This window comes from Juglans microcarpa x Juglans regia, chromosome 6D, assembly GCF_004785595.1.
Source record: "Juglans microcarpa x Juglans regia isolate MS1-56 chromosome 6D, Jm3101_v1.0, whole genome shotgun sequence".
NCBI lineage: Eukaryota > Viridiplantae > Streptophyta > Magnoliopsida > Fagales > Juglandaceae > Juglans > Juglans microcarpa x Juglans regia.
Genome location: NC_054604.1, coordinates 9,293,445 through 9,365,533, shown reverse-complemented (window position 1 = coordinate 9,365,533; position 72,089 = coordinate 9,293,445). Strand labels below are relative to the sequence as shown.

General features: G+C 36.2%; 3 protein-coding genes across 3 annotated transcripts; all 3 read left to right on the top strand.

Annotated features, from left to right (window-relative positions):
• The first annotated feature begins 28,633 nt into the window (after positions 1 to 28,633).
• On the top strand, positions 28,634 to 29,065 carry LOC121235362. Its single transcript, XM_041131712.1, has one exon. The coding sequence runs from the start codon at positions 28,634 to 28,636 to the stop codon at positions 29,063 to 29,065; it is 432 nt and encodes a 143-aa protein (XP_040987646.1).
• Positions 29,066 to 53,591: 24,526 nt separating this feature from the next.
• Positions 53,592 to 56,472, top strand: LOC121235676 (cytochrome P450 78A5). Its single transcript, XM_041132039.1, has 2 exons — positions 53,592 to 54,810; positions 55,491 to 56,472. The coding sequence occupies exons 1-2, from the start codon at positions 53,821 to 53,823 to the stop codon at positions 56,106 to 56,108; spliced, it is 1,608 nt and encodes a 535-aa protein (XP_040987973.1). The 5' UTR covers positions 53,592 to 53,820; the 3' UTR covers positions 56,109 to 56,472.
• Positions 56,473 to 65,630: 9,158 nt separating this feature from the next.
• On the top strand, positions 65,631 to 66,416 carry LOC121235361 (uncharacterized mitochondrial protein AtMg00810-like). The gene has a single exon (XM_041131711.1). It carries the CDS (start codon positions 65,631 to 65,633, stop codon positions 66,414 to 66,416), a length of 786 nt encoding a protein of 261 aa, XP_040987645.1.
• Positions 66,417 to 72,089: the final 5,673 nt, after the last annotated feature.

The following is a 72,089-nucleotide window of genomic DNA, read 5'->3' as shown; positions in this document are numbered from 1 at the left end:
TACCTTTAGAACTGTTATGCTTATGAAGCTTAATTGATGTTGTGAATGGTGCACTGTGACGCCCCTAACCTCTGCTCGGGATGAAACAGAGACATAGAGTGTTGGGACATGCAACACAAGGTTGCATAGCCTTGTACATGATAGTTATTATGCAATGCATACTAGTATGCAACTAGCAGTATGCAATAATCGCAACGAAAATAAAGGCGAAAGTATAACTTATACCATAATAACTAAAAACATCTCAATTCATTAGTGATCATCAAGTTTAAAGTACCAAATGTAGCATAATCTTAGTACAACTAAAGGTCAAAGTCAAATCATCTGCTTCATGTGTTCTAAAGCATGAAGGACTTGGGCTATAAATATCAGGATTAAATTCAATCTCCTCTCAAGATCGGGGTTCTCCTCAATCAGTCAGATCCAGTGTTCCATCTAGCTCGTTCTCCTCGAAACCTAACACAACTTCTACCATTTCGAATGGAATGATAGTTGTCCCACAAGGGGTGAGATTTACCTAAAATCTTAGTAAGTTAAATAACCAACATGCACAAAAATAAATTAAGCATGAAGAATGATAAATATGCAATGCATGAAATGCAGAAAAATCAATATGCATGAAATGGAGACACATGTTTTCATTCAATGAACTTTTTTACTTCCATTTTTGAAAACATAAATTCATCATAAAAATTATTAACAACTCACATAACATCATAAAGTGTAGTAACGTCACAGTTCCCCATATGCATTGTGAGTATCTGCCAGTAACCATAATACAACTCTTGTTGAGACTACGTTGTCTATAAACTCATTCTCAATGCATTGGTAAATATAATATGACATCATAACATCATAACGTGTACACTCACCAGTATTAGGTGTCATAACATATTAATTTTGCTCCGGCATTCTTTACAAAGAACTCATTCGAAACTCGTTGACTGTTCTTTGTCAACCAAGGGGTTACCATTCTATTCTTAAACTCTTTAGAGTGGACATAGGAATTCCACTAGGATAATTCCTCATCATTGCCAACCATGACAAAAATTATTTTCATGCTATGGTTGAAAAAAATATTTTTCAAGACATGTGCATATGTAGCAAGCTTTCATGTAAAAAATGACATTTATAAATGCAATATACAAAAGTGGTGAAAAATGTAAAAAATGACATTTATAGATGCAATATGCAAAAGTGGTGAAAAATAACACATTTCATGTAAGTATGCACTCAATGTATCATATAACATGATATTTTATGTTCAAAATAATAATTGAAATGTGAATGAAATATTTATCAATAATTTATAAATAATCTATCAAGGTGTAAGTTAAAGGCCAACTTACAAACTTCCTGAGTAATTTTGAAAAAATGTTGTAGTTGCTAAAATCAAGTGCATACTAAGCTAGGATTACTATGGATGAGGTTCAAAATCAAAAACTTCAAAAATGGATATTTACAAAAATATCCCTAGACTTTCAACAATTGCCATTAAGGCTCTAATTTTTCATTAATTGTATACGAATTCCAAATTTAACCAAACTTCATGGATTTCATATTTTTGGCATTCTAAAACCATCCATACCTTTGGATTTGTACAAATCAAAGTGGAACTTGCTCAAACAGTCCCAACCCGGGGCATACACTTTAGTTGATGCCTAAATGTGTTTCCAACTATCGATCCCTATGAATGCATGCATATGAGATTTTATATAATCACAAACAATCACTAAATTCCTTAATGATATGATGAAGGCTAATTCTTGGATAATCAAGTTGATCCCAACACTTAATCATGGCTAAGAATCCTTAATCTTCAACTTATTCAGAACCCATACATGCTTTGATGACTAAAACAAGATAGAATTAAATCTTATTATGGCATGCTTTTAATCGAAAATTAAACCTTCCATAACCATTCTAAGACAATAATAATCATATCAAATCATACTTAAGACACTCCATAGCTAAATTTCCACTTAAATTCATTTAAACACTCAAAACATCCTTTAATGACCCGGTTTTGGACTAAGCATGATAATCTTCTCAAAACTCAACCAAAACTCATATCAACACTTGAAAACAAAGTTTGACACACAAACTAAGACCAAGAGAAAGAAAAATTACAAATTTTGTGGCATTCTAAGCACTCAAGACAACCTTGCTCAAGAACACTCAAGAACTCACCAAAACTCACTCGGTTTCACTCTATTGCTCTCTAAGGTGAAGAAGTACTCTCAAGACTCAAGAGGAAGCTTGGAGCTAAGGTGTGGAGGAAATGAGGGGGTGAAAGGGCCTTTTATAGGCAGCCAAAGGGAGGGGATATTAGCCTTGGTCCAAGGTGATTGGTGGAAGATGGTGTAAGAAACAGTGCCAAAAACCAATGTGATTTCACTCCTACAATTGCTACATTGCTATTATGGAAGCTGGTCATGTCATGGTGCAGAAGAAATAGAAGGAAAACCAATAAAACTAGCCACGGGGCTGATGGGTTCAAAGTGATTTTCTTTGGACAATTTTGTTCATTGTCTTGACTCATCTTTTTGACTCATCATCATGGTTGATTTGTGTAGGTGCAAGGTCACTTCTTGAAGGTTTTTTTAGGTAGTAGAAGGTGGAGGGCTGGCTGTCAAGTGGTCATGGAGGTGCAGTTCAAAGAAGATGATGCAATGGAGGGTGGTTATTGAAATTTCAGATTGCCTTTGTCAGCTTATGTCACATTGTGCAAGGGGAATAGTAGCCTAAAACCACCATGATTTCCTCCTTACTATGGCTACAATGGCCCTGTAGAGGTGTCCAGGTCGTGGGACATGGTTCATATGACAAAAATTCAAGCAAACCACCCATGCAAACCTAAGGATTCAAGTGGTTTTCCCTTTGTAGATTTGAGCTTCAATTTTGGATGGTTTTGGGTGGGAAAATCTTAGTCAAATTTCTCATGATGGTCATGGAGCCTCTTGGAGACTGGGTGGTAATGGAGGTGGCATGGGGTGGTGGCTCAACCAAGGCTGATGATTGGTTAAATCTCAACCCAACTGGTTCTCACTCAACTTAGACTAAGGGGGCAATAATTTGGCTTCTTGGTTTGGTTTGTGGAACTAGTTTCATCCAAAGCTTATTCTAGATTTGAAGTAGTCTCATGAGGAGTCTAAGGACCATATTAATCTTTAGAAAATAGCATGAAATTATTGGACCTAAGGGCAAAACAAACAATCCATGCACTCGAAAGGGATATACGAGCCGATTGATGCAAGTTTGGGGTTTGATATGTCATTTTTCTTAATGATATGTGAGGATGTTTATCTAGGGTATTAGTAAGGTCTACGTATGATGAAATGAAATGATAAACCAAGAAAATTTTGGAGTAAAAGATTATGAAAAGATTAAGACGAAATTAAGTTTCAAAGCATGGCTTAAAGATTACTAACCTCATGTATGTTGATTAAGGGTCTTGGCCAACTTTCAAAACTTAATTTTGGCATTTAGGGTATGAGATGGGCTTAAGGAAACTCATGGTATGGTGTGTTGAGCTTTCAACTTGAATAGTGAAATATACCAAAACAAGGCTTTGGGCCTTGTGGGCTTAAAAAGGCCATGAGTTGGTTAATGGTCCAAGGGCTTTTGAGTTTGAATAAATGGGTCATTGTTTTTAGATTTTGAGGGATTAAAAGAGACTTCAAGATCCACTATATGAGGCTTGAGAGGTTTACTTTGACCTAATGGAGTCATGGGTCAAATCTATACCAAACTTGGCCCAAAGGCCTTATGCCTTCCCCATACTTGGACCAAGGCTATACTACCAAGTCTTTCACTCCTATGAGGCTTGTTTGGATTGACCCATAAATGTCCTAAGGTTCTAAAGGCCTACTAGGATTACTAATGGGCTTGCTTCTCTAATCCTTCATGCTTAAAAAGTTGGGCCTGATACCTTCACTCTTACTAAGTTAGGCCTAATGGCCTTATATCCTTTTCATTGGGCCTATTTTCTAGTGTCCTCCAAGAAAGGCTTAAAGCTTAATATCTCCCAAGTTGGGCCTAACGCTTTTTAACATCTTAATCTTAGTCCATCACATCCTTAGTGCATTAGGGCCCTAAAGTCTTGTTGCCTCTCTTAAGCCTTTATACCCAAAAAGGTTGGGTCCTTAATAAACCAATCTCTTGGGCCTTCCAAGATCCAAAAAAAATTTAACCCAAATTACTTAGTCCACTAAGGTAGCAAAATCTCCAATATGCTACTTCTCATTCTAGTATTGGCCTCTTGACACATTTCCGCAAAATTAATAAAACACTACAAAATTTCAAAAGTAATATTACTAAACCAATCACGCCCCAAAAATTTCATTTTTTCTCAAAAATCAATATTGCACTAAAATCTTCTAATAATTCTACTAAACCCAAAGTATACGGTTCTCTTGCCAACTCAAATATCCAAAGTTGATCTTATTCTAGAATAATTCAACTCCTAATTAACTAGGATTAAGGCTATTAAGGTCAAGACATAATGAGCTTTTTAGGCTGGTATTACATGCGCTATTGTTGGTATTTGTGAATTATGAATTGTGGATTGTGAATGGAGTAATTGTGATGTGGTTGTGTAATTGAAGTGATGGGGATTATTGTGCAGTTGTGTTGTGGTTATAAGTAGAGTGAAGTGACGGGGTTGTTGTGCAGTGTGATGTAGTTATGATATGGCAGAATGTTATGAAGTGTTGGGATTAATTGCGAAGCTGTGATGTGATTATGATGGGGTTATGATTGTGAAGTGGTGAGACTATTGTGAATGTGCTCTATGTAGTGAACTGTGAATGTGAAGTGATGGGATTAATGTGAAGTTTGTGATGTGGTTGTGCTTGGTGAAGTGATGGGATCATTGTACAGTTTGGAAGGTGGTTGCGAATTATGCGACGTGATGAGATGTTGTGTATGGGCAATGTGATTGTATGTTGTGTATGTTGTGTGAAGCGTTGGGGTTGTGTAGTTGGACGTGTTGTATGCAGTGTTATGTTGATTGGGTTTGAATTAGTGTCGGTGTGTATGAAACTTGTTTACACAAGCAGACGTTTTAATGGACTATATATTGATCTTAGATGATAAAAGGATAGGGTACATGTGTAAATTAGTTGGACATATGTGCCAGACAAATTTACCATATATAATGGATTGTCTGTCCTAAGCATGAGTACAAGATGTTTAAGACTCAAGGATGGTTTAAGATTGTGTATTTTACTTAATTTGAATCATGATGAAGTGTTGATTAGATTATGCGTGAATGGAGGAAGATATGTATGTATTGATCAGGATCAAGATGTATAACTTGGTTGGTTCAAGTTATGCATTGAAATGGATGGATTGGGTAGGAAGAGTGTGATGAAGGTGATAGTGTGTCTTAACCTTTAAAGCGAATCAAGGAGGCTCACTTTAAAATGATAAAGACTTTAAGTAGAATGCTATGTGTTGGGAAGGTGACCTCAAGTAGGTCTCAAGCTATTAGTTTGAGAATTTAGAGGAGTGAGGATGGACTTGGATAATAGATTATGTCTAAGCGAAAGAGGTTTAAGTAAATGGTAGTATTATATAAGTTCTAAGTTTAAGTTACATATGCACTTGAAAAGGAATTGATGTAAAGTTATGTATGCATGTAGGTTGCCATCTAACACGCATATGACTAAACTATATGAAATGTAAATAGCATGGAGTTTAGGTAAGTATTATGTTCATACTCTTATAGAGTTTTCTAAATATGAAATGAAAATGAGAAGCTTTTATGAAAAATGTTCTTTTATGCAATGAAAGAGGATGAAATGATTTTTATGAAACTATGTTGAGTATTAATATTTAAAGGTATATTTATGTAAAGGCGTTCTTTGGCAACTCCTATTTATGCACCCAAAGTAGTAGTTGTATGCATGTGAATGGATATTATATATAGTAGTTATTGTCTTTATTTTCCATGGAATGAAATCTTGAGGTTTATGCTCGACGCTTTGAAGTGATTTTTAAATGATGCGATGAAAATGTATTTAAATGATACTATGAAAAGAAGTTAAAACGATGCTATGAAATGATGTTTAAAGGATGATATGAAATGATATTTACTAATGATTTTTATGCTTATGTTTTGAAATGATGTTTAAATGATGCGATGAAAGTGTATTTAAATAATGCTATGAAAGAAAATTTAAATGATGCTATGAAATGATATTTAAAGGATGATATGAAATTATGTTTACTGATGATGTTTATGCTTATGCTTTGAAATGATGTTTAAATAATGCGATGAAAGTGTATTTAAATGTGACTATAAAATAAAATTTAAATGATGCTATGAAATGAATGCTTAATGGATGCTATGAAATGATGTTTACTGATGATGTTTATGCTTATGTTTTTAAATGATGTTTATGAAATGAAATAGACTGATGAATGAAAATAAATGAAAAGGAAATGACTGAAAGGAAAGGAAATGAATGAACTTTTTAATGTATGAAAATGTGTAATGGCCATGACTGAATGAATGAATGATGCTACCAATGGACTGGGCAGATTACAATGCCAAGTAAGTTATACTAGTAGTACACCCAGTGTTACTCCCTGGCTGAAAGGGAATTCCAACCTGTGGCCACGAGTGAAATTCAAGTCCAAAAGACTACTAAACCCAACACCCGGGACGTAACAATGTGTACCGGCCATAAGAAAAGTGAAAATAGTTAATTGAATGTATGAATGATTTAGTTTTTTTTATAAATGGATGTACAAGGTGTGAGAAAAGTTTTATGAGAAATGAAGACCTTTTTAAAGGAAAACCCCACTTTGTAATATTTAAAAAAAAAATGAATGCTTTATGTAAAGTATGTAGATGAATGTCAAATGCATGAATGAAAATCTATGTTAGTATATTTTTACAGTATGAAGTAATGCTTACTTAGTATTCGACTCATTTTGTTTTTATGTATGTCCCTTCCCCTGTTAGGTACAAAATGAGTAAGAAATGTCAGAATAGACATGGCTCAAGGAAAGAGCGATAAAAGCCTAAGCACATTTTACGTAATATATGAAAGTAGATTTTTGTCAAAGAACATTTTAATTTAACTTAATGGCTTCTGCTGTAAACTCTCTTTTAATTTATAGAGCATGTTTTAATTTTCAAAACATATAATCTTTTATATTCTTGAAATGAAAGATAAAAAGTTTTAAAAGGTTCAGTAATTCTCATCTCATTTTCTAAAACTATTTATTAAAGCCTCACTTTAAGGACGGGCATTACAACATGCCTACAACCTTTTGCTTCGTTAGAAATATTCAAACAAAGCAGACTATCTCCACCCAAAATATTCCATCATAGATACTAAGACAAAGCTGAATTGCTTGTGCCATGAGTATTTTATTAGAGGTACTTAGATAAAATAGAATGCCTCTGCATTAATCACCTTATTTATGTTTTTTTATTAGGGATACTTTGACAAGCAGATTGCCAGAAAAAATAATATTTCATAACAGCCTCGTAACACTTGGGGTCGTAATAAAATAAAAGACTCATGCATGAATTAGAAATATTCCATGAAATACTCAATGCTTATAACATGACATTCATGGCATGTAAAAGATAATCATGTAATAGAAATGATGACTTGACATTCATGATAATATAACAGATAATCATGTAATGGAAATGATGACGTGACAATAAGGGCATGTAACAAATAATCATGTAACGGAAATGATGATGTGGCATTCATGGCAAGTAATATATAATCATGTAATAGGAACGATGATGTGGCATTTTGGCATGTAACAAAAATGATGACAAGGCCTTCATGGCATGTGAAATAATTATGTACTATAATAAGTGACATGGTATGAGATATTATAAAAAATTATAAAAAGCATAACAAACAAGAATATAAAGTTCTTACCACTACACATATGTAAAAATACCGATAGTAAGTTGAAAGCAAACTTATAAAAATGTAGCGTAATATAAGCGAAGCATAACATAAGCGAAGCGTAATAGAGTGTAAGCTGAAATGAGATACATTCTAGGGTTAGAATGTCTCACTTAATCTTCCTAATTATAAACTCAATAATTTATGGATAAATTTGCAAAGTTACCTCTCAACTTTGAGAAATTACAAATTTGCCCCTACAAATCAAGATTTTGTAAACGAACTCTAAAACTTACCAAAATTTACATTCCTCATGTAAATTTCGTCCTAAATCTAAATATGAACTTAGAAATTTTTAAAACTAATCCCAACGATACAAACTATCTCTTGACCTATTCAAGTATTGACTAAAATCTATGGTTTTGTTGCCATCTCACCATTTAACACTCTAAAAACGGCGAGATGGCGAGACCAAGTATTGGCTAAACTCTCTCTCGCCATTTCTCTCTTGACACATTCTTAAACCAAAAATGACAACTTAAAAATTATATCCTTAGTTCTAAAATCATGTTAAAATACTAAATCACACATTCCACAAAAATTTGGACTCACTACATAAAAAAAAGTGCCAGAATATCAAGATTAGGTCAAATAAAATCAATTCTAGATGTTCTGGGTCTAACATTTTCATATTAACTCCAAGGATTCCGAACGTTCATAAATAACACTTGTAAAATTTTCATCATTCAATCATAAGTGATAGCATGCTTGACTAATAAATAAATATCACAAAACACAACATAGAATAATTAGTTTGTGTAGAAACTTAGAAACGAACATGCATGCTTTTGGACTTGAAACTAAGTGACTAGATGTTATGCCCCAATAGAAGGCCCAAACCACATGACTTATACTCCAAAAGGACTAGTCAATGATACAATTGGACCCCAATTGGAACCTTATAAAGAGCAATAATTTCTCCTTTTCAAGCAATGTGGGATTTCATACACCACCTACTTTTATTCATATCATATGGGGTATCACAATCTACCCCCCTGAAATTCTCGACGTCCTCGTCAGGCTTGTCCATTGTAAGTGGCATGGCTCAAATCTCACATTTCTGGTTGGGATAGGCTCTAATACCATTTGTAACGCCCAAATAAAAAGCCCAAACCACATGGCCTGTACTCCAAAAAAACTAGTCAATGATACAATTGGAGCTCCATTGGAACCTTATAAAGAGCAAGAACTTCTCCTTCTCAAGCAATGTGGGATCCCATACACCACCTACCCTTATCCATATCATATGGGGTATTACAATCTACCCCCCTTAAATTCCCGACGTCCTCATTGGGCCTATCCATTATAGGTGGCACGGCTCAAGTCTCACGTTTCTAGTTGGAATAGGCTCTGATACCATTTGTAACGTCTCAATAGAATGCTCAAACCACATGGCCTATACTCCAAAGGGACTAGTCTATGATACAATTGGAGCCCAATTGGAACCTTATAAAGAGCAAGAATTTCTCCTTTCCAAGCAATGTGGGATCTCATACACTACCTACCCTTATCCATATCATATAGGGTATCACAATTGACCCCCTTTAAATTCCCAACGTCCTCGTCGAGCCTATCCATTGTAGGTGGCATGCAAATCCCACATTTCTGGTTGGGATAGCCTCTGATATCATTTGTAACGCCCCAATGGAAGGCCCAAACCACATGGCCTATACTCTAAAAGGACTAGTCAATGATACAATTGGAGCTCCATTGGAACCTTATAAAGAGCAAGAACTTCTCCTTCCCAAGCAATGTGGGATCCCATACACCACCTACCCTTATCTATATCATATGGAGTATTACACTAAGTCCTTGATTTTCATGCAATAACTCATTAAGGATTACAACCATATACCTCACATTCAAATTCTAACTATATCTAAGCATAAAATCTAGCATGTCATAGCAAATAAGCCTTAAAACAAATTATCAAACCCAAGAGCATCTAGATTGAGCTTACAACAAACTCTTGCATGCTTTTCAAAACCAGCTAAGACCTAAGTTATAAAATTTTAAAACTCATTCTTAATCAATACATGTAAGATTTAAAACAAGATTCATGAAAATTATGGCCATAGAATCAAAATGGTAAAGTTAGAAGCACAATCTAAACCAAAAAAAAACTCACTTTGCACCAATCGGTTTCTACCACTTTAAAGATCATAAAAAAATATTTTATAAAATTCTAACATGCTTTGAATCAAATCATATACTTTCATATAATTATGACAACGCTTCATCATATCAAGATCTACCCAAAATTTCATCAAACAATTACAAAACTTCCAAAGTTCATCACCAACATCAAAATTAAACCTCTCCATCATCACTACCAACTTTCATCCAACAGAACCCCTAGAAAATTAACCAATGCTAGCCAACTCATTACTTAAGAAAATATACAAGATTTGAGCTAAGGAAAATAACTTACAAAGGGTTGAAACTTAAGGTGGCTTGGGGCTTAAGGGGAGAGGGTGTTGGCTGATTTGGAGTTGGTGGGAGGCTTGACACTTGATGTGAAGGTGTAACAACCCGGCCCAACAATTCTAACATTGGAATATTGATAATTTTTTTGGACCTAAATAATATTTAATTGGTCATATTGGATAAGCTCACGAGCGATAAATTATTAAGTTGATTAGGATTTTTTATTAACCTCAATAACTAGGTTAAATCTCATTTATTATTTATTAAACAAGTTAGATTGCTTTTAGAATCTAAAGTTCGGCCATTAGAAATTTATTTCAATTTAAAATCATTATTGATTGAAGTCCCCTACACATTTTCAGTTACTATCAATCATACTTTGATTGAACTACTAGATCATGTTTTTAAATTCAAACTCTCTTCTTGAGTGATTGCGACCGAATCTAACTTGAACTCGAACTCATCGGCACCCTATCCAAAATCTCTCTATAAATATCTTCCATTTCGTGTCTTATTTGAAAAAAATATAAACCTCCGTAAGTGCAGCGGCTGAAGCCAAGATAGCTAGTCCAACAGTATGCATGTCCCACGTTCACCGTACTAATAGCCAACCACAACATCCCTCATGTTTTCTCTCTCCTTCTCTCTCACATGTGTTTTCTCTCAAGCTCTCGGTTAATCTATCTCTCTCAAGCCAGCACAGAGCCTTTGAAAGAAAATCGTTCTCACGCCAAAAATATCAGATTAGCATTATAAGGTAAATAACTTGATCATAAATTAAGATTAGTATACCTTAGCTACTCATATATTATTATTATTAAAATCAATTCATTGTAAGCTAATGTTTATGTATCGCGTATGTGATTATATTTGCAAGCATGTCATTCATCATGTTTTATTATGATTTTATTGTTATATATGTATTATGCATCTCATGCATCACACGTTGCATAAGATACGTAAACTTTCATAAGACAAAGTGTAAAATAAGCTCAAATCAAGTAAAAAGATGATCATTAGATGCATGGTACCAATATGTTTGTGGGTTGATGTACAAGGCACGGAGCTAAGTGTGGTCCACTATAATATGTTAGAATACTATTAGCGACTCCCTTTGCGACTATGGGATGTGAGGCCGGTGCATAAATTTGCCCACATGGTTAAGTGTGTGGGTCAGTATGATAAGTAAGATAAGTCATATAAGCCAACATAAATCATGCATGTCATAACATACGTATGAACAATCATGATTTTAAGTTCTCACCATGAAATATTTTATGAAAAACCTCAAGTTAATTATGTTTACATTATGATGGGTTTTTTTTCTGACTCATCGACTCATTTTAGTTGTTTTATGTTTTTAAATCACCCCAGGTCAAAATGTTTATGAAGGTAGATATGAAGGACAAGACTTAGTTCAAGTAGACGTGATAGTGGCCTAGATCATGTACACAAATGTTAAGTTATGATTTTATAGCACAAACTTAGAAATATTTTAATAAATGCTTCCGGCACTCTCTTTTATGATTTTAGTAATTTTAATAAAGAATGGTTGTATTATAAGGAAACTTTGTATCTTACGCCTCCTTTCGAATAAAAAAAACAAATATATTTTTAAGTCAGGTTCAATAGTTGCACCCTGACTCTCGTGATTTTCTACAAAAAATAATAACATCTTTCTTAATTGTGGGGAGCGGGGTGTTACAGAATGGTTGCTTGTGCAAGTGGGAAAGCAAAGGGTTGGAAATTCTTACTTGGCTAAATGGTGTTTTGAGTGAGTGATGTGTTGCATGTTTGACCTTCTATAAAACACTATTTGGGGCTGAAAATGAGGTAGGATAGCTACCAAGGTATAGCCTTGTAAGTGGTGGAGAAACTTGTTGAAGAAGCTTGGGGCAAAAGGTGGTTTTGATGGGACTAAAAAATGGCTAACCGAATGGGGTTTCATTTATGGTATAGTTAGGGTTTCGGTTAGGGTGTAGCTCAAATGTAACTTTTCTTAGTCAAATGCAATTACCAAGATGTAAGAGAGTTTTTGAGGGTGTAAAAGTGTGTACTTGAATGATTGGTTGCTTGTGGACATAACTTAACCTAGTGAGTAAACACTTAGTTACAAATCAAGTATGCTTAGGGTTTGGAAACCATTTAGTGTTTCGATTTTCCTAAAGGGTTTTGGGGTTTCAATTCACTTTCAGTGATTTGAGATTTCATTAGGGTTGAAACCCTCTTTTGGTTGGCCAAATACTGCTTGGTTTGATGTAATGGTGATTAGTGTAAGAGAGCATGATGACAGGTTTCATTCACACTCCATCTCTTACACACTTTGTCATCCTCTTGATAAGTGTCCTAGAGTTTCCAAGTGGATGGGTTGGATTGTGTCATGTGTCCAAATAAGAGTTTTTAAATTATCCTAAGTGTATTTGGACATCCTACATGGCGATTTGATAGCTGTTTGGACTAGATACCACATGGCGTTTTCCCGAATCGTTACTATTCACATAAAAAATTTGAGAATTTTTATTGCACCATAAACTCCTAAATATTGATATGAGTCTAATGGTGCATTTCGTTTCTTAACATTATACTCCTAAGTGCCTTACTTAAATAGAAAGACAATTCTATCACCATAGTGGATTGGGATCCAACTACGCCCACAATCTAAAACCTAATCGACCGCTCGATTGAAAAAATCCTTTTGGGATTTCATGACTTTTCCAAGGTCTATAAAATGTTTATATCAAAATTCTTTCGGGTCGTTAATCCTCCCATCCTAAAAAGAAAATTTCGTCCTCAAAATCTTGGTGTGCGTACAAAAATATAATTAACTACCACAACAAAAGAAGAAGATACTCACTAATTATTGCCCATAATGGGTCGTGGAGTCATTAAGCAATGTGGGTGGCGGCATCTCTGAATTGGTCGATGTGGTGTCTTGAGGGATAGTGCAATCTGTCCTCATCAGAATCGCAACATGAATTGATGGGTGGCGTGGGATCAATCTTAGGTGAAATCCCTTGATCATCACTGCTAGAGGTCAGTCTATTCTCAAGATAGCAGTGTGAATGAGTGGACAAAATGTTTCAGAAGTTTTGGGCATCTATAACATAGTGTGCTCCTCCACAACACCGCTTCACTTTGCTTCCTCTTTCGATCTCTGTACCTGGAATCGTATTCTATACTATCTTGGATTGGGTTTGTCTCTATTACAAAAGCCAAATCACCATCTTCGGAGGTGATACCATGATATGCATCTAGTCCTTATCTTGAACTTGAAGCTCCTTTTCATGCAATCGGCGTAGTTTCTTCTATCTAACTTAAGCCACCTTCAACCTTTGGTCAATCAAAAGATTTTGCTCCTTCATCCCATGCGGGACCTCAGGGCCAAAACTTTACTCCTCCCAACTTCATCTCAAAATAATGGTGGCCTATATTGTGATGACCCAAGCTTGCCTAAGCATGACTCATAGAATTTATTCTTAGTTGCCACAACATTTGAAGAGCTTTAGTCATTTAGGAAGGCCTTGGACTCTTTGATTTAGTAACTTGAGCCCAAGAAGGGAGTAACCCTAGAATACCATGTATTTTTCGGTTCTATGTAGAAACCCAGGCCCGATGGCTTTAAGCCCATGACTTAAACCCTAGTCACTAGTATCATGTATCATACATGTGTTGCACTATGAATCTAGACTTGATAGTGGGCTAAGGGGGAGAGAGGAGTGTAGGGAAACACCAAGAGGTGGCTTGCACGCCTACCTTAGAGAATTCGCCACTTGTCAAGCATGCTATAAACTTTCTAGAAGAATTAAGAGAATAAATGGACCTAGGAAGACTAAAGGACTTTCGGCCAACCCTTTCCCACGTGCCTAGACCCATTGTTTTATCCCAATTTGAGTTTCAAGGTAGATATTCTTGGAAAAGGGAGCCTAGAGAAGAAAAATATGGTTTTTCTAGAAAATCTACATGGAAAACCAAAGGAGACACAATTTTGTCAGATTTTTCCAAGTGTCAAACATGCATTAAGCTTCTAGAAGATTAGATGAAGAGACTCAAGTATCAACGGACTAATATGCCCCAAGGATTTCGGCTACCACACTCCCAAACCTCTTCACTTGCCACTTGTCACTTAGGTTACTACTAGACCAATGGCACATGAGGAGTCATCTTGGAAAGTGATAAGTGAAATATAAATGAAAGATAAGTTTATGTTCATATTCATGTTCATGTTATTTACGTATATATTTATGAGTATGCACGTTTTTCGAAAAACCTTATGTTTATTATGTTTACTGTATGATATGTTGCTTATTGAGTATTCGAATCATTTTTGTATATTTTTATGTTTTTAAACCACTTCGGGTGATGACATTTTTTAGGATGAGACTATAGGACAAGATTTGACCCAGGGAGGCGAGGCAGAGGCCTCGATAGTTTATGTCATGTTCAGTTTATGATTTAAGGTTTAAATATATTATTTTGATTAGCATTTGAGATTTTAGTATTTTTTTTTTAAAGAAATGCTTCCGCAGACTCTATTTTAAATTTTAAGTATTTAATAAAGTTTGTTTTATTTATGGAATCTTTTACATTTGGCGCGTCATTAAAAGAAAAGTTTTTAGTCAAGTTAAGTAGCACACTAGCTCCCCGAAAATTCTAAAAATGTCTTTACTTGGAAGCGGGGTGTTACATCTGCCCTTATCGGCCCTTCATTGCCCAAGACATACATGCGAGTAACGATACACTAAAAACCTCTCGCTGGGGCATCCCCTAACTACCAAGTACGAGTTGTAAGATTTAGGATCCGAACTTTGGAGAATCTTAGGTTATGATTTATTTGGTGTTACTATTGCATGTTGAGAGTTTTATTATTCTATGTGGAGAATTTAGGGCTCGTTTGTTTTCAGAGATGAGATGAGATGAGATGAGATTAAAATTAAAAAGTTGAATAAAATATTGTTAGAATATATTTTTTAATATTATTTTTATTTTGAGATTTGAAAAAGTTGAATTATTTATTTTATTTTGTGTGGGGATTTGAGAAAGTTGTAATGATGAGGAGAGATGAGATGAGATATTTTCTAAAAAAAACTAGGCCTTAATTATATTTATGTGAAGTTAAGATAATCGTCTAGTGAAATTTTTATTATTAGGCTTGTAATCGAGCCCATTCTCGAGGATTACACTTTTAGGAGAATATGCGAAGTTTAAGAATAAATATCGAATGAGTAAAAGTCTAAAAATGATAGGTTCGAATAAATGATCGAGGATTTAGAATAAAGACAAGGAAAGAATGTGGTGAATAAGTAGGTAAGTTATTTGAGGTCTAGCAAATTCTGAGGACGGAATTTTTATAAGGATGAGAGTTTGTAACGACCTGGTCCAATAATTCTAAGGTTAGAATATTAATAATTTTTATTAGGCCTAAATTATATTTAATGGTCATATTGGATAAGCTCTCGAGTGATACATTATTGAGGTTGATTAGAAGTTTTAATTAGACTTAATAACTAGGTTAAATATCAATTATTTTTATTAAACAAGTTAGAATTCTTTTAGAATTTAAAGACCGACTATTATAAATTTATTTCAATTTAAAATCACTATTGATTATAGTTTCCTATACTGTCTTAGTCATTCCCAATCAACTACTTAGTTGTAAAATATATCTTTAATTCAAACTCTGATCTCATCCGTCGACTATCAGAGTCCAACTTGAACTCTTCGTCGTCCTTCCCCGAATTTCTCTATATATCTTCCCCTTTCCTGATATTCCTTAGTGTCACTCATGACCACATCTAGCACAGCAAATCTGTTTCTCTGGCCTCTCCCACTATCGCATAGCCAATCTCTTTCTGCCTCTCGAAGGTTACCTTCTCTCAGTTCTCTCAATTGTTTATTAGTTTATTCCTTATCAATCGTATACTAGCAGTAGCAAGCAGGTGCCAGCCTAATTTTAATTTATTGTGGGCTCTCTATCTCTCTGCCGAGCTCTGTACGCCTTTCTCAATTTCTTCTTTTAACTTTTAATTAGCCTTTTGGCTTATTACAATTATGCAACCCTTTGACCGTATCATAAAACAAGATAAGATCAATTTTCATTAAACACATGTAGACTTAGGTGTATTACGAATTTGATCTTAAAGTTGCTTTCATGCTTTTAGTTTCTTTTGTTAAGCGTGTACAGACTACTAGTATAGATTTTTATGCTCTTTCTTTTCTAATTCTAGTGGTAGACTTTTAAGTATTATTACGCTATTGCTCTTAATTTTGTAACCATGGCAGATTGTAAATGGTCTTGTATATTTCATTACAAAGGGCTTATTTATCGACTTAGTATCTATTATGCTCGGGAAAAACTGATTAATTATTAAAGTGGTTCCCTTATTAGGTATTAAATAAAATAAAACATCATGACGCGCTCTTCTTAATGTAGTGACATATGATACTTTGTACAGGTAACGATATACGAAGTGAGACTTTGGATTTAGCGATAGGAGGTAAGTAGCACGATTATACCCTTACACATATGTACAGTAAATGGCATATCTTTTATAAAAATATTATGCATGTATGCCATCCATTGAAAGCCCTTTTTTACATATCCAAGTTATGATAAAATTATAAAAATCCATGATTTTATGTGAAGATTTATACATTAAATTTTTTATGAAAATTTATGATTTTATGAAATGAGTTATGCATCAAAATATTTATGAAAAGACATGATTGTATGTGAGCGTTATGCATAAAATTATTTATGAAAACTCATGATTTTATGTGAGTCTTATGAATTAAAATATTTATCAAAAGCCATGCACGATTTTATGTGAAGATTTATCCATCAAAATATTTATGAAAAATGATGATTTTATATGAGGAAACATGTATCACAAAAATTTATGCAAGAATACGATTTCATTTGAAATCTATGATATGATATGACAAGTTTGCTGCGATTTCTTTTGAAATCTATGATATGAAAAGTATGCAAGTATGATTATGATGAAGTATGAATGATAAGATATGTAATGACCAATGTTATGATATGAAGACGGTACCTATGTTGTGGGGATATTGCATTGCCAGGTCGTACATGCTGGTAGGGCACCCAGTATGTCATCCTTATGTATGGATTCCACAACTCACGACCACGGGTAGAATCGGAATCTATTTAGATTCGCTAACCCTACCTTACGGGGGTCAACAATAGGTATCGACCTATGTTAAGTGAAAGATAAGTTAATGTTCATGTTCATTTAATTTAATTTATGTATGTACTTATGAGTATACACATTTTTCAAGAAACCTTATGTTTATTATCTTTACTGTATTTATGATGTGTTGCTTATTGAGTATTCGACTCATTTTTGTATATTTTTATGTTTTTAAACCACCTCAGGTGATGACATTTATGGGGATGAGACTGCAGGACAGAACTTGACCCAGGGAGGCGAGGCAAAGACCTAGATAGTTTATGTCATGTTCAGTTTATAATTTAAGGTTTAAATAAATTATTTTGATAAGCACATGAGATTTTACTATTTTTTTAAATAAGTGCTTTCACAGACTCTATTTTAGATTTTAAGTATTTGATAAAGTTTGTTTTATTTATAGAATCTTTTGCTTCTGACACGTCATTAAAAGAGAAGTTTTTAGTCAAGTTTAGTAGCACAATGGCTCCCCGAAAATTCTAAATATGTCTTTACTGGGGAGCGGGGTGTTACATCTGCCCTTATCGGCCCTTTATTGCCCAAGACATGTGAGTAACGATACACCCCGCACTTATTACCGTTAGTATTGCTATCTAAGCACCTCAATCAGCAGATGAATGGCTCCCATCATCCCTTGCCATTCATCTGTTGGAGGATTATGTTCCTCCACTTGAGTTTCTGGGTACTCTGTCACGCACCATGTGTTAAATCCTGAAACACATGTTTACATGTATGAGATACATGTACTTACCCAATACTTCAAAACATGAAGCCTGATAGAATACTAAAATTCCAATCCTACATTCTGGTACCAACTCCTAAGGACGTGTGGGTTTACCTATAAAGGTATTACTCCGATACCATCCTATGACGCCCCCAAATCTGCTTGGGATTTGATGGATCTTGAAGTATTGAGGCATACAACACAAGGTTAGATATCTCTGTTCATATATCTAGCATATATCAAAAAGTATGCAGTCTTCGCAATGTATAATTTTTTGTAGCAATACACAATGTACCTTAATGCTAAACATAATCATAATTTCATAATATTCACATCTTAAAAGTTATCCAACAAGTACGGGAGACAGTGCTCTATAATTATAGACATGAAATAAGACTACTGAGCTAAATCACAAAAAAACTCACGCAGCTTTGCTATGATCTCCAAAATAAGATCCAGAAAAGGTAAATCAACTCCATCAGCTCCTCGTGAATGCTCCATGGTCTAATTGACCTCGTCCAACTGTTCAGATCCTCGATCCCCTAACACAGCGTCTACTAAGTGACTACTAAGTGAGATTTAAAAAATCTCAGCAACTAAGGCTAAGCTACCAATAGTATAAATAGGCATGCATGACTGTAATATGACATCTATGCATCATGAAATGGACTTAAAAATACATGATTTGAAAATAACATGACTTGACATGAAATAACATGACTTGACTTGAATGTGGCATGAGTTGACATGAACATGGCATGACTTCATGAACATGAGATCTTGTTAACATATACATGTTTGTTTATTGATTTACTTAGACACAGCAAAATGCCTACGCCTTTTGTTTCTTGAGGAATATTCAAACAAAGCAGACTGCCTCTGCCAAAAGTATTCTATTAGAGATACTTAGACAAAGTTGAATTGCCTAGGCCATGAGTATTTTATTAAAGGTACTCAGACAAAGTAAAATGGCTCCACCATAAGCACCTTATTCAAGCTTTTATTAGGGATATTATGCCAAGCCGAATGCTTTCTCCACGAGTACCCTATGCATGCTTGACTCAATAACGTGATAAAATAAAAAACTCATGATTGAATTAGAAATATTTTATGATATACTCAATGCTTACAACATGACATTCATGACATATAATAGATATTCATGTAACATAAATGATGACGTGGCATTCAGATGTATAATAGATAATCATGTAGCAAAAATAATGATGTGGCAATCATGGCATATAACAAATAATCATGTAACCAAAATGATGATGTGGCATTCGTGGCATGTGACAGATAATTATGTACAATAGTAAGTAACATGCATGTATAATAAGCATAATAAACATGAATATAAAGTTGTTACAACCAAACATACGTAAAAATACCAAGAGGTAGTTAGAAGCTAACTTGTAGAAATGTAGCATAATGTAAGCGAAGCGTAATAGTGTAATAAAAAATGAGATACATTCTAGGGATAGAATATCTTACTTAATCTTTCTAATTACAAAACTCACTAACTTAGGGCCAAATTCGTGAATTTACCTGTCAAATTTGGGAAATAACAAACTCACCCCTGCAAATCAGAATTTTGCAAACAAACTTCAAAACTTACCAAAATTTACATTTCTCATGTAAATTTCATCTTAAATCCAAATATGAACTTATAAAATTTTAAAACTAGTCCCAACTATGCAAACTCTCTCTTGGTCAATTCATGTATAGGCTAAAATCTTGGGTTTTGTTGTTATTTGGCCATTTAACACTTAAACGTAGGCAAAAAAAAAAAAAAAAAAAAATGGCTGCTTGAAGGGTGTCAATGGAGGGCTGAGACTGGTGATTCTATTAAGATATGGAAAGACTATTTGGTCCCAAGTCATAAAGTCTTAATGCTGGACTGTGAAAATATGTTACCTTCCTCTCAAGAAAATGCAACTGTTGATAGTCTTATATGTCTGGAGACAAGAACATGGAAGGCTGATGATGTTATTAGTCCAATAGTGGCTGAGGAAATTTTAAAGATTAGGCTGTCTTTTACCCCTTATAGAGACAAATGGATCTGGTTAGAGGAGTCAAATGGTTGTTTTAGTGTGAAAATTGCATACAAGATGATTCAAGCTTTGAGTTCAAGTGGTATTGATGAAAGCTCTAGTTGGATGCAAGATAAGCAGCTTTGGAAAAAGCTATGGCAGATGAAAGTTCCAAGAAAAATTAGAACTTTTTCTTAGAGAGCTTGTATGGATATACTGTGTAACACCCCGTATTTTAGTGTATTTTTATTAAATGATTATTTTTATTAATTCAAAAATTTATTCTCTTGTTTTAAAATTATCGGATATTTTAAATGATTTATTTTATGATCTTTAAATTGTGAAAATTAATTTGTTATGTTTTCTTAATATTTATTATTGTGATGCATTTAAATTGTTCTTTATTTTAAATTAATTGATTGTGGGATTTAATTATTTTATTTTCAATGTATCATTACGTTTAAATTATTTTAATTGATTTGCTGTTTTAAAATCATTTTCGTTAGATCATTTTCTATGACCCAAGATGTGAGGATTGAACCTCATTTCTTTTCCCCACTTTTCTTTTTCCTCTTTTCTTTTTCTTTCCTCTTTCTTTTTTCTTCTTTTTCCTTTTCCCCTCAGCTCTCTCCCGCGCTCGACGTCCCTCTCCCTCTTCCCCGTGCATCTGTGTCGCCTCTCCCAGCCCATCGTCGTCGCGTCGCCGTGCACGACACTGCCCCTCCCGTTCACTCCCCCACCGGCCGGCGACCACTCCCCGTCAATTTTAGCACCTATCTCGCCGCCGTTAGCCTCCACGAACCACCCCAAGCCGCGACCTTCTCTTCCTTCCACCGCCGCCGTCGCGCCACCTCCAGCCACCATTTTTTCACCATTTCATCCTCGACCACCTAGCAACCCAATGCACCCAACCCCAGCTCCGATCCGTCACCGGTGAAGTACAACCAACCCCATTTTCGATTTGGATATTTTTGGTCTTCAACCACCCTTTGCGCCGCCACCCACGGCAAACCACCACCACCACTAGCTTCACCGACATCTCTAAGCCCTACCCTATCAATTTCGGGATTTGGTTTGTCCCCATTCAAAAGTGAGTTTTTGAGACCCACGGCCATAGTGTATTTTACATTGTTTTGTTGCTGAGCTGCCACCTTTTGCACATCCGTGATTCTTCAGAAATTATTATATAGCACTGTAAGTATTTTTACAAAGAACTATCGTGATTTAAATATATTTTTACACTAACTCATATTATTGTGATTTGGTTGGTTATGCCAGACTGAGTTCGAGGAGTACAGGGGTCGGATGGATTGTGGACAAAGTTGTTGTGTGTTTGGTTTGCATTGTGAGTTGTTGGTTGTTGGTTATGGCATTGTTCATGTACATGGCATATTGCACGCATGATCATGTTTGTAAAGTAAACTGAGTTTTCGTGTAAATGCATTCATGTTCATGTGTTAATTGAAAACTGGGTTTTCATGTGTTAAAGGATTTTTGGGTGCGTGTGTATCACGACCCCAAGTCGAGATGGGGTATTATCTCGGTGGAGCTTCTCTGGTCACTCGGGAGCGGAATACACTGAGTGACGTCCCCTGGATTGTCGCTGGGCAACGATGGGATCAGACGAAATGGTCTCGTGCCTACTCCGTGGCCCCTCTGCTGGCGGGGACTAGAGGATGCTTGGCCACGAACGCGCTGGACGCGGAACTGGGCATCGCTCATTACGTAGTGGATGCTTGGCCACGAATGCGCTAGGCGAGGAACTGAGCATCGCTAAGAAGCCAAGACGTGCGGATGATCCCTAAGGGAGATCATGGTGCATTGGTTAATGGATTAATTGGCTGTTTTCTGGAAAAATAGCGTGTGTTGAATAAAATGATTTTTATGTGATTCATTTTCTGGAAAAATGATGTTTTATTGATTTTGGTCATTTTTTGGGAAAATCATGGATTATTATTTTTGGGCCAAAATGAGATTTTGACCTGTGTTGGAAAATATCTATTTTCAGGAAAAATGATATTTTGGATTTGATGCATATTTTATCATATGCATGCATGTTGGTTGCATCAATATGTTTTTATCTCGTAGTTGTTTGGTTTATACTTACTTGTGGTACTGTTCTATGGTAACGTAGATTTTGATGCAGAGGAGGACAAGGGTGAGTTTTGAATATGATTTGTTTTGAATATTTATATTTAAAAATTCTGGTACTTAGTAGACTTATTTATATTATCCGCTGCATTGTTTATTGTACACTGTTGCATGTGCACACACATATGGCACTTTCGTTGGGATGTGTGACCGTGTTGTCATCATCCTGACGTCACGATTCCCGTGTCTTTGTACGTGGGAGTCGGGGCGCCACAGGTGGTATCAGAGCAGTTCGATTCTGGGGAAATCCACATGTCCCTTAGGTGAAGTACCAAAATTTTTTTTTTTTAAAGTTGTATGTTAAATTATTTAATTTAAAGTATGTTGTTTTTATTTGTTTTATTTATTTTATTGTATACTGCCTTGTTTGTTTATTTATTTTATTGTATGTCATTTATTTTATTTGTTTTATTTTGTGGTAGGTTATTTTATTTTATTTTTTAATTTTTTATTGTGCACTACTTCATTTGTTTTATTCATTTTGTCTTATGATATTTTATTGTTGGTTTTATTCTATTTTATTTTATGTTCTATTGTCGTATTTTAATTTATTTTGCTACAGTTGTATTTTAATTTGCTTTAATTGAAGTGGGGTTAAAGGTTGTGCTATGGCAGGAAGATGGTACGACTGTGAATGCCATTGTTAGGCTTGAATATTTAGTGTAGTCGGCTTGATCTTTTATCGGCTTGGGTAGTTTTTATTATATCGAGGCTTGAAGGGAACGGCATAGTCTGGGAGAACTCTTTGGAGTAGGAACTCAAATTGCTGCTAAGGAGGGGAATAGTTTTAAATTGTTTAGGATAATTGAGGTTTTATATTTCGTGGAGATATGTCATGAGGCTATAGCATTGGAGGTTGTAAGTTCAACAAACTTTAATGTTAGATTTATGAGAAGTTCATCTAAGGTTTGAGGTCATATAGTTTTTAGGGAATAAGTTTATTGGATTTAAGGTGATAGGTTCAACAAGCATTTGAAGGATTACATAGATTAGAAGTTTTCAATTTTGCCGACTTTGATAAGCAGCTTGTTAACATTTGGGACTTGAGGATTTTCAAGCTTTATAAGTTTTGTTTTAGATTTAAGGTCATCGATCTTGAGGATTTTGGGGAATGATTCTTATTTGGTTTATGGTTTTAGAATTACAGAGTTGAAGGGTTGAATTATAATAGGATTTGACTTGTTAGTTTTGTAGACTTGGTAAGCTAGCTTTGTCTATTCTATCAATTGATTAGTTAGTAACCATTAAATTGGGATTGATCAGAGTTGAGTTACTGATATGAGAATTTTTCAGGGGAGAACTTCTTTGGAGATGGAAGGTAAAGATCTAGTTTGTGTAGTTTCTAAGGATTGAAGATGTTGACCTAGTTCAGAAAATGATTGTTTTTAGCTGGAGGTTAGTGGCAGGTTTAGGATTTAATCCATAACAATTTTAAGGATAATAGATGGTGCGAATTTAGGAAATGATTCTTGTTGATTTCGAGGATATAGGTCCAAATGATGGAAATGGTAACGATAGATCACTTGCACGTTTGGAGGATTATTGATTTTGGCTAAGGATGCATGAGATCGATGCGTAGTAGTAGTGAGTGTGTATGCATTTCGGAGAGTACAGGTCCTAGTCTCATTTTGGTTTGGAAGAAGTGGTTTTGGTAGGTGTTAAAGAGGAGTCGACACAATAGTAGTAATTCAAGAGACCTTGGCTTGAAGTTTTTGGTCAGTTGATCAAAGTGTGTAGTCGAGTGGGTTACTCGATGAAATCATGGTTGGCAATAGTTATTGTGATTATCTTCAGGAATTAATTGTGACTTGAGGTTGCCTAGGGATTTTTTTAATTTTGAGGTTATACTTTCTTTTGGAGATTGAGCACCCAGTTGGTTGAATTAAGGACATTGTTATTTAACTTGAAGAGTGATTGATGGGTCGTCATGTTTGGTGTATGATAAGATCTTGGAAGTTGAAGTTTAGGCATCATCGGTGGATAATAGGTCAGGTATGTGGGTTAATAAAGCTCTAGGGTCCTTGGGTGCTTTGCAATGGCTTTTGGTGGATTGAAGATTTGAGCAGTATGACCTGCCTTGAGGTTTAATAGTGATGTGCTATTGAATGAACTAGTCGTACTAATACTAGCTTATAGGAGTAGAAGTAGGTGGGCAAGTTACCAAGAAGGTTTTGATAAAGTTTTGGTGAAGTCAATGATGGTTCGTAATGAGTTTAGTCACCGCTAGATTAGATATTATTCTGAATGTAGGTGACGAGCTTTTGAGTTTAGGTTGTCGGGTAGAGGTTTATAGGCGCTCTTATTGGTTGGCCAAGTTAGATGAGATGGGTGTATTTTGGGATAATGTTACTTGTTTGCAATTTGAGATGTTAAGGTTGATTGATATTGGTTTCCTATCAATGATCATGGAGGTATCTTGCGAAATATTGATTTTGATCAAGGCAGTGAGAGTTAATTGAGGAATATGAGTGATAACTCTTGGTTTTGGGAAAGATAGTATTTTCTACCAAAAGGTGGTAAGAGTTTTCTAGTTAGTAGGTATGGAGCCACCTTGTACTCGATGGTGTTAGTTTCATGAGGACATTAATTTTATGCATGTGGCGAATTATCAGAGTGCGCAGCAGAAACGTGAAATTTGTGGTTATAGTTAGGAGTTCGGATTTTGTGCTGATCTTGAAGAATTAGTGGTGACTTGAATTTTTTTTAGATGATGCTTGTAGTTGGAAATTAATCATTTGGTTGTGCAAAATTTGTTATTGATGGTTAACCTTAGAAGTGGCCATTAGGTTACCAAAGGTAGAATTCAATGGAGGTTTAGAAGTTGTAGCATAGGAGTTGATTGAGGTTAGCATGGATTATTGTATGGAGCTATTAATTATTGGAATTTATTGGATGTTGTATTAAGGTTCTTGGGGAAATGAGATTTTGGATAACATAGCCACCATAGGAATATTGGGTGTGATGTGCCACTGGGAGACTAATGCGAGTATGATGGAATTGCCTATGGGAGTAGACTTGAGAGAGCATTACTTATGCTTTTGGGCGTTGGTGATGGTATGTTGTCTCAAGCGTGTTTTTGGTGTATCATGTATCCTGTTTTAGCGTGATGTATGGCCTTACAAATTTCGAGGACGAAATTTTTTTTAAGGGGAGGAGAATGTAACACCCCGTATTTTAGTGTATTTTTATTGAAGGATTATTTTTATTAATTCAAAAATTTATTCTCTTATTTTAAAATTAGCGGATATTTTAAATGGTTTATTTTATGATCTTTAAACTGTGAAAATTAATTTGTTATGTTTTCTTAATATTTATTATTGTGATGCATTTAAATTGTTCTTTATTTTAAATTAATTGATTGTGGGATTTAATTATTTTATTTTTATTGTATCATTACGTTTAAATTATTTTAATTGATTTACTGTTTTAAAATCATTTTCGTTGGATCGTTTTCTGTTACGCAAGATGTGAGGATTGAACCTCATTTCTTTTTCCCACTTTTCTTTTTCCTCTTTTCTTTTTCTTTCCTCTTTCTTTTTTCTTCTTTTTCTTTTTCCCCCAACTCTCTCCCGCGCGTGACGTCCCTCTCCCTCTTCCCCGTGCATCCGCGTCGCCTCTCCCAACCCACCGTCGTCGCGTCGCCATTAGTGACACCGCCCCTCCCGTTCGCTCCCCTACCGGCCGGCGACCACTCCCCGTCAATCCCTGCCCCTATCTTGCCGCTGTTAGCCTCCACGAACCACCCAAAGCCGTGGCCTTCTCTTCGTTCCAGCACCGCCGTCGCGCCACTTCCGGCCACCATTTCTTCACCACTTCATCCTCGACCTCCTAGCAACCCAATGCACCCAACCCCAGCTCTGATCCGTCACCGGTGAAGTACAACCAACCCTATTTTCGATTTGGGTATTTTTGGTCTTTAACCACCATTTGTGACGCCACCCACGGCAAACCACCACTACCACTAGCTTCACCGACATCCCTAAGTCCTACCCTATCAATTTTGGGTCTTGATTTGTCCCCATTCAAAAGTGAGTTTTCGAGACCCATGGCCACAGTGTATTTTACATTGTTTTGTTGTTGAGCCGCCACCTTTTGCACTTCTGTGATTCTTCAAAAATTATTATAGAGCACTGTAAGTATTGTTTCAAAGAATTATCGTGATTTAAATATATTTTTACACTAATTCATATTATTGTGATCTGGTTGGTTATGCCGGACTGAGTTCGAGGAGTACGGGAGTCAGATGGATTGTGGACGGAGTTGTTGTGTGTTTGGTTTGCATTGTGAGTTGTTGGTTGTTGGTTATGGCGTTGTTCATGTACATGGCATATTGCACGCATGATCATGTTTGTAAAGGAAACTGGGTTTTCGTGTAAATGCATTCATGTTCATGTGTTGATTGAAAACTGGGTTTTCATGTGTTAAAGGATTTTTAGGTACGTGTGTATCACGACCCCAAGCCGAGATGTGGTATTATCTCGGTGGAGCTCCTCTGGTCACTCGGGAGCGGAATATACTGAGTGACGTCCCCTGGATTGTCGCTGGGCAACGATGGGATCGGACGAGATGGTCTCGTGCCGACTCCATGGCCCCTCTGCTGGCAGGGGCTAGAGGATGCTTGGCCACGAACGCACTGGGCGCGGAACTGAGCATTGCTACGAAGTCAGGACGTGCGGATAATCCCTAGGGGAGATCATGGTACATTGGTTAATGGATTAATTGGCTGTTTTCTGGAAAAATAGCGTGTGTTGAATAAAAGGATTTTTATGTGATTCATTTTCTGGGAAAATGATGTTTTATTGATTTGGGTCATTTTTTGGGAAAATGACGGATTATTATTTTTGGGCCATAATGGGATTTTGACGTGTGTTGGAAAATATCTATTTTCAGGGAAAATGATATTTTGGATTTGATGCATATTTCATCATATGCATGCATGTTGGTAGGGGTGTGCAAAATTCTGAAAATTCTGACTCCGTCCGACTTCCGCTCTGACTCCGACTCCGACTTCGTCGGAGTCATCAGAATTCAGAGTCGGAATTCGGAGTAGCTCCGAATATCTATTCGGAGTCGGAGCGAAGTCGGAGCTCCAAGAAGCTCCGATTCCGACTCTGAAATTTTTTTTACTGTACACTTGCGCTCGAGCGAGGTGTCGAGCGCAAGTCGAGCACACGTTGTATTGAACATTGGCTCGATCGACATGTCGAGCGGAAGTCGAGCGAACCTCTCTGAAAGAGTTCCGCTCGAGCGCCATGTAGAGCGCACGTCGAGCTCCGATCTTATGTCAGAGCTCCTATAGGAGGTCGGAGCTCCGACCTCTTATCGGAGTCTGAGTCGGAGCTCCAATTTGGCTCCGACTCTTGTCGGAGTCGGAGGTCGGAAACGAGCACTCCGACTCCGTCGGAGTCGGAGCCCAGCCCTACATGTTGGTTGCATTAATTTGTTTTTATCTCGTAGTTGTTTGGTTTATACTTACTTACGATACCGTTCTTTGGTAACGCAGATTTTGATGCAGAGGAGGACGAGGGTGAGCCTGAGGATTCGGCTTCGCCCGAGGAATGATCTGGAATCACTCGTTTGGTTTGGACTTGTAATATATTTATTTTGGATGACTATATAACTTTTTAAAGATGATTTGTTTTGAATATTTATATTTAAAAATTCTGGTACTTAGTAGACTTATTTATATTATCCGTTGCGTTGTTTTTTGTATACTGTTGCATGTGCACACACATTTGGCACTTTCGTTGGGATGTGTGACCGTGTTATCATCATCATGACGTCAGGATTCCCGTGTCTTTGTACGTGGGAGTCAGGGCACCACATACTGCCCACTCTACACAACCTGAGACAGAGAAATATTACAGTAGAGGGTGGGTGTTTTTTTAAGTGACTAGAGAAGATATTAACCATGCCTTATTTTTTTGTCCTCTACTTCAAGTAGTTTGGTAGAGGTTTGCTCCAATGGTGTTGCTTTTTAAACTTGACAAGTGTTTTATGGAAAATGTGAGATCTATTTTGACTAGAGGAAATGATGCAAATTTTACTCTTCCTTTTGTGCTCTATTGGGGTGTTTGGTATAGGAGGAATAAGATGAAAATGTAGAGAGAGCTTATTACTTCTTTTGCAGCAGCTAACTTGGAAATGTCTCTGTATAAGTCTTATTCATATTTAAGCTTATCAATTACTACTGAGGTGAGGAAGATTTGTAGATTGCAGCCTCCATTAAGGGGTTATTTGAAACTTAATGTTGACGAAGCTGTTTTCTCGGATATGAGGAAGACTGGAATTGGGTTGATTTTAAGAGATAGCTATGGAAAGATGGTAATGACAACAACTATTTCAGAAATTGAAGTGAATGAACCTGCAACAATCGAGTTACTTGCAGTGCTAAGAGGGTTGCAACTTTGCATTCCTCTTGGTATTCCTAAACTGATCATTGAGTCTGACTATTTGCTTATGGTACAGGAATTACAAGCTGCCTATGATACTTTCTCAGCTAATGGGAACTTAGTTATGGAGGTAAAGAGCTTAATGAATTATTTCCAGGAAGTTAGCATTGAGCATGTTAACTGAATGGGTAATGGAGTTGCACACACATTAGCTAGATATGCATGAAATTTTTTTTTTTTTTGTTCAAATGTGGTGGGGAAATGTCCCTGATTTTGTTGATCATGCTCTTTGGTTTGATCAAGTTACTATATAATTTCCTTTGGGTTTGAATGAAGTTCTGTTTATCAAAAAAAATTAAACACTTTAACATGCTTGAACCGAAAATGACAATTCTAAAAATCACATCCTTAGTTCTAAAATAATGTTAAACTACTAAATCACACATTTCATAAAAACATGAACTCACTACATCAAAGAAAGTGTCGAAACATCAAGATTAGGTCAAATAAAACCAACTCTTGATAATCTTGGTCTAACACTTTCATATTAATTCCAAGAACTCCAAAAGTCCATAAATAACACTTCTAATATGTTCATCATTCAAAGCTAAGTAATAACATGCTTGATTAATCAACCAAAAATCACAAAACTCGACATAGAACAATTGGTTTGCATAGAAACTTAGAAGCCAATATGCAAGCTTTTTTACTTGAAACCAAGTGAATAAATCCTTTATTTTCATACAATAACTCTTAAAAGATTACAACCATATACCTCAAATTCAAAATCTAACTAGATCTAAGCATCAAATCTAGCTTCTCATAGCAAATATTTCCTTAAAAAAAATTATCAAACCCGAGAGCCTCTAGATTGAGCTTAAAGCAAACTCTTGCATGTTCTTCAACAATCCAACAAAGACCTAAGTTATAAAATTTCAAAAATCATTCTTAATCCATATATCTAATTTTTGAAAACAAGACTTATGAAAATAATGGCGATAGACTCAAAATCCTAAAGCTAAAATTAAAACCTAAACCAAACGAAATTCACTTTGCACCAATCGATTTTTCTACCACTTTAAAGATCATGCAAATATATTTTATAGAATCGTAACATGCTTTGAATCAAACCATAAACTTGCATATATTCATGTCAACACTTCATCATACTAAGATCTACCTAGAATTTCATCAAAAAATTAAAAAAAAAACTTTCCAAAGTTCATCACCAACATCAAAACCAAACCTCTCCATCATCAATACCAACTTTCATCCAACAAAATTCCAAGAAGATTTTTCATTGCTAACCCAAGTAAACTAGACTCATTACTTAACAAAATGTACAAGATTTGGGCTAAGAAAAATGACTTACAAAAGGTTGGAGCTCAAGAACACAAGTTGTCCAGATTTTCTCTCTAGCTCTCTCTTGGTTTGCTCTCATGGAATGGATGAAGAAAATGCACAAGTGAGGGAGGATGAGAGGGGGTGGCATGGCGCTTAAGGGGAGAGGGTGTTTGCTGATTTGGAGTTGGTAGGAGACTTGACACTTGATGTGAAGGGTTGCTTGTGCAAGTGGCAAAACAAAGGGCTGAAAATTTTTACTTGGCTGGCTGCTGGTTTTGGTGGGACTAAAAAGGGGCTAACCAAATCGGGTTTCATTTGGGGTATAGTTAGGGTTTGGTTCAAATGCAAATTTTCTTGATCAAATGCAATTACCAAGATATAAGAGAATAGGTGAGGGTGTAAGAATGTGTATTTGAGTGGTTGGTTACTTGTGGAAGTGACTTGACCAAGTATGTTTAAGGTATGGGAACCATTTAGGGTTTTGGTTACCCTAAAGGGTTTTGGTTGGCCTTCAATGATTTGGAGTTTAATAAGGGTTGAAACCCTCTTTTGGTTGGCCAAATAGTATTTGTTTGGATAGAATAGTGATTGATGGAAGAGAGCACGAGGACAAGCTTGATTCACACTCCATCTATTACACACTTTGTCCTCCTCTCGAAAAGTGTCCTAGGTTTTCCAAGTGGATAGTTAGGATTGTGCCATGTGTCCAAATAAGATTTTGCTAGTGATCCTAATTGTATTTGGACATCCTACATGGCAATTTGACACCTGTTTGAATAGATGCCATGTGTCATTCACTCAAAGGGTTACTATTCACCAAAAGAACTCAAAACATTTTATTGCACAGTAAAATCTTAAATATTCATATAATTCTAATGGTCCAATTCATTTCATAAGGTTATACTCCTAAGTGCCTTCATTAAATAGAAAAACAATTTCGTCACCATAGCAGATCAGGATCTGACTACACCAACAAACTAAAACCTAATCAACCGCTTGATTCATGAAATCCTTTCAAAATTTCATGATGTTTCTAAGATCTAAAGAAATTCTTCTATCGAATTTCCTTCAAGTCGTTAGATTCCATGCAACTAACAACAAGCCAAATTACTACAATATCATGCAAAACAATAGGCAAAGCACTAAACCTGCAAAGATACATTTTTTTTTTAAAAAGAGAGGATAGTCACATATCCAATAGTGACCTCTGCCCAAGTTTATTAAGAGAACCTCACTTCTGGTGGATGAGCGACTGTGGTAACATCACAAATCACTTAGGGGTTTACAAGATAAAACATAAAATACCAAACCCAGGTGACAAAAAAATTTGGAATACCAAAAAGAACTCTACAAACATCTCTGCTACATAAAAACAAAATAATCATCTCAATCTAATATAAGGCAAACCCAAATTATCCACACAAACTCTCATAACAACTAATTTGGCACCAAATTACTACAATGAAATAGTGTATGAAAACTCTCATAACAATATTTGAAATCGAAAAAGTTCTCATTTTTTGATTGGTTCAAAAAACAAACTTATGTTTGCAACCCCACTTCACTTAAGCTTGTCCCAACTGCAAGCAACCTAGACCCACTCCCTTGTACCACCTACCTAGCCCCATGCCTTGCCTTTTACCTCCCATGTCAGTCCAAAAAGCCAACCCTCACTTCCCTCATGTCAATTGGTCAAGCTTCCAACCACCCCACCTCTTATTCACTTCCACAAGCAACCCTCATCAAGCCTTGTACTAATTTTTACCAAACCCCAATAGCCCCCTCCTTGCCCTCTTCTTGTCCCACATTCCCACTTAGCCCCCTCACTTGCACACAAGTTCACATTTCACACTTTGCAAAATTGAAAGCAAGTCGAGTAAGTAACGGTGGAGTGAGAAGGAACTAGACAATTCTCTTGGCAGTTAGCTTGGTAAGTTCATTTTCTCAAGAATTTTCTTCTATTTTGTGTTACTCTACGTTAAGAACTTAATGAATGGGTGTTGGAACGATTTCTTTGAGATTAAATGATTGAATCTTGGAGATGAAGGATTATGGTGTTTTTGGCTAGCATGTATTGATTGTGTTGGAGTTTTGTTTTAGAATGCAATATATTCATAGGTTTATTTTGATGAATTTGATTCCCTTGTTGGAGTTAGTGACATGCATGTTGCAGCACAAGTGATTTCATTCAAAAGATTCCATACACTAACAAGGTTTACTAAAACCCAAAACTAGCATGAGTTCCTTTGAAAGATTTGATTCTTTTGAGTTCTAAAGTATGATTTGGTGAGTGGATCTTGAAAACCCTCATTAATAAGAGTTACATCTATATATTAAGTTCTATTTTGAGCCATGAAACTAGGGGAAGTTGAGTCTTGGATGAATACTCATGGATGCATGATTTTCATGCAAGTTTTGAGTTCTTGCTTAATTACTGTTTTAATCATGAAGTTGGTGGTCATATGGTTAAAGTGGTGCTAAGATCTAACCAAGGCTTTACTATGTTTTTCAGAGATGACTAATTTCAAAAAAACATAAGGACGTAGTCACATTATTCAAGAACAAAGAACAATAATGTTTTTGGTTTTAGGGTTTTGTGAATGATCTGAATCTGACCTCTTTGGTTTGCTTGGTGATGTGAAATCATCTAAGATTTAGTTCTTAGTATGTTAGAAGCTAGGATGTGTGATTCGTTGAAGTTTTTAATGTTCATTTGTAAGAAAAAATCCAAGAACACCATGCTAGGGTTTCACGTTGTGTAGATATTGTTGTATTTATGTTGGTTGCAACATATGATGATTATATGACCTTGATGAATGTGAATCTAGTGTCTTAACATGATACTAAGCTAGGGATTAAGCCTTTAATGGTACGCAAGAAGGACCAAAAATCACTTTAAGTGAAAGTTAGGGTTTAAGAGTCTCAAACCTTGAGGATTTTCTCATAGTAGAGTCATGATATCTTAGTTTCTAAGTTCATAAATGGATTTAGAATAGACAATATATAAGGTTTGTTGATTTTGGTGAAATTTGGGGCCCTACTGCAATTCTTGAAAGTTTATGAGCTTATTTTCAAATTCCCAAGAGTTAATAGAGAATTTTGCAATAGTGCTCTAGGGGTGTTAGATTCTGAATTTTTTTTAGTTAATGAGATTTAGCTTCTAACGTACTCTCGGTATATGATAGTATGATATATAGTAAATTCCATGCAAGTGAATTATGCCTTCTCTAAATTTGTGAGACCCCAAAAATTAAGGTGTTTTAATTTATTTATCAGTATTTTTATTGTTTATTTTATTCTATTTTATTTTATTTTCTAGGATCAGTCTCAACCCTTAGATTAATCTAAGGACCCTTAGATGGATGGCTGGGATTAAATCCCCAAGAGAAACCCTAATTCCCTCATTTCCCACTTTCCCTCTCTCTTCTCCCTCTCCCTTCAGCTTAGCCAACGCCTTCCTCCTCCTTCACTGATTCTCTTATTTCCTTCAACTAGCGGTGCTGCCTCAGTCTAGCCACCACCACTGCACCAGTAGCCTTCCCTCTCACTGGCGACCACCTCTTCTCCGAACCCAACCAGGGCGTAGTTCCCTCCCTGCCCCTTTCCCTCTCATTCTCACACGGGTTCCCTGATTCGGCACAAGCATTGCCGTCGTCTCAGCCATTGGCACCACCGCACCGAGCCCCTCACACTGGTGACCCTCCCCTCTATCAAACCCAGCCACTCATCTCTCCGATCTGCCCTTCACGCAACCTACTCTCTCACTCGGTTCTCCACATCGCTACCTAGATCCGCCACCTACAGCTACGCTTTGCCACCCACGTGCACCTTGGACCTCCACCCCTCAGCCAAACCTTCCTTCTTAAGCCACACTAACCTCTCCTTCCATCCCACGCTCTCTCTCCCTCTCGGGTCTCCACTGTGCACAGCCAAATCTGCCGCCAAGCACCACCCTCCAGCCACATCCACCACCATGAGCCACCACAAGCCTCCCCCACTGTCCCACCACTTCAATCACAGCTCAGGTTATGCCTCATGCCCTAGCTCCACGGCCCACAATAGGCCAATTCTCCACCTTTCAAAGCCCATCCCTAAGCCTTTAGGAGAGATTTCGCCCTAGCACCGCCATGAACCACCTCCCCCAACTACCTTCTGGTGGCCGCGCAACCACCCCCGAGTGCCCCACTTTCCTTTCCCGTCATCCCCTCCCCTCGATTCCACCCAACCTGTGAGCTAAGGCCCACGTTTGGCCACTACCCTATCATGCTCCACCACCCTTCATCGTGAGAATCTCTCAACCACCCATTAGCACCCCAGATTTGACCTCCTTTTTCAGAAAAACTCACAAAAAGCCCTCTATCTCTCCCGGATCCATCGCTGCCACCTTGCACCGCCACTGCCTGCTGCTCCGCCACTTTTGGCATCACCTCAGTGAGCCAAAGATGCCTCAAGTTGTTTATTTTAGTTTCGGTTTCGGTTTCTGTTATGTTTATTTGTTAATGGTTTGGTGTCCATTCGCGTAGCGACGCACACACTCGTCCAATCGTGGGACTTTGTAGATCAACGCACACTTGATCATCCAAATTTCTCATCCGCATCATAAGTACCTCTCCAATGCGACCCTTGAGTTTAGAACATAATTTTATCACTAACACTGTTTGCAGTCTGGTTGTGTTGAGAAGGGCTTTGGGCCCAATGAAATGTTGGGCTTGATATCCTAGTAGTGGTTGGGAATTGGGCCATCGGTTGGATGCAGGATGGGATTACGCATGTTGCTTGGTTTATGAATCTATGTACATGTTTTGATGTTGTGTATTGCTTGATGTGTGTTATGCCATGTCATCCAATACATTGCTTGTCATGCATCTAACTGTGTTGTGTTGTACCATGTTGTATGGTTTGAAAATTGGGTTTTCATGTTCTAGTAATAATATGTGGGTGCATGCGTATCATGATCCCAAGCTGAGATGGGGCATTATCTCGGTGGAGCTCTTATGGTCTCTCGGGAGCGTAATAAATTGAGTGACATCCTTTGGGTTGTCGTTGGGCGACAACGGGCTCAGACGAGACGATAACTCTCTTGTGCCAACTCCATGGTGTAACACCCCGTATTTTAGTATATTTTTATTGAAGGATTACTTTTATTAATTCAAAAATTTATTCTCTTGTTTTAAAATTATCGGATATTTTTAAATGGTTTATTTTATGATCTTTAAATTGTGAAAATTAATTTGTTATGTTTTCTTAATATTTATTATTGTGATGCATTTAAATTGTTCTTTATTTTAAATTAATTGATTGTTGGATTTAATTATTTTATTTTCATTGTATCATTACGTTTAAATTATTTTATTGTACTTGTTGTTTTGAAATCGTTTCCGTTGGATCATTTTTGTGACCCAAGATGTGAGGACTGGACTTCATTTCTTTTCCTCAATTTTCTCTTTCCTCTCTTTTTTCTTTTCTTTTTTTCCTTTCTTTCTTTTTTCTTTCTTCCCCTGCTTCTCAGGTGCTGACGTCCCTCTCCCTCTCTCTCCCCGTGCGTTGCTTCTTCCTCACCCAACCCACCACCGTCGCCCTCCCATCAGCTTCCCCACCGACCGGCGACCACCACCCTCCGTTTCCAGGTCCTCTATTGCCGCCGATAGCCCCCACGCCCAACACCAAGCCGTGGCACCTCTTGTGCTCACACGCCGCCATCACGCCACCTCTAGCCACCATCTCTTCACCACTTCATCCTCGACCTCATAGCAACCCAATGGACCCGACCCCAGCTCTGATCCATCACCAGTGAAGCCTATCTATCTCCATTTCCAATTTGAGTATTTTTGGTCTTCAACCACCATTTTACGTTGCCACCCACAGCAAACCACCACCATCATTGGCTTCACCGACATCCCTAAGCTCTACCCTATCAATTTCAGGTCTTGGATTGTCTCCGTTGAAAAGTGAGTTTTTGAGACCCACGGCCACAGTGTATTTTACACTGTTTCGTTGCTGAGCCACCACTTCTTGCACCTCTGTGATCCTTCGAAATCATTATATAACACTGTAAGTAGTTTTTCAAAGAACAATCGTGATTTAAATATATTTTTGCACTAACTCATATTATTGTGATCTGGTTGGACATGCCGGACTGAGTTCGAGGAGTTCGGGGGTCGGATGGATTGTGGACAGAGTTGTGTTTGGTTGGTACTGTGAAATGTTGGTTGTTGGTATGGTGTTGTTCATGTACATGGCATATTGCACGCATGATCATGTTTGTAAAGGAAACTGAGTTTTTGTGTACATGCATTCATGTTCATGTGTTTCATGAAAACTGAGTTTTCATGTGTTCAAGGATTTTGGATGTGTGTGTATCACGACCCTAAGCCGAGATGAGACATTATCTTGGTGGAGCTCCTCTGGTCACTCAGGAGGGAATATACTGAGTGACGTCCCTTGGGTTGTCACTAGGCGACAACAGGATCGGACGAGATGGTCTCGTGCCGACTCCGTGGCCCCTCTGCTAGCGGGGGTTAGAGGATGCTTGGCCACGAACGCGCTGGGTGCGGAACTGGACATCGCTCATTAGGTAGTGGGTGCTTGGCCACGTACGTACTGGGCGCGGAACTGAGCATCGCTATGAAGCCAGGACGTGCGGATGATCCCTAGGGGAGATCATGGTGCATTGGTTAATGGATTAATGGGCTGTTTTCTGAAAAAATAGCGTGTGTTGAATAAAAGGATTTTATGTGATTCATTTTCTGGGAAAATGATGTTTTATTGACTTGGGTCATTTTCTGGGAAAATGACGGATTATTGTTTTTGGGCCAAAATGGGATTTTGACGTGTGTTGGAAAATATCCATTTTCGGGGAAAATGAAAGTTTGGATTTGATGCATATTTCATCATATGCATGCATGTTGGTTGCATCAATATGTTTTTATCCCGATCGTTGTTTGGTTTATGCTTACCTGTGGTACCATTTTATGGTATTGCAGATTTTGATGCAGATGAGGATGACAGCCTTAGCTTGGCTCTGTTGACGGAGTGATCTGGGATTGCTCCTGTTTATCGAGATTCGTTTTTATCAATTATTTATGTATTTCCTTTGTAATATATTTGGGATGACTGTATAACTTTTTAAAGATGATTTGTTTTGAATATTTGTATTTAAGAATTCTGGTACTTAGTAGACTTATTTATATTATCCACTGCGTTGTTTATTGTACATTGTTGCATGTACACACACTTGAGCATATTTCGTTGGGATGCGTGACCCGTGTTGTCATCATCCTGACGTCACGATTCTATTATTTTTGTACGTGGGAGTCGGGACGTCACACATGGCCCCTCTGCTGGAGGGAGCTAGAGATGCCTGGTCACATAAGCGCCGTACGCGAAGCTGGGCATCGCTCGTTACAAAGTCACATGCATGGACGTTACCCGTGGTGTGACGAAGGGAGTTTGTGGCGCCCCCAATCCCCCTTATATAAATACACAGGGATCGAGACGCCAGGATGGTGACAACACGGTCACACATCCCAACGAAGTGCCAGTGTATGTACATGCAACAGTGTACAAATAAAATAACGCAGCGGATAGTCAACTAAGTACCAGAATTTATTTACAATCAAACATCAGTAAAAATTTAAATAACAGTTATACAGTCATCCATAAAAATATAATACAATAGTTTTCAAATAAACAAACGAGTGATCCCAAATCACTCCTCAGGCGGAGCCGTCTCCTCAGGCTCGCCCTCCTCCTCCTCATCTGCATCAAAATCTGCGTTACCACAAAATGGTATCGCAGGTAAGTATGACCTCAAATAACAATGTAATATAAAATGCATTAAATGCAACTAACATGCATGCACATGATGAAATATGCATTTTTCCACAAAACATCATTTTCCCCGAAAATGATAATTTTCCAACACACGCCAAAATTCCATTTTGGCCCAAAATATCCGTAAAACATTTTCCCAGAAAAGGATTTACCCAGAAATCCAACTCGCACTATTTTCCCAGAAAATAGTGAAATAATTCCAAATGCACCATGCATTATTTCCATATGCACCATGGCCTCCCCTATGGACCATCCGCACGTCCTGGCTTCGTAGCGGTGCTCAGTTCCGCGCCCAGCGCGTACATGGCCAATCACCCACACTACTCAACGAGCGATACCCAGTTCCGCGCCCAGCGCGTACGTGGCCAGACATCCTCTAGTCCCCGCCAGCAGAAGGACCACGGAGTCGGCACGAGACCATCTCGTCCGAGTATATTCCGCTCCCGAGTAACCAGAGTAGCTCCACCGAGTGCCCCATCTCGACTTGGGGTCGTGATACACACGCACCAAAAATCCATTCTCACATGAAAACCCAGTTTTCATAAACACATGAACATGAATGCAATACACGAAAACCCAGTTTTCTTTTACAAACATGATCATGCATGAAATAATGAAATGCACATGTACCAACACAATATCCAAACCAACAATTACCAATCCAATCAAATCCAACCAAACAACTCCAATCACAAATCCATCCGACCCCCGAACTCCTCAGACTCAGTCCGGCATGCCAAAAAATACAGTGAAATGGGTTAGTGCAAAAATACATTTAAATTACGAAAGTTCTTTGGAGAAATACTTACAGTGCAATATAACAATTTTCGAAGGATCACGAAGTTGAAAAATGCAACGTTTGAGCAACACCACAGTGTAAAATACACTGTGGCCATGGGTCACAAATACCAACTTTCAAATGGAGGCAAACGAAGACCCAAGATTGATAGGGTAGGGCCTAGGGAGGTCGGTGAAGCTAGTGATGGTGGAGGTTGGCCGTGGGTGGCTGCGAAATGGGCGGTAGAAGACCAAAATGCCCAAATCGGAAATGTAGATGGTGGAGCTTCACCGGTGGCGGATCGGAGGTGGGGTTGGGTTGGGTCCAATGGGTTGCTAAGAGGTCGAGGATGATGTGGTAGGAAGATGGTGGCCAATGGTGGTGCGACGGCGGCGCTGGAACGAATGGTGGCCGCTGCACACTCGTCCAATCGCGACCACTGAGTTTAGAACATAATTTTATCACTAACATTGTGTGCAATCTGGTTGTGTTGAGAAGGGCTTTGGGCCCAATGAAATGTTGGGCTTGATATCCTAGTAGTGGTTGGGAATTGGGCCATAGGCCTGATGGAGGATGGGATTACGCGTGTAGCTTGGTTTGTAAATCTGTGTAGATGTCAATGTTGTGACGTTGTGTATTGCTTGAAGTGTGATATGCCATGTCATCCAGTATACTATTTGTCATACTTTACAAGCCCTTATAGACTCTACACTCTTCCCTCTGCATCCCTTTTAACACTCGAGATTTGACTCTTTTCAATTCCTTTAAGTCTAAGAGAAGTCTCACATGCATTGTGGAAGTGATGCATTATGGATGAAGTATCATCTTATAGTAACAATTAAATAGCTTAGCTCAGTAATTGCACTGAGCTTTTGAATTATCATGGTCAATAGGCTCCATTTTAATAGTGTTCTCATACCACCAATAGATTGCTTGGTATTTTTTTCGGTTTTTGACTAAAGTGGAAGGGAATGGGTAAGATTTTGTGTGTGTGGAGGAAGGTGTTGGAAGACTCTCATACTCCTCCACATCTAAGATTGAAAACGAGTCACTATCACCCCAAATGTTGTACCAACATTACAACTTAGGGCATCTTCTTCCATCCGCTATTGAATTGTTGCCCAGATGACGATCCAAAAAGGAGGGTGAATTGATTTCTTTTTTTTTTCCAAAAGTCAACAATTATATATCAAATACACAATATAAAATGTAAACAAAATACTAATCAGTAGTAAAATATAAAGAGTAAGGGTAAAAGAGATGCAAACTCAGTATTTTAACTAGGTTTAACCCCATTACCTACGTCCTCACCTCAAACTACTCCTTTAGTATTCCCAAATTTACCATTCACCCTCATCCAAGTGGAGATAAAAACTTATTATACATTTAAATAATAATGCTTCAAAGAATTTAGGTCAAACACATTCTACACTTATGATCACCTTACAACTGGTGATTCAACTATGCCTTGTGTAGAACTCCTATCTCACTTACATGGGCTAAATACACCCTTTTAGTGTTTATACAAGAGCTTCTAGTAGGCATGTTATCAGAGTACACTCGTTGATGAGTAAAATGGAACAATATAGCGCAAACTATATATCTCTCAAAATGAATAAGCATTAATTAAGGCTCAGTACTAAAAATAAAGATTGAGAGCTTTTGATGAACTAATATAATAAAACATGTAATTATTATTAGTTTTGAATTAAGATTTCAAATGAGCTATTCATAAATATGAGACAAGCTTTTCAAATTTAGAAAGATTCGAACATAAAAAATGAGCATATTTCGTTTATCAAAATTTTCAAACAAAAGATTTTCCTCATTGTAATTGTTAAATACAACATCATTCATTTTTTAGATTTTTCAAACAAAAGCTTTTACTTTTTGCATATGTTAAAAAGAGCACATTCACTTTTTATATCATGCACAATGTGAAAAGGACAATCAATCATCTATCAAATTTCTATACTTTCAATCATATCATACACATGTTGCATTAATTTTTTATGAGTATATAAAAAAAAAATTTAAGACTTAAAAATTTTTTTAATTTGAAAGAGATATAAAAAGAAAAAAAAAAAACTCTAAGAGCTTCATTTGCAAACCTGTTCACTTTCTTACTCATCTCATGCTCGATTTATTGTTGTCCTTGGCCTTCAAGACTCCATTATGTAGACAACTTGAGACTCATTTATGCTGGAACTTGCTTGTTATCATCCGAGTCCATAAGTAAGTATAGAATTATATGATGCTCCAATGCTTGGGTTCAACACTTAGTAAAAGTACTTTGACATCAGGAATAATATCACTTTCGTCCCAAAAAGTGATTTTTGTTGTAGATATGTCTTATACCAACAGAAGATTTTATAAAAAAAAAACCTATATTTTATACTCGGGTGGAGGGTACCAATTGTACCCACATTTTATACCCATACCCGCCCCGAATGGGCTGGTAGGGAGCCGCTTATCGAGCCAATAACAGCCCGTATGAACTCTGGTTTAGACCAAACTAAGAGGAAACCCGGTAAGGATGAACGGCGCTAGAACAATATATGCAGTTTAATTGTTAATTATTTGGAAGTATCTTCATACTACTCACGTTTCCCAATTTCTGAGAATTCAAATATTTCTAATCTGTAAGTGGAAGTAATTCACCGGGAATCTATATATAGTATTCAGTATGAAAACTTCTGCTACAGAACAGACTATAAAATGGAAATTTCTTGGCCAAAATCTTCCGTAGACCAGTATCATAATTCATTTTAACTCGATGTTTCTTCAAACCTTATTCAAACTTTGTCTATTCAAACCTAACATCATGCACGTGTCCAGTACACAAATCTGTCTTGGTTGATATTTAATATGATGTAAACAGACAGAATAGAACACTTTCGTTTGGTCGTATAGCTTTACCAAACTCGTGTTCATCTTTTTTTTAAAAAGAAAGCAAATACAACTGGAATTTTCATATATTCAACCAATTTTTAATATAACCTAAAGCATTTCTGTCTGTTGACCTACTACTGCTAAGCCTTTCTTCTGCGTCCTGTAATCTTAAAAATGCTTTACAACTAAGTAGATCGCAGGCGGTCGGTTACACGTTCGATATACTTCCAACAACACATAGCAATAGTCAGGTGTGAAATGTAAACCCTAACTTTGAAAGGAATTGTTTAATCCTCTTTAAAACTGAGAATAATTTTTACTTTCCTCCGAGTGGGTTTTCTTTGCTTTGTTAGTTCAAAGTTAAAGAATTGAATACGAAACACAACATCAATCAAGACTGTATTATATTCCTTCTGTAGAATATGAATATATATATATATATATAAAAGTTATTCAGCAAAGACAACCGATAGACAAAATCTGAACTGGTCTTGGAAATGTTGGGCAGTTCGTACTCGCAGCTATTATTGATTAGGTCAAACAATATTCTCAACTACGTAAAACCATCTTATCTGTATACTTATTACTTGGTTACACCATAGAATCCTCTCTCTCTCTCTCTCTCTCTCTCTCTGTATGTGTCAGGGTTGAGTATACTATTGGATATAATACAAGTGACATGCATGAACCATACGATTATGATATTATCGTTCCTGCAGAAGACTCTATATTAATATATATGGCAACATGCATCAGCTGGATGTTGAGCAATGCCAGGCCAGCACCTAGTTTTTGGTCAAGCAGACAAGATCTTTGATCAGCAGCTCAAATTGGTGGAATCATGGAGACATTTACGTGCATCTCAAGAATGAACCACTTTAGCACAAGACAATTTAATTAAGGTAATTACGTCATAAATGAGTAGACGAAAAGTATGTATATAATATATATATACATATATATATATATATATATATATAGAATATAGTGCCACAACGAATTTCACTTCATGTCTTGATCTATTTGCTCAGTGCTGCAGTTTTTATTCTATTTGCATGGATTGAATTTGATTGGCCATTTCCTGATCAACAATATATATTGAAAGGATGTGTGAATTTTAAGTGATTTTTTGTTCAAGTAGTGATTGACCCATGATACGAATATTTGAGACAAAATGATTCGGAGAGAGAAATATTTTAATTCATCCCTTTTCGATCTTTTTAATATCCCATGGGCACTAACAATTAATAGTGCAGTAGTCAAATCAATTAAACATCCGATAGAACCATAAAAAAAATAAAAATAAATAAATAAATAAATTGATAATTTTCATCGACCATGCTAGCTTATGCTAATTAGTAGTTAGGGTATTAATTAGGTTATTTTAAGAAAAGTTTGAATTTATAGATGAGTTGAGATAGTTTGTAAATAGTAGAAAAAAAATATTTTTAAAATATTATTTTTTAATATTATTATTATTTTAAAATTTAAAAAAATTGAATTGTTTATCATATTTTATATGAGAATTTAAAAAAATTATTTTAGAATTTAAAAAAGTTGAATTATTTATTATATTTATATAAAAATTTAAAAAATTATAATGATGAAAATAAGATGAATTGAATTGAATTGAGGTAGATTTTAAATTCAAACAGTTCTTTAGTCAAATCAGTTTTAGTCATTAATTTTAAGCTGGGAGCTGCTCCGTACTAGCTAGCTAGGTAACTAACTACTCCATTAGCCTGTAAATAAAATCTTTTACTATAAGGTGATGCTACAGATACCGTTCCCTCTTTCCGTTGTTACTTCCTGCTTGGCGTAGATATATCCCGTGACATGCTTTTTTTATTTTTCTTTTTTCTTTCATCTTTGCTTCCCTTTTTTTTTTTTTTTTTCCTTCCCACGTAGTCTTCCCCATTCCATTAGTCTTCCCACGTCGTCTTCCAGAATCCCTACTATCTATTTTGTCTTTTTGCACTTTTTTTTCTTTCGGCATTTCATTTGCAGAAGCCCCTCTGTATTTCGTCTCTGTGCATGGTATTGGCCAAAAGTCCTGGGTTAAAATGTTGGCGATCCTATTATGTAAATTTCGTGGGTTTTGCAGCGTAAGGCCTGTGGTTGTTCACTATTTCTTAGTCCGTTTAGATGTGGAGTATTGGTGTTTGAGCTTTTTGGACAGTCGTTCAATACAGAGAACAAAGAAAAGATTAAAATTACAATCCAATGTCTCTTCGCGCATGAAAACTTGAGTGTTTTTTTTTTTTTTTTTTTTTTTGAAAAAACCCACATACACACAAAATGCATTGGGTTTAGAAAATTTACAAACCCCTTCTCTTAAAAAAAAAATGGCGAAATTGTCATTGACCATCACCTTGGAAGACCATAGAGAACAAGAATGGTTGTAACTTCACATTTTCGAGTCAGTTTTTGGTGTCGGGTTCTCATTCCTACCTGTCGGTGGATGCTAAATCTCAGCCTTTTGTGTATCTAAATAACAAAAGATAATAATCACAGGTAGAGCAGCTAATAGACAATCGGCCCCATTACTCGTTATCTTCTTTCAAATTTAAGAAAAGCAATACCAAGTGATATAAGATTATGACTATGTAAAATCTGGTATTTTAGTGTATTTTTAATTAAATGATTATTTTTATTAATTAAAATATTAATTCTCTTGTTTTAAATTTATTTGATTTTTTAGTTGGTTTATTTTTATAACTTTTAATTTATGAAAATTATTTTGATATGCTTTCTTTATATTAGTTATTGTTATGCTTTTAAATTGCTCTTTATTTTAAATTAATTTATTGTTAGATTTAATTATTTTATTTTCATTTAATTATCACATTAAATTATTTTATTTAACTTACAGTTATGAAATCTTTTTCGTTGGATTATTTGTGTGACCCAAGATGTGAGGATTATACCTCATTTCTTTTCCTCATTTTTTTCTTTTTTCTTTTTTTCTTTTCCTCTTTTTCTTTTCTTCTTCTTTTCTTTTTCTCCTCTCTCTCTCTCTTCTCTCCCTCGCGCGAGTCCCTCTCTTTCTCCCCGTCTGTGGACCATCCACCCTGCTCGCCGTGCGTCGCCCGTGTGCGTCACCGCCCTTCCCATTTTCTTCCCCTCCGGCCGGCGACCACCCCCCTCCTTTTCAAGCTCCTCTGGCACCGGCGTGAGCTCCCATGCAAGGCATCAAGCCGCGGCATTCCTTGTATTTGCGTGCCGCCGTCATGCCACCATTGGCCGCCATCTTTTCACCACACCACCATTGACCTCCCAGCAACCTAACCCACTCATTCTCAGCTCCAATCCGCCTCCGGTGAAATCCATCCAACTCCATTTCTATTTTGGGCTTTTTGGACTTCAACCGCCCTCTACACTGCCTCCCACGGCCAACCACCACCACTATTAGCTTCACCGACATCCCTAAGCCATTTCCTAGTAATCTCAAGTTTTCATTTGTCCTCGTTCAAAATCTTGCATTTTGAGACCCATAGCCATAGTGTATTTTGTATTGTTACGTTGTTGTACCGCCACTTCTAGGTGGAGCTCCTCTGGTCATTCAGGTATAGAATAGCTGAGTGACATCCCCTGGGTTGTCGTTGGGCAACAACTGGATCGGACGGGATGGTAACGCTCTCGTGCCAACTCTGTGGCCCCTCTACTATATTTGTTTTCGAATGTAAAAGAGAATATTTTTGTCTGTCTTGCATGATCAGGAAATAGCTACTTATTCTGAATGTTGAGAATCTTTCCGCAGTCGTGTTCGAGTCTAGAAACTAAGTATAAACCGTTCAAAGGATATAATTACTAAACATTTGAAAGTGTCTGACAAGAGACCATACCAACGACCAATATAGTCGTTTGAACAGTAACACACATTACAGATAGAGAATATAAGATAGTAATGCTTGAACCTCTAAGAAAAAGAAAATTTAACAAAACCTATCATATATATTATATTTGAATAAATAAATTGGATAAACTATGTAACACCCTGTATTTTAGTGTATTTTCACTGAAGGATTATTTTTAATAATTCAAAAATTTATTCTCTTATTTTATAATTATCGGATATTTTAAATGGGTTATTTTATAATTTTTAAATTGTGAAAAGTAAATTGTTATGTTTTCTTAATATTTATTTATTGTTGTACATTTAAATTGTACTTCTTTTAAATTAATTGATTGTGGGATTTAATTATTTTATTTTCATTGTATCATTACGTTTAAATTATTTTATTTGATTTGCTGTTTTAAAATGTTGGATCATTTTTTTGTGATCCAAGAGGTGAGGACTGGACCTCATTTCTTTTCCCCACTTTTCTTTTTCTTTCCTTTCTTTCTTTTCTTCCTCTGCTCTTCCCCTTCCTGCACGATGTCTTCCCTCTCTCTCCCCGTGCTTTCCGTCGCTCGCCCAGTCCACCGCCGTGCACCTCCGTCTGGTGACACCGCCCCTTCCGTTCGATTCCCCACGGCCGGCAACCACCTCCCTCCATTATCAACTCCTATCTCGCCGTCGTTTGGCCCCCACGAGGCCCTCCAAGCCGCGGCGCATCTTGAGCTCCAGCACCGCCGTCGCGCCACCACTGGCCACCATCTCTTCACCACTTCATCCTTAACCTCCTAGCAATCCAATGGATCCAACCCCAACTCCAATCCGTCACCGGTGAAGCACATCCAACCTCATTTCCGATTTGGGTATTTTTGGCCTAAAACCGCCATTTGCGCCGCCACCCACGGCAAACCACCACCACCATTGGCTTCACCGACCACTTTAGGCCCTACCCTATCAATTTCGGGTCTTAGTTTGTCTCTGTTGAAAAGTGAGTTTTTGAGACCCATGGCCACAGTATATTTTACACTGTTATGTTGTTGAGCTGCCACTTCTTGCAGCTCCGTGATCCTTCAAAAATTATTATATAGTACTGTAAGTATTTTTCCAAAGAACTTTCGTGATTTAAATGTATTTTTACACTAACACATATTATTGTGATCTGGTTGGACATGCCGGACTGAGTCCGAGGAGTTCGGGGGTCGGATGGATTATGGACGGAGTTGTGTGTTTAGTCGGTATTGTGAATTGTTGGTTGTTGTGGTGTTGTTTCATGTATATGGCATATTTGCACGCATGTTCATGTTTGTAAATGAAAACTGGGGTTTCATATGATTGCATACATGTTCATATGTTTATCTGAAAATTAGATTTTAATGTGAAATGATTTGAGTGTGTTTGAAACGACTAGATTGACTGGTTTGAGAAAAATGAAAGAGACTGTAGGGACGGTGGTAAGCAAGGATGGTGGTAGAGTCTCGCCTACGATTCCCGCCTACGGTGCACGCGGTAAGGATGGTGGTAAGCAGGGATAGTGGTATAGTCCCGCCTGTGATTCCCGCCTACAGTGCTCTGATAAGTATTCATAGTGTGTGATAAGTATTCATTTTGTGTGATAAGTGTTCATTGTGTGAAAATGAACTATAGGGATGGTGGTAAGCAGGGATGGTAGTAGAGTCCCGCCTACGGTGCATGCGGTAGGGACGGTGATAAGCAGGGATGGTGGTTGTGTCCCGCCTGTGATTCCCGCCTACGGTGCACGCGGTAGGGATAGTGGTAAGCAGGGGCGGTGGTAGAGTCCCGCTTGCGATTTCCGTCTACAGTGTCCGATAAATGGTTTGTTTTGTGTGAATCATTTTCTGGAAAAATGACAGACTATGTTTTTGGGCCAAAATGGGATTTTGGCGTGTGTTAGAAATAATCATTTTTGGAAAAAAATGGTATTTTATGGCTAAGTGAATTTTGTCGTATGAATGCATGTTGGTTGCATTAATATGTTTTTATCCCAAGAGTTGTTTAGTTTATACTTAGCTGTGGTACCATTTTATGGTATCGCAGATTTTGATGCAGATGAGGATGACGAGCCTTAGCTTGGCTCTGTTGGTGGAGTGATCTGGGATTGCTCCTATTTATCGAGTTTCGTTTTTTATCAATTTATGTGTTGCATTTGTAATATATTTGGGATGACTGTATAATTCTTTAAAGGTAATTTGTTTTGAATATTTGTATTTAAATTTATGATACTTAGATGACTTATTTATATTATCAGCTGTGATTTTTATTGTGCACTCATGCATGTTGCACACACTTGAGCACATTTCGTTGGGATGCGTGACCCGTGTTGTCATCATCCTGACGTCACGATTCCCTTATTTTTGTATGTGGGAGTCGGGGCGTCACAAACTAAATTCCTAAAGATGATTAATTAGTAAACAATAGACTTTAAAAAAATCACATTTGTTGTTAAAAAAGAAAAGAAGAAAAAATTAAAATAACTACCAACATAATTAATTAAGAAAATATATACTTTAAAAACATTACTTTTTTATAATATAAAGGGAACAAAAGAATTTTCAAACTTTTTAAATATTTTCTAACTATCATTTACTTCGTTTCTACAATAAATATAATTTTTTTTATTTTTTTAGATCTAATCGTACAATCCTATTGAAGTGAAGGCACTACTAGAGGTATAACATGGAAAAAATATCGTATAATAGATAAGATTAATGTTAACATTCATAACAAAAATAACGAAGGTGAAGAAGAACCAGTGGCTTGCCTTGCTTCACATGTGGGTGCTCTTACACAAACTTATGCATCTTGGGCTACAAGTTTATAGCATAAAGTCTACCAAGATGTCAAACACCTTACCAAGAAGCGTTGTTTGGTAATGTTTAATTGATTTCTCAAATTATTTAATGCATATGCAAAATATAGAATATGTAAGTGATTTGTTCGTGTATATATTTTTTTAATGATGACTTCAAACTAAATTTGGTCGGAGAAATGTAATACTGTCGACGAGTTTACATGTAATGCATTTCGCAAATATAAAGCAAGATGATATGAGCATTAAATTACAATATGTTCGAGAACAAGTAGAAGGCATGCTAACATCTTTTTCAGGATATTCGACTTTTTAATTGGAAAAAATTTTGTGACATGTTTGAGGGTCCTACATATAAAGTAAATGACTTATTTTACGTGTTATATTCTATAATTTTCTCTTGCTAGTATTTACAAGTTTTATACAGGAGCGAAGTTTTCTAAACAAAGCAAATAGATCAAACTTAAAGATTCATCATCATGTAGGATTAAGATCTTTTCATTACCTCTCTAAGAAACTAGATATGTTATTATATATAATGGGTTGTTCAAATTTATTGTTTGTCGTATTCTAATGACTTTATATCTAAAACATATGTGTTTTGTAGCAAGTCATATACCAATTACGAATTGGCAAAATTATATGTTGCATCACATACTGATCGTAATGGAGAGTGAACTCATCCCGATGTCTGTGAGAATTATGTAAGTATTATTATCTGTTTTAATTAAACATATCTATATATTTTTGGTGATATTAATTATTTCTCTTATAGGAAAAATGGTTGTCTTGCATGCTAAATTTGTATCTGATCAAATGTCCTTAACAAGTGATGTTGACATTTTTATAAAAGTTTTTGATCTACGTTCAAGATATTTGAGGAGTTTTGGTAGTTGCGTGAAACCTTCTAACATGTCCTCATCATCCAACAATGCCTCCAACACTTCTAGATTGTTAGAGGAAGCAATGTTTGAGATCAAGGAATTGAGGACAATGCAGCATGAGTTAGAGGCTCAAGTGGCGCAACAAGCAGATATGGAGATATGATTGAATCAACAAAAACAACAACAAGAGGAGTTCAAGAGAGAGATGCAAGTCCAAATGCATATGCTTATGCAACAATTCAAGCCTCCAAACAATTGATTTAATTTATACAAAGTTTTCAACTGTTTCTGTATGATAAGCGCTATTGTTTTATTTATTTACTTGCACTTATAAGACTACTTTTATGTTTATTGAACAAATTCTAATGCATTGTTTAAGATGTTATGTATTTGTATTTCCTTTTTCATTATTGGGTTCAGAAAATAATGTATTGTTCAAACGTCCAACAACTATTCAAACAATAGATCAATCTAACCTTTCAAGTGAGTGCAGTGGACTTTTGGAGTCATTCGTAATCAACATTCGAACAACAATTGGACATAATGAACTCCTGTTCAAACGTAAAAAAAAGGTTCAAACGTGGAGTTGACAAAATTGAACATTACATCAATGTTCAAAGACTAAATTGAGCATTCGAACGTCATTCCCTATTAACACGTTCAAATGTGTATTAATTCGATTGAACAATCAACGTAATGCATTTGAACATATATAGTTGTATGGTCAAACATAAACTATAATGTTTGAACATTTCTTCGTGGTAATACGTTCGAACGAATTTACTTTGGTCGACCACTCAACCTAATATATTCGAACATACGTTTATGGTCGAACAAACAATTTTGAATGTTCAATCGGATATCTGGGACGAAATTAAGTCATCCCAAAAAAAGTTTCTGTTCGAATGCTATCGAACAACTTTGTTTAATTTTGTCACAAAAAGGACTTTTTTAGAGCTAAAGTCAAGTAATTTTCATCCCAAAAAATCTTTTGGGATAGTGATAATATTGGGACGACCTTAGGACGATTTTTTATTTCATCCCAAAAAAATTTTTAGAACGAAATCATAATTTTTTGGGACTTGATCTTCTATTGTAGTGCAACTTGTGAAGATGGAATGTTTGTTAGTATAAAATACAAAACAAAATAAAAAAACAAAGGATTCCTATAGAACGGCGCCACAGATCATTCCTCAAGTTCTATATATACTATGGATGTTTCTTGCACTCCCTTTGGTCTTTCCAAATTAATTCAGAGTCCACTTATTAGCATACAAATTACTCATGGGCCGTTGAGACATTAATTATTGTATTGTGCTATATATGGAATCCTAATTAACGAGGATGATCATGATCACGCATGCATGTCGATGATCAAGGATTTATGTGCATGGTGAAAATTATAATGTTGCATGTGGCATATATATATATATATATATATATATATATATATATATATATATAATATATGTACGTGACTAACATTCCATTATAATTAGATCTCAATTTGGTCATTCAAAATAATAATTAATATTTAATTACTTATATATATTTTTTCTATGTGTTAGTTTTATTATTGGTTTTATTGTTTACTATTCACTATTATTATATATTCTATTATTTTTATTATGGTTTTATTATCATCATCATCACTTATTATTTATTATTTATGGTTCTATTATATATTAATTTTTTAAAGTCTTTATTCAAACTTAATTAATTATAATATCTATGTAATTTCACATGATTTTAAGGTGGGATATTTTATACAATTTACTGAAAAAAGTGTATATATAGTCGAGTAGGACTATAAATTGTTAATGATTTTGATAAATATTGATCATATGTTTCTCTTTGATCTCATTATAATAATTTAGAAGAAAATCTTCTTTTGCTTAATTATTTCTCATTTTTTTCATGTTCGAGGTTGGAGGAGGTGGGTTATAAGAATTCACATTGAGAGAGAAATAGACCAACTAGCTAGCTAGGGTAATTATATATATATATATTTCTTGAAATTAAATCTTCATAATTTATTGTTGGCCGGTGATGCAGACCACCGACTAGGTTAGTCAATACTTTGACTAGCTAGAGAGTACCTCGATCGAGGAGGTTGGTTCGGTTAATTTAGTATAAGCTAGTGAATTAAACCTGAACCTTCTAGTTCGATTGGACGTGGTAATAACGTTGGATGAACAACATATAATACACACACACACATGCACATATATATATATATATGTATAGAAAGAAAGAGAGAGAGAGAGAGAGAGAGAGAGCCGAGGGAGCAGTGCTTGAGTACGTACCCTATCTACCAAATTACAAGCTAACTGCTACTCAAACTGATCGATCTAATTTATATATAGTTTATATGTGCCATTAAGTTATAACATTCACAGATATAAAGAGCTCATCGATCAATCATTTCTATTCTATTCTAGTTTGTAATCAAATCCAATAAGAAATAATGTTTTTTTCATGAAGTGCCAAAATTAGATTGGCATGATCTTTGGATTTATTTTTTTCTTGAAGTATTTGTATTTTTTTCCAGCTTGCTTCTAGCTAGCTTCTCTATAAAAGTTAGTGGCTTAGCCATTCTTTAGTTAAAATTTGACTAGGAAATTCATTTTTTTTAATTTAGATAGTCATTTCTCAACAACATCCAATAACAAACTCTCTAAATCTACAACTATTCTATCAAAATATTGGGTCTTCGAAACTATTTCCCCCCGTTCCCATGAGCTACCCTTGAAATAAGATAAAGGAAGGAAACTCATCTCTATATATATAAGCTAGAAAATGAGAACTACTCAACCAAATTTTTTTTTTCATATTTTAGCCAACAAAATCGACAAATCGTAAGTACAAAAAGGCAAAATTCTCTCATAAGCTCTTACTAGTTGAAAGTTTTCTTTCAAGGATCATAAAAATATACACACAATTTTTTTTATTGGCATGTGTTGAGGAGCTAGAAAAATCAACAACCCAAAAGAAAAACCCAAATCACTTCTCAATCTGCCACAGCCAATTGAAATCAACGACCAAATCAACAAGCAGATCAAAACATGGTTTTGGGAAAAAAAAAAAAAAAGAACAAAAACAAAAGAAAAAAAGAGAATGATTTTCCGATTTTGAAAATCCACAATTGTCGAGGAAGTGGGCTTACCGGAAGGAGTTCGGTGGCGATAATGTTTGTGGAGGTCGACGATGGCATATGGAGAGTTCAGTGAGATTTTTTGTTCGTTTTTGGCAAAACACAATGCTCGTCGAGATGTGTTGAGGAGCTGTGTTCGTGGAGAAAAAGCTGAGGAGCTGTGTTCACATGAATAATGCTTTGAGTGGAAAGAATATATTATTGTGAAAAATAATGATTTGGCTAGCAATTTTGACTAGCTACATTTGGCTTGTCAAAAACGTTAGAGTTAAAATTACTATATAAATGTTGAGTTTGATATGGATGCATTTTAAGCAAGCATTTAGTCAAACCTTGACTAAATTTTAATTATGCCTAATTCACTATTAATACTCCAAATTAGAATGGGATTTGCTAGGTACAAGCGGTTTAGCGCACAAAATTATGTACCAATACTTATATAACTTTTTTTATTATAAAAATAAAAAAATGTCTTATATTTAATATTGGTACACGAAATTACTTACAAGAAATTTTTTCAATTAGAATTCCATGCATGAATTTAATTAATAGAATTCCATATATGCCAAAGAAGGAGGATAAAATTAGCCATGCATTTGTTGTTTTTTTTTTTTTTTTAATGTAAGATCCACGCGATGACCGGTACGTACGAACTATTCAACTTATCCATGGATCGAACTCGATGCATTACAAAACCTGAAAACGAAGGCTAATGTGAAATGCCTCCGTATGGCTACTCTTCGTAGTATCCAGAATCCTTTCTCTCTCTCTCTCTCTCTCTCTCTCTCTCTCTCTCTCTCTCTCTCTCTCTCTCTCTCTCTCTCTATATATATATATATATATATATATATATAAAAGTGGCATGCAAGTTGGAGTATTATCAGTTATATATATATAATATATATGTAGGGTAGAATCGAAGTGGTTTCCGTAGAAAGCGACCGCCCAATGACCAAAGTAACAAAGTTGATTCTTCCTTGCTAAGAAATTACAACTGTGATTAATGAAGGATAGATCTTTGATTAGCTAGCTAGCTTAACCCTAGTAAAATGTAACAAAGTAAACACCGTGTTTAACCTCGGTTAATTCTTAATTCTTTGTTCCTGTTTTTTTTTTTTTTTTTTGGACCACCCAACCCCTTCCATTCCATTCCCATTCAAACTCTCTCTATATAATCTCTCTCTCACGCACTTGATATTTCACGATTTCTAGGCGCTCCCTCTCTCAGCTTTGCAATTCAGTGATCATCAATCCCGTTCTTCCTCCCCGCTCAAAGGTTCTGTTATTTTGTTTTCGTTTTGAAAGTGTTTTCAGTCTTCCTTTCTCACGTATTCTAAGCAACCAAACGCCCCCCAAAAATAAACAATAACAACAACCAACCAACCAAACATGTCATCTGACCAGTACTCCTATCTCTTCCTTTCTCTAGCTGGTTCCTCACCAGCCCTCAGCATCGAGCTTTTTCTATGTGTCATTCTCTTTGTCGCTGTTTTTGCTTTCTGGCTCTCACCCGGCGGTCTTTCTTGGGCCTTGTCTAAAACTCGTGTCGGTGTCCAAAATCAAACAGCCATTCCTGGCCCTTCTGGTCTCCCTTTTCTTGGAATGGTTTTCTCTTTCACAGGGTCCTTGACACATAGAGTTCTCAGTAAGCTTGCTGAGGCTTTCAAGGCCAAGCCATTGATGGCATTTTCTGTAGGGTTCACTCGGTTCATTATCTCAAGCCATCCAGACACGGCTAAAGAGATTTTGAACAGCTCGGCTTTTGCTGACAGGCCCGTTAAGGAGTCCGCTTATGAACTTCTCTTTCACAGGGCAATGGGTTTCGCTCCCTTCGGCGAGTACTGGAGGAATCTGAGGAGAATCTCAGCGACCCATTTGTTCAGTCCAAAGAGAATCGCTTATTTCGGGGAGTTTCGCACAAGGATCGGGCTCAAAATGGTGAATGAGATAAGGGCTTCGATGGACAGGAATGGTGAAGTTGAGATGAGGAAAGTTTTGCATTTTGGGTCCTTGAATAACGTCATGATGAGTGTGTTTGGAAGGAGTTATGAGTTTGGTGAGGGGTGTGGGAATGATGGGTGTGAGCTCAGGGGTTTGGTCAGGGAAGGGTATGAGTTACTAGGGATTTTTAATTGGAGTGACCATTTTCCTCTATTGGGTTGGTTGGATTTGCAAGGGGTGAGGAAAAGGTGCAGGAATTTAGTGGCAAAGGTGAATGTTTTTGTTGGGAGGATTATAGAGGAGCACAGGACGAGGGTTGAGAGGAAGGGAATAATTTCTGGGGATCATGACGAGAGCTCTACTGATTTTGTTGATGTGCTGCTTGCTCTGGAGAAAGAGAATAGGCTCAGTGACTCGGACATGATTGCTGTTTTATGGGTATGTATCTTTCATTTCCTTTCATTATTCTCTCTTTAAACTTGTACGGTAAAGTCATTGTGATACCAATTAATTATTAATACTAACTCATTTAGGGTTACGACTGAGAAAAATTTTCTGGATATACTCTTGTCATTATTTGGATTGCATATACATGCTATATTTTCTGTTATATATTTTCTTTTCCATGCAAACACTGTCTGGTAAATTCTGCTGTTCTTTCCCCTTGTACTCGAGCTCATCTTTATTTATTTACTTGCTAAAACAGATCTCATCTTTATTTGGGAATATTTTCGTTTGGTAGCTTTGATTGTTTTGATGCATCTACTTGGTCCTTTTTGCTTTGGTTTTTCATCTTTTCTGTCTTGTTAGTTTCATGAAAATCATATGCTTGAATAAGGATAAGGTCTCTCTCTCTCTCTCTCTCTCTCTCTCTCTCTCTCTCTCTCTCTCTCTCTCTAGGTATCCAATGATATTGAGAATCCGAATACTTTTCTTTTTTCTTCTCTTTTCTTGACAACAATATTGTACCTCTTATTCCCTTTTCTTGTCTTGCTTCTGATGCTTTACGTTAAAGATTTCTCGAGTTTTCTTTTCCGTCCATGTAGTCACTATTTTTTCCTCATTTATAAAACTGAAATTCCAACCCTTGTCTTAAAGATTTTCTATATTAATCTCAGGAAATGATCTTCAGAGGGACTGACACAGTGGCAATCCTCCTAGAGTGGATTCTTGCGAGAATGGTATTACACCCAGATATCCAAGCCAAAGCCCAAACCGAGATCGACAACATGGTTGGCATGAGATCAGTATCAGATTCAGACCTCCCCAACCTCCCATACCTCCATGGAATCGTAAAAGAAACCTTGAGAATGCACCCACCAGGTCCCCTCCTCTCCTGGGCAAGGCTTGCCATCCACGACACCAACGTAGGCCAGCACTTCATCCCTGCCGGCACGGTTGCCATGGTTAACATGTGGGCGATCACTCATGACGAGAATGTCTGGTCCGAGCCCAGCAAGTTCAAGCCAGAGCGTTTCATGGAGGAAGATGTAGCCATTCTGGGGTCAGATCTTAGGTTGGCTCCATTTGGGTCTGGAAGAAGGGTCTGTCCTGGAAAGGCCATGGGAATGGCCACTGTTGAGCTCTGGCTTGCGCAATTACTCCAGAATTTCAAATGGGTGCCTTCTGAACATTCATCACGTGGTGTTGTTTTGTCGGAATGTCTAAAGCTTTCATTGGAGATGAAGCACTCCTTGGTCTGCGGGGCAATCCCTAGGGCGCCTAGGGTTGCTTGAAATTATATAATGATGGTGGGCTAGCTTAATTTGTTGTTAATTACATGAGCGTGATGTCATAATTCCCATGATTTCCGGCCAACATATGATCTATCTAGGCCGCCGGAAATTAAGGATAAATAAGTTTGTTTACTTTTCATGATGTTCTGATCTTTGCTTCGTATTAATTAATTAGGTTTTTGTTATAGGGTAGGGTTTGATCTGGGTTTTGGTTATGTTCAAAAAAAGAAAAAAAAAATGTATTTGCATGAATTAAGGGTTTGATTCTAAACGATCAGGATATCATGTAGTTAGGCATGGAACTTTCATGCCCTACGGCTTGTACACATTTTGTAATGAATCAATATTATTGCCTTAAATATTATCAGTTTGTTAATATTACAATATTATTAATTAATTGTGCTTGGAAGCAGAGTTTTTCTATATATGCCTATTAATAATATCTCTCCATTTGTCAATGATATTTTGAGTTTTGAATTTTCATATCTTGATATGAATAGAGTTGTAAATGAACCAGTTTGCTCGATAGTCTGCTCGGTACTCGCTTGACTAAACTCGAATCGAACTCGACTCGTGAAAAAAAAAAAACTCGCTCGAGAAAACAGATACCCACTCGATTTGTAAACGACACATACCCAACAAAACTCGACTCGATTCGGCTAAGGCTTGTTAAGGTCCGCTCATTTATGCTCTAGTCGACTCGTTAGCTCGACTCAATTAAAACTCATTCATATATTCATAAATATATACATACACCTATGTATATATACATATATATGTATTAGCTAATAATATAAGCATACCATTTTTATAATTAAATATATAATATGTAATCTAATTATTTATGTCTATATAGTAAATATACTTCATAGGTATATTTTATAATTTGTATAATAATTAGTTGATAAAATTTAATAATTTCATATACTAGTATGTGAGAAACATATATGAAATAGATATATGCTATCATATTAAGTGTATGTATTAATAATATATGTAGGCATATAATATATTGTTATTTTGGATAAATATCAACTAGTTAGATATTAACTATTTATAAATTTTTTAAAATTTTATAATTTAATAAAGGTTCTACTTGTTAGTTGTATAAATTCAATATTAGATCTTTTATTTTATATTTTTTTAATTTATTAATTATTAAATATTATTCAAAAAATTAAAAAATAAACAATTCAAGCTCGAGCTCGAGCTTGGCATGACTCGACTCAAACTCGTTTGAGTTTGAGCTCGAGCTTGAGTTAAGAGTTTAACTTATCGAGTCGAGCTCGAACAAAGAATAAAAAAAAAATCTCAAGCTAGAGCTCGAGTATTTTGAGTCGAGGCGAACTCGACAAGCCAAAGACTAGCTCAGCTCAACTCGATTACAACCCTAGATGTGAATATATATTTACATTTTGCTCGACCGTAGGCTTAATTTTAGACATATTTATTGCATGTGTTGGAGTATTGCATCACATATAGATAATATGGAATTAAAGTCCAAAGTAGAAAAGGCTAAAGTTAAAATGGTCAATGCAATGTAATTAGTTAATTCTGTTAATTTACATATACACTATAAATATGATGTAATAGCAGACTTAGTTCACTACTTCTTTTCATTTTACTCTTCAATACAATTCAGAATTCCTTTCCTTTTCATATGTTTTCAAACTATCTCTACATTTGATCGAGTTCTTGTCATGGTATCAGATTAGAAAATTCCGCACATTGATTTTCTGGAATTCGATCTGTCATCTTTTGATCATTTTCTTTATATTTCTTTTCTTCTCTGCATTACAATTTCTTCAAGATTCTGTAGTGATTTTTTCTGCACTATTTTATCTCTCGAAGTTTGTGATTCTTAATCTTTCTTTCTTGAAATGACTTTTGAAAGTTCTATCGATTTTGTCACCACAAATCCATCAGATATTTCATCAAGTCCATACTATCTACATCTAAGTGATAACCATGTTGCTCTTCTCGTCTTAGAGATCTTTAATGGAGATAACTATGTTGCTTGGAGCCGCTCGATCACCATTGCTTTATCTATCAAGAATAAAGTGGCGTTCATCGATGGTTCAATTCGACCTCCAAACATCTCTGAATCTGTTCTTCACACAGCTTGGCTGAGGGCTAATAACTTGGTACTTTCTTGGCTTATAAACTCTATTTCCAAAGATATTCAAAACAGCCTGCTATATGTAAACTCATCTCTTGATCTTTGAAATGAATTAAAGACTCGGTACTTAAGAAGTGATGGACCAAGAGTTTTTCACCTTGAAAAATCTTTGAGTTGCATCAACCGGGGTTCTTCCTCTGTCACTGAGTATTTCAGTGCCTTAAAGACATTATGGGATGAATGTGTCAGTTTTCGTCCCTTACCAACATGTACTTGTGGAAAAATGTCAAGATGTACATGTGATCTTTTCTCTTTTCTGCTACAAGGCAACAAGCAGATTATGTTCTAAAGTTTCTAGTTGGTTTAAATGATTCTTTTGCATCTATAAGAAGTCAATTGTTTCTTTCAATTCCATTACCAACTATGGCCAAGGTCTTTTGCTTATTACTCCAAGAAGAAAGCCAGAGACAACTGACCAACTCAGTTCCTACTGAAACTCATGCACTAATGGTTAAACAGTCAAATCCTGTAGCAAACCAATATAAATTTTTGAAAGAAAAATCCAAGAAATCTACCCTTCATTGTACACACTGTGGATATAATGGACATATGGTGGAGAAGTGCTTCCAGCTTCATGGATACCCTCCTTAGTGGACTGGACCGAAAGGAAAAAAAAAACTCATTTTGTTGCCCATGCTGCAATTGCAATTGATGAAGCCTGTAATCAAAACAGTAATGAACCTCCCATGGTTTCTTTGACTTCTGGAGATTTCAATAAACTACTTGCTATTGCCAATTCCTCTATGGCGCCCCCAACCCTCATGTATGGGAACACGGAAATCTAGACACCCGGATGATAACAATACGGTCACGCATCCCAACGATAGTGCCAAGTGTGTGTACATGCAACAATGTACAATAAACAACACAGCGGATAATTTAAATAAGTCAACTAAGTACAATAATTTTTAATACAAATTAAAAATAAGTAAAACGTTTAAAAATAGTTATACAGTTTTCACAAAATAAAATATAATACAAGTCCAAATACAATTATGAGTGATCCCATATCACTCATCGAGCGGAGCCGAATCCTTAGGCTCACCTTCAGGTTCATCTACATCGAAATCTGTGTTATCAAAAAATGGTACTGCAAGTAAGTATAATCCAAACAACCCACAAGATAAAAGTGCATTAATGCAACCAACATGCATGCATATGATGAAGTATGCATTATTCTCTAAACAACATTTTTCTCGAAAATGAACATTTACCAACGCATGCCAAAATCTCATTTTGCCCAAAAATAATAATTCATCATTTTCCCAGAAAATGACCTACACAAAATCCTTTTATCCAACACACGCTATTTTTCCAGAAAATAGCCCAATAATCCATTTATCCAAGAACTCGCCATTTTTCTAAAAAATGGCCCTTTAACTAATTTTACTGTATGGACTATGATCTCCCCTAGGGACCATCCGCACACCCTGGCTCTCTTCGCCATACCACGGGTAATGACTGTGTGTGTGACTTCGTAAGGAGTGATGCCCAGTTCGGCACCCAGCGCGTTCGTGGCCAAGCATCCTCTAGCCCCCGCCAGCAGAGGGGCCACGGAGTCGGCGCGAGAGCTTTACCATACCGTCCGATCCCGTTGTTTCCCAGAGACAACGCAGAGGAAATCACTCAATATATTCCGCTATCGAGTGACCAGAGGAGCTCCACCAAGATAATGCCCCATATCGGCTTGGGGTCGTGATACACACGGACCTAAAAATCATTTCTCACATAAAAACTCAGTTTTCAATAAACACATGAACATGAATGTAATTACACGAAAACCCAGTTTTTATTTACAAACATGAACATGCATGCAAATGCAATGAACAACAAATGCCAACACAATCCAAACATACAAACAACTTCATCTTCCAATTCATCCCGTAGCGCCCCCAACCCCCATGTAAGGAGACACGAGAATCAAGATGCCAGGATGGTGACAACACGGTCACACATCCCTACGATAGTGTCAAGTGTGTGTACATGCAACAGTGTACAATAAACAACGTATCGGATAAATTCAGCAAGTCGACTAAGTACCAGAATTTTTAATACAAATATTCAAAACAAAACATCTTTAAAAAGTTATGCAGTCATCCCAAATAAAATATATACAAGTCTCAAAATATAAACGAGTGATCCCAATCACTGCTCGGGCGGAGCCGAATCCTCAGGCTCACCCGAATCCTCCTCTGCATCAAAATCTGTGTTACCATAGAACGGTATCGCAGGTAAGTATAAACCAAATAACCACGAGATAAAAACATATTAGTGCAACTAACATACATGCATATGATGAAATATGCGTCAGATCCAAAAATATCATTTTCTTCGAAAATTTATATTTTTCAACACACGCCAAAATCCCATTTTGGCCTAAAAATAATAATCCGTCATTTTCCCAGAAAATGACCCAAATAAATAAAACATCATTTTTCCAAAAAATGAATCACATAAAAATCCTTTTATTCAGCACACGCTATTTTTCCAGATAATAGCCCATTAATCCATTAACTATATGCACCATGATCTCCCCTAGGGATCATCCGCATATCCTGGCTTCATAGTGATGCCCAGTTTCGCGCCAAGTGCGTTCGTGGCCAAGCACCCACTACGCAACGAGCGATGCCCAGTTCTGCGCTCAGCGCGTTCGTGGCCAAGCATCCTCTAGCCCCAGCCAGCAGAGGAGCCACGGAGTCGGCACGAGACCATCTCGTCCGATCCCATTGTCACCCAGCGACAACTCAAGGGACGTCACTCAGTATATTCCTCTCCCGAGTGACCAGAGGAGCTCTATCGAGACAATACCCCATCTCGGCTTGGGGTCGTGATACAAACGCACCCAAAATCATTTCTCACATGAAAACCCAATTTTCAATAAACACATGAATATGAATGCATGTACACGAAAACTCAGTTTCCTTTACAAACATGATCATGCGTGCAATATGTCATGTACATGAATAACACCATACCAACAATCAACAATTCACAGTGCAAACCAAACACACAACTCCGTCCACAATCCATCCGACCCCCGAACTCCTCAGACTAAGTCCGGCATAACCAACCAGTCCACAGATAAAATGAGTTAGTGTAAAAATACATTTAAATCACGAAAGTTTTTTGAAAAAATACTTACAATGCTATATTATAATTTTCAAAGGATCACAGAGCTGCATGAAGTGACGGCACGTAACAGTGTAAAATACACTATGGCCATGGGTCTCAAAAATTCACTTTTGAACAGAGATAAACCAAGACCCGAAATTGATAGGGTAGGACTTAGGGATGTCGGTGAAGCTAATGGTGGTGGTGGTTTGCCGTGGGTGGCGGCGTAGAAGGTGATTTTAGGCCAAAAATGCCCAAAACGGAAATAGAGTTGGATGTACATCACCGGTGGTAGATCGAGGCTGGGAATTGGTGCATTAGGTAGCTGGGAGGTTGAAGATGAAGTGGTGAAGAAATGGTGGTCGGAGGTAGTGTGACGGCGACGCAATGGCGCAAGGAATGCCACAGCTAGAGGCCGCACGCGGGAGTTAATGGCGGCGTGAGAGAGGCTGAGATTGAAGGGTGGTGGTCGCCGGCCGGTGGGGAAGCAAACAGGAGGGGCAGTGTCGACCACAGCAGCACGCAGCGGTGGCTGGATGGAGAAGAAGAAAATGCACGGGGAGAAAGGGGAGGGACGTCGCGCGCGCGGGGAGAAGCAGGGGAAAGAAATGGGAAGAAAGAAAAGAAAGAGAAAAGAAAAAGAGAAAAAGAAAAGTGAGGAGAAAGAAATGAGGTCCAATCCTCACATCTTGGGTCACAAAAATGATCCAATGGAAAAGATTTCAAAACAACAAATTAAATAAAATAATTCAAACGTAGTGATTAACTAAAAATAAAATAATTAAACCCAACAATAAACTAATTTAAAATAAAGAGCAATTTAAATGCATAACAATAATTAATAACAATAAAACACATCAAAAATAATTTTCACAAAATAAAAAAAATCATAAAAGTAAACCAACTAAATATCCAACAACTTTAAAACAAGAAAATAAATTTTTGAATTAATAAAAATAATCTTTCAATAAAAATACACTAAAATGCGGGGTGTTACACATCTGACCCCCTAACTCTTCGGATTCAGTCCGGCATAACCAACCAGATCACAATAAAATGAGTTAGTGTAAAAATATATTTAAATCATGAAAGTTCTTTGAAAAAATCCTTACAGCGCTTTATTATAATTTTCGAAGGATCACGGAGGTGCAAGAGGTTGCGGCACAGCAAGGGAATAGTGCAAAAATATACTGTGGCTGTGGGTCTCAAAAATTCACTTTTGAACAGGGACAAACCAAGACTCGAGATTACTAAAGAAGGGTTTAGGGATGTCGGTGAAGCTAATGGTGGTGGTGGTTGGCCATGGATGGCAGCGTAGAGGGCGGTTGAAGTCCGAAAAGCTCAAAACGGAAATGGAGTTAGATGGATTTCACCGGTGGTGGATCGGAGCTGGGGATGGGTGGTTTAGGTTGCTGGGACGTCAAGGATGATATGGTGAGGAGATGGCGACCTGTGGTGGTGCGACGGTGGCTAGCGAACACAAGAGGTGTCGCAACTTGATGCCATGCGTGGAGGAGAATGGCGACGCGAGAGAGGCTGGAAATTGGAGCATGAGGTCGCCGGCCGAAGGGGAAGCAAACGGTAAGGGCGGTGACGGACACAAGCGACGCAAGGCGGCACAGGGTGGAGAACGACGCACGGACGGGGGAGAGAGAGGGTCTACGCGCGGGAGAGAAGAAAGAGAGAGAGGAGAAAAAGAAATGGGGTGAAAAGAAAAGGAGAAGAAAAGAAAAAAGAGGAAAAAAGAAAAAGGGAAAAAGAAAAAGAAAAGGTGAGGAAAAAATGAGGTACAATCCTCACATCTTCAGTCACAAAAATGATCCAACGAAAAAATTTTCAAAACAGTAAGTTAAATAAAATAATTTAAACGTAGTGATTAAATGAAAATAAAATAATTAAATCCAACAACACAATAATTTTAAAACCCACAAACAACTAATTTAAATTAAAGAACAATTTAAATGCAAAACAATATTTAATATTAAGAAAGCATATCAATATAATTTTCACAAATTAAAAATCATAAAAATAAACTAACTAAAAATCCAATAAACTTAAAACAAGAGAATCAATTTTTAAATTAATAAAAATAATCCTTCAATTAAAAATACACTAAAACACGGGGTGTTACATCCTCTCAGTAATCTCAAAATCCCTCAAACACCCAGAATACATTAGCTTGCAATCTTGTTACTTCCTCTCAATTTTCTGGTAATTCTTCTTGCAACTTAGTTTCTTCCACTTCAAAATTCTTAGATACTGGTGCAACAGATCATATGATCTGTTCACCCCTATTCTATTGATTTCCTCATAAACCACAAAATACATCTATAAATCTGCCCAATGGTCAAATTATACCAGCTACACATATAGGAACAATTTGTATTTCTAATAATCTCTTCTTGCAAAATGTCTTATGTGTACCATCCTTTACCTTTAATCTTTTATCTATTTTTAAGCTAACCAAATATTCTAATATTTCCTTGTCTTTCTTTCGTACTCATTGCTAGAAAATGTATGTGACATTTGTCACTTAGCAAAGCAAAGAAAACTAACATTTCCTGTATCACGTAGCAAGTCTAATAAAATGTTTGATTATATTCATTGTGACATATGGGGTCCATTTGGAACCATTTCTTATTCAGGTTATAGATTTTTCTTAATAATTGTTGTAATAATTGTTGATAATTTTACACGTACTTGAGTTTATATACTTAAAACAAAATCTAAAGTTTCATTTCTACTTAAAAGTTTCTGTAAAATGATTAAAACACAATTTGACATTGTTGTCAAAGTTATAAGATCAAATAATGGACCAGAGTTCATTCTCACGGATTTGTACCATAAAAATGGAATTTTACACCAAAGAAATTGTGTAGAAACCCCACAGCAAAATGGCACAGTTGAAAGAAAACATCAACATTTGCTCAGTACAGCCAAGGGTGATGTTTCAAGCAAATATTCCATTATCTTTTTGAAGTGAATGTGTCCTCACAGCAACTCATATTATCAATAGGATTCCTACCCCTCTTCTTAAAAATAAAACTCCATATGAAATGTTTTTCAATAAAATACCAAAGCTTGCTCATCTAAAAGTATTTGGTTGTCTTTGCTTTGCTTCAACGCTTCAACATCACAAACAAAAATTTGATCCTAGAGCTGTCAAATGCATATTTCTCGGCTATCCATATGATATAAAAGGCTACAAAGTAATAGATCTCCATACTAAGAAAGTCTTCATTTCCATAAATGTTATATTTCATGAAAATATTCTTCCTTTTGTTGTACCAACTGATCTTCAAAATCACACTTTTCTATTCCCTCCATCATAAAATCCATACAGCTGTGATATTTTCCATAGTAATCCAGTTGCTAATCAACTTGTGTCATCAACTTCACATATTGATGATGACCATCAAAATCCTCCTATACCTCAGAACAATCAGATCTCCAATAATCCTCAACAACTCAGAAAATCCACTTGACTTAGACAAGCACCTCATTTTCTACCAAACTATTATTGCAGTCAAGTTTCTTCAAATGCAGCTCCTTCAACTTCTTTTGCTGATGGTTCTAGAAAAGGTAATTTCAACTCCATTTCCCCTTTTCTTTTTGCAAATAGACTTTCATTATCTCATAAAGCCCTCATTGCTTCTATCACAACTTCATTAGAACCCAAAACATATAAACAGGCTGCTCAATTTCTAAAATGGCAAAAGACTATGAAAAATGAACTTGATGCTTCAGAGTTAAACAAAACATGGGAGCTTATTACTTTACCTAAACATAAACAGACCATTGGTTTTAAATGGGTGTTTAGAATCAAATACGAAAATGATGGAACAATAGAGAGACATAAAACAAGATTAGTGGCAAAATGTTACACTCAACAAGAATGCTTAGATTTTTTTGATACCTTCTCACCTGTTGCTAAGATTACTTCTATTAAACTTCTACTTGTTGTTGTTGCAATTAAGAATTGGCATATTCATCAATTAGATGTGAACAATGCATTTTTACATGGTGAACTACATGAAGAAGTTTACATGGATTTGCCTCCTGGACTGCCAAATCAGAACAACGAAGTTTGCAAACTTTTAAAAAGTCTCTATGGTCTTAAGCAGGCCTCTAGATAGTGGTTTGAAAAATTGTCTACCTCTCTCATCAGCTATGGCTTTTCTCAAGGAATCTCTAATTGTTCATTATTCATCAAAAAGTCAGCAGCATCCTTTATGACATTGATAGTATATGTCAATGATGTATTATTAGCCAGTGATAGTTTACAAGATATTGAACTATTAAAGAAGTTCCTGGATGACCAATTTACAATTAAAGACTTGGCGCCATTGAAAAATTTTCTTGGACTAGAGGTAGCAAGATCTCACACTGGGATCTCTCTTTGCCAACGAAAATATGCACTAGACATACTACAAGATACTGGCCTCATTGGTTCCAAATCTGCAGCATTTCCTATAGAATCTAATCTTAAACTGACTATTGATGATTCAGAACCATATGAAGATCTATCAGCTTATAGAAACCTGGTTGGCAGATTGTTATACTTAACAATTACCAGACCAGACCTTGCCTATTCTGTTCAAGTTTTGAGCCAATTTCTGGCAAAATCGACAGTCAATCATCACAAAGCAGCAGTGAGGGTACTTAGTTACTTAAAGGCTACTCTTGGACAAGGCTTATTCTTCCCTTCATCCTCAGAACTTCAGTTGAAAGCCTTCTCAAATAGTGATTGGGCAAGCTACATCGATACCAGGAAAAACATAATAGGTTTTGCAGTGTTCTCGGGAAATTCTTTGCTCTCATGGAAAGCTCAAAAGCAGGCCACCATTAGTCGATCCTCTGCTGAAGCAGAGTACAGAGCTCTTGCAACTACAACTTGTGAAATACAATGGTTAATCTATGCACTACAAGACTTGCAGATTGATCACTCTCAATCAACACTCTTGTATACAGACAGCAAATCTGCTATGTCCATTGCCACAAACCCAGTACAACATTAGAGAACCAAGCACATACAAATTGATTGTCATTTAATTTGAGAGAAGCAGCAGGAAAAGCTCATCAAGTTGTTTTACATTTCCTCTCGCTACAACTGGCAGACATACTCACAAAGCCACTTGGATCATTGCCTTTTCACCATACTCTTCGCAAGATGAACATCCTTAATATTCATGTTCATCTTGAGGGGGGTGTTGGAGTATTGCATCACATATAGATAATATGGAATTAAAGTCCAAAGTAGAAAAGGCTAAGGTTAAAATAGTCAATACAATGTAATTAGTTAATTCTGTTAGTTTACATTTTCACTATAAATATGATGTAATAGCAGACTTAGTTCACTACTTCTTTTCATTTTACTCTTCAATATAATTCAGAATTCCTTTCCTTTTCATCTGTTTTCAAACTCTCTCTACATTTGATCGAGTTCTTGTCAACATGCATGTTGTCATATATATAAGTAGCTAGGCAACAATGAGTAGTGCATGTACGTATGTCTAATATATATGTGTGTATATATATAAGTCTTTTTGAAGTTTTAGTCGGAATATTCAAATTAAATCATGTCGTGATGAGGGTACGACGTCCCATGCATATTAAATTAGCAATCACGTACGAATCGAGGAGGTTGTTTTGTCATTTTTGGCAAATGATCAATATGTCTATCGAAATGGTTGGATCAGTGCTACTGCATACTCTTTTGTTCACAAACTTCGGCCTACGAACCAGCTTGCTCAAGTGAAATTTTGAATATAAATAATTGCTACAAAGATCATCTTATAAAAATAAATATATAAGTTAACATGATTTCATATGCTACATTATATCTATTTTATAATAAAAATAGTTTTATAATCTAATCTAACGTACACTACAACATAATTATTTTTTAGTGATGGTTGAGAAATTGTGACAGTCTCCAAACCGTCACTAAAAAACATTTTTTGTGACAGTTTTTAGAAACCGTCACTAAAGACAGATGAGTTTTTTTTTACATTAGAACGGAGAGCAAATTTACATTCGAATGTCACATAAATGTTCAAACAATGTGGCTACCTACGTGCAAACGTGAAATGTTTTGACGCCAACGTTCGAACGTTAATTGTAAATTTAAATTAAATATGACTCTAATTTAAAAATGATGTGGTTTTTATAGTGCATAATTTGTGAACAAGTCTAAAAAATTGTAATATATATTTATATACATACAATTCGTAAAATATAATTATATATTTATATGTATAAATATATTTGTGTTTATATATATATATATATATATAAATATATATTTATATATACATATATAAATATATATTTATATATACATATATAAATATATATTTAAGTTTTTATATATTTAAAGTACAGTGATTTAGTATTAAAGTTGGAAAAACTAACATTAAAAAAGATTGAAAATTGAAATTAAAAAATAATAGATATATTAAATAATATTGTTCATTACATATATTAAAAGCAAAATACAAAATATGATAGAATTTCGTAAACAACACTCACTTGAACGCGTTGTTCACAAAATTCATACTCTGTATCTCCTCAGTCAAGTTATCAACCTTCTCATTGTGGATACCTACACGATGGGTTATCTCGGCAACAGACTCCTCTACAACCATGATCTATCGATCGATATGTATAGTCAACTGTGAGATCACCCCATCAACCCAAGCAGGCCGTACATCTCCCGCAGATGTACTAGTCGACTGCTAACTACTACTTTCCACATCGGGCCCGGGCTACATCAAAAGAGCTAGATCCGCTACAGGGGTGGCTGATGTCGAGGATACCCACTCGACTGTCCAATGATACGTCAATGCTTGCTCATGTCGAGGGGGCTCATCTGATCTGTGACCTGCTCCACTGACTGGAGTGGCACTCTCCTAGCAAGTAATAGTCGGCTGATGATAACATCGTATGGGAGGTTGTCTGTGGAGACGATGCTCACTTCGTAATGGATCCTCTCAAAGACACGCAATGACAAATCAATAGGATCTCCACGTGCCACTCGTATCAAAAATTGTGCCTGAGTCAGACTAAATGTGGTCTTATATGCCAAAGGATCTAGGTTTGTTGTAACAATAAGCTGCAACATGCGGAAGAAATTTAGTTGATGTATTTGGTCGAAAGCATTCTTCCTCTCAATCTGCATGCGGTCTCTCCCGGTAAGGATGTAGAAATCCTCGTCTTGGTCATCATCCCGAGCCTCACGGTCAGTACCCTCAGCTTCTGATCGGTCTGCATTTCTGGCAAAATCTACTGGCCCAGTTGGGCGCTCAAATGTTTCAGTTTAATGTGCGAACGTGAATCGAGATATATGAGAGGAAATCGATTTACGTTCAAACATTACATTATAATACATTCGAACACGAGAAGAAAAATGCAAAAAACTTTTCACTCGATTTCGTCACCTCTGTGATGATCTGAAACGTTCGAGCGTTAAAATTTTTCAATCGAACACTAGTTGATGAAATTTACTAAAAATTTATAAACGTTCGAATGTCAAATTTTTGTATGTTCGAACATAAAAATAAAAGTGTGGAAAATTCTCAGCTTGATTTCGAGCTATGTCATAGGAAGATACGTTCGAACGTTATCTGCAGAAAACTTAGCTGAATTTTTTTAACATTTGAATGTCATCTGAAAATTGGCGGGATATTTTAACGTTACATCTAATAATTTAGTTTTTGCATGAATTCATGCATGGGAGGAAGCAGACTCATTTCTGCTGCTTCTACTGTGCGAGCAAATAACCGAGAGAGAGAGAGAGAGAGAGAGAGAGAGAGAGAGAGAGAGCAGTGAAAGAGGGTTGTGGATTAGAGAGAGAGAGGGTTAGAGTGAGAGAGAGTTGAGTGGGAGTGGGTCGTAGGTTAGAGAAAGAGAGGGTTAGAATGAGAGAGCGTTGAGTGGAAGAGGGTCGTGGATTAGAGAGAGAGAGAGTTAGAGTGAGAGAGGGTTAATATTTTGGAACTCTAGTTCCATTGATTTCGGTAAGGAAAAACTCTTTCTCTTTTGTATTTTTTTGAATTTTATGATATTTGTCTTATGTTTTTTTTATATATATATGCTTCTAATAAGTTGGTGTTGTATTTTTTTGAATGATTGATTGTTCAAGTTGAAAGTTTTTTATTTGTAAGAGGATATTGTGAATACTAGGTATATTTCTAAACTTTAGGAATATGTTTATACATTTTGTTGTGATTTTAAGATTTTAAAAATATGTTTATACATTTTGTTGTGATTTTATGCTTACTTTTGAAATATTGTGATTACTGTTTGTGAATAGTTTGAGTTTATGGTGTTCATTGATGAATTAATATGTTTAGAAATATTGTTGTGAGAATATTGCGAATATGTTGTGATATGGATTTGAAATATTGTGATTATTGTTTGTGAATTTTTATTGAATATGTTTATATGGTTAGAAATATATTGTGTTTAGTTTGCGGATTTATGTGAATTTTTTGATATAATATTTTTTGGTGTTTTTTGAATTTTTTCTTTAACAAGAAAATTATAAGTTTAGGAACTTAATTTAAGTTAAGATTAAAAGCATTTAATGTACATTTAATATGAGAATTAATATTTAATATTTAATAAGTATATATAATATATTCATACTAATTTAGTATGAATATGATTATTATGCAAATTATAAGTATAGTATAAAACTTAATTGTATATAAAGTATAAATAAATATACTTATTTAAAATAAACTAGAGAGTAAATAAATAAGGATCAAACAAATGCTTATATAGAAATTATATACTTATTGTCTATATAAATAAATAATTCACTCAATTAAGTATAACAATTAAAATTATAATTTAGGAATGATAATAATTAAAATTATATAATAACAATTATAATAACAATTAAAATTATATAGGTGTCAATTAACAATGTCCTAAGATATATAATAACAATTAAAATTATAATTTAGGAATAATAATAGTAAATGAATGACTAAATTTTAGTTTAATTGCTTGACTATCGTAATCTCTCCGACCTTGAGAGTTGCCAAGGTCAAAGAGTTTGTGACAGTTAAGTAATTAGACTAAAATTTAGACATTTCTTCAAAATTATTCTCCCTCGTTATCCACTCATGATAGGAAACTTATGACTCTAGTTTGACAATATAACACTATTATTTGTTTGATATTGTTAATTCAAACAACATGAGGATATTGCTTGTAATGTTTTTTGATAGATATTGTGTGACATTGCATAAATAACCTTAGACCTGTTTGAGAATTAGTGTACATTTATGTGTCCACTAATTCCTTAGTTGTCCAGTGTGGACAGTTTGTGTTTATATTATCTGTATTGTACATTTTTGTTACTCCTACTCTCTACGTTCAATATGAAGTTTCAGTTTCTTCCTCTACTGTTCTTCGGGTATACTGTTCGTAAGGTCACAATCCCTCTATTTGAACATGTATACTTAAAGAACTATGGGGAGGTACTGCGGAAATTTCTACTGACGAAAGTAGTAGAGTGACGAGACTTGTGCAATATGGATAATATAATCTCAAATGGGATAGGACCAACTACCTTATCCAAAAAGCAATGAGAATTGGAGCATGACATGCATGTGAATTTTCTATGTACGTGTTATTAATAGATACATATTTTTAGAAATGAACAATAGTTGGATGCATCTAGGCGATAGACTTCGAAAGGATTACATACCATATGCGCTTGGAGTAAGAACCTTCATTGATTTTGCACGGGCCTCTGCTGATAGCCGTGGTTACATTAAGTATCCATGTTGAGGGTGTAAAAATTTGTGAGTGATAAGATTGGATGAAGTTGAAAGTCATATATTTGTGAACGGTATGGATTTGGGATATACCCAATGGGTACTGCATAGTGAGCCGTATGAACAGTCAGCAGATGTATTGGTTGATCATCCAAATTATTTGCAGCACATGGATAATGATTATGAGCAGGATGAGATAGAGGAGATGTTGGGTGACATTGAAGCTAGGATATTTATGGATGAGGTTGACGAAAATGCCTCAAGTGGCCGAGGGACGATTGTGAAAATTTCACTGCAATGTGGGAAGATGCAAAGCGTGAGGTTTATCCAGACTGTACAAAACATTCCAAAATGTCATTTATTGTATAGTTGCTTTACATTAAGTCATTGTGTGAGATGTCAACGAAAGTAATAAACATGGTATTGAACTTATTTAACAAGGTGCTTCCCAAATGGTCTGCATTGTCGAAGAACTTTTATGAAGCGAAACAGTTGAGAAATGGATTAGGATTTGAGTAGAAGTCTATATATACATGCAAGAATGATTGTGTTTTGTTCTACAAGGAGAAAGATGAGAAGCAAGTATGTCTTGTATGCGAAGAGTCGAGGTGGAAGGGTAAGAAAAACATGCCGGTTAAGGTGTTGCGGTATTTTCTCTTAAGACTTAGGTTGAAAAGACTATATATGTGTAAGAAATAGCTCATAATATGAGGTGGCACGAGGAGAAAAAAGTTAAGGATGACACATATATGAGGCACCCAGCTGACTCACTTACGTGGCAATTTTTCTATAATCAATACCCAGAGTTTAGGATAGAAGCTCAGAACGTGTGCCTGGGACTCACAACCGATGGATTCAACCCTTTTGAGATTATGTGTACAAGTTGTAGCACTTGGCCCG

Bases quoted from the DNA above. Each gene is read 5' to 3' on its own strand.
- LOC121235676 (XM_041132039.1), top strand. From the start codon at position 53,821: ATGTCATCTGACCAGTACTCCTATCTCTTCCTTTCTCTAGCTGGTTCC. The intron at 54,811-55,490 runs GTATGTATCTTT...TATTAATCTCAG, and splicing joins ACATGATTGCTGTTTTATGG to GAAATGATCTTCAGAGGGAC.
- LOC121235361 (XM_041131711.1), top strand. From the start codon at position 65,631: ATGACATTGATAGTATATGTCAATGATGTATTATTAGCCAGTGATAGT.
- LOC121235362 (XM_041131712.1), top strand. From the start codon at position 28,634: ATGTCTCTGTATAAGTCTTATTCATATTTAAGCTTATCAATTACTACT.